At 37.2% G+C, this 72,089-nt stretch overlaps 5 protein-coding genes and 1 pseudogene across 6 annotated transcripts; 4 read left to right on the plus strand and 2 right to left on the minus strand.

Annotated features, from left to right (window-relative positions):
- Positions 1–1,778: 1,778 nt before the first annotated feature.
- On the minus strand, positions 1,779–7,654 carry LOC131488800 (olfactory receptor 4C46-like). 2 transcript variants are annotated; one of them, XM_058690636.1, is made up of 2 exons: positions 7,643–7,654; positions 1,779–2,696 (listed from the first exon to the last, which is right to left on the minus strand). In XM_058690636.1, the coding sequence occupies exons 1-2, from the start codon at positions 7,652–7,654 to the stop codon at positions 1,779–1,781; spliced, it is 930 nt and encodes a 309-aa protein (XP_058546619.1). The 2 variants fall into 2 exon arrangements, with proteins under 2 accessions (XP_058546619.1, XP_058546622.1); XM_058690639.1 differs by lacking the exon at positions 7,643–7,654 and having other exon boundaries at positions 1,779–2,705.
- Positions 7,655–13,608: 5,954 nt separating this feature from the next.
- Positions 13,609–14,571, plus strand: LOC131488801 (olfactory receptor 4P4-like). The gene has a single exon (XM_058690640.1). It carries the CDS (start codon positions 13,642–13,644, stop codon positions 14,569–14,571), a length of 930 nt encoding a protein of 309 aa, XP_058546623.1. The 5' UTR covers positions 13,609–13,641.
- A 12,600-nt stretch (positions 14,572–27,171) lies between these two features.
- Positions 27,172–28,107, plus strand: LOC131488802 (olfactory receptor 4P4-like). Its single transcript, XM_058690641.1, has one exon. It carries the CDS (start codon positions 27,172–27,174, stop codon positions 28,105–28,107), a length of 936 nt encoding a protein of 311 aa, XP_058546624.1.
- A 6,276-nt stretch (positions 28,108–34,383) lies between these two features.
- LOC131486654 (olfactory receptor 4C16-like) lies at positions 34,384–40,100 on the minus strand (annotated as a pseudogene).
- A 7,522-nt stretch (positions 40,101–47,622) lies between these two features.
- On the plus strand, positions 47,623–48,552 carry LOC131488803 (olfactory receptor 4P4). Its single transcript, XM_058690642.1, has one exon. It carries the CDS (start codon positions 47,623–47,625, stop codon positions 48,550–48,552), a length of 930 nt encoding a protein of 309 aa, XP_058546625.1.
- Positions 48,553–59,494: 10,942 nt separating this feature from the next.
- Positions 59,495–60,477, plus strand: LOC131488804 (olfactory receptor 4P4-like). Its single transcript, XM_058690643.1, has one exon. It carries the CDS (start codon positions 59,495–59,497, stop codon positions 60,428–60,430), a length of 936 nt encoding a protein of 311 aa, XP_058546626.1. The 3' UTR covers positions 60,431–60,477.
- The last annotated feature ends 11,612 nt before the right edge of the window (positions 60,478–72,089 follow it).

Below are 72,089 nucleotides of genomic sequence, written 5' to 3' on the forward strand. Positions count from 1 at the left end.
CACTTGCACACAGATCTTTATTCATAAAGCTTTATTCATAGCTGTCAAAATAATTGGAGGCAGCCAAGATGTCCTTCAGTAGGTTAGAAGAGATAAACTGTGTGACATCAGACAATGGAGTATTATTCAGTGCGAAAAGAAATGAGCTATCAGGCCATGAAAAGATGTGGAAGAACATCGCAATGTGTTCCCGGTGTGCAGGCGTTCAACTTTAACACACAAGATTCTTCTTGATCTTCTCTGTCGCTAATTTGCCAGTTTCACATCTTACTAATTAGACTTTTACAAGCGCAGTGTCCAGCTTATAACCTGACACACAGGAGGGGCTCAGTAATTCATTATTGAATAAATAGATGAATTAATAGCACAACCATATTGAAATGATAAGGTTTTCTGCTTATTCTTTTTCACCCAGTGGCCTTTGTTATGGGTCCTCTCCTAGAATACTCTCATCCCAACACATGCCTATTCACGCTGATGATTTCCTTTCATGCTTTGTATCCCATTTTAGTTGTGTTTTCATCTAGGAAGTCTCCTCGAACCCCCAAGTCTTTGTCGTGTGTCCCCCAAACATGCTTTCATAGCACCCTGTGCTGCCCCATTCTTACCATTTATAACATGGTGTTGTCATTTTCTGCGCCCCTCTGGTTGTCTGTCAGTGGATCCTAAGCCCTGTGACGGCAAGATCTGGGTTCCTCTCTATTCACCACTGAAGTTCCAGCAACTATCAATGTGTCTGATGTACCTTTGGGCTCAAGAAATTACTGTTGACTAATGAGTGAGGGATGGAAGGAACAAATGGAATATATTTATCCTAAAGTTGTTTTGTGTGTAAATGGAGCCACATATTTTTAAAAACACCTTTTCATAATGAGATGTTACCAAGAAGTAAACTAATTTTCAGAGAAGAATAACATAAACAGCCCACAATCGTAAGATGATGAAATCTTGCTGAGAGCAGGGAGAATATCAAGGTAAGCTATTTTCCCCTTCACTGAGAATCAGAGTTTCAAATTCTTTCTCATTACACAGGCGAAGCAGGAGTTAAAAGAAATTGTGGTTTCTCTAAGAGATCTAGCTAGGATTTATCAGATAAAAGTAGGAAAAAGTCCCTTATCTCCAGTACTATTTACTGGTTCAACATTTTATTGACTTCATTCATCTTCCTTTATACCATTATTCATTCGTTCCATATCTATTGTGCACCAGACATTAAACCTTAGTGTAGAAACTATTTTTAGCAAGTAGTTAAGTACCCTAAGGAGAGTGACTTTATTTAATAAATAGAAATTCCTGTCAAATAATAAAATATTCATTTATTCAAGTCATTGCTCTTTCTGATGGGTTAGAAGTCTATAGTGGGTGGCGTGAACAATTCAAAATGGCTCTGAAATCTGCAAGGAAATTGGAAACATGAGGTATCTTTGTTACCACTTAGAGGTTAAATGGCCCTTTGCTTTTACCACCCCATGGTATTTTTTTTGCCATAATTTTATACACAACATATTACTGTCCACCCCGATGTATAAAAATGAGAGAATTACTAATAAAATATATAGGATTTTATACATAAAGAATATATATATATATATAGTTTGTAGTACAGTCCATGTTTATGCTTTATTTCTCTTGTACACATTTTTGCTCCACTAAGTGCTGTATTTATAATTCATAGTGGTTTATTTTTTCTTTATTTGGTAAGTATTCCTTGCTGAGATCACCCAAAATGTGCTTTTGATGCTTGCCTTGGTTAAATCAATGTGGGTGTCCAGGCATATTTATTTCTTCCCTGAAATAGCTTTCCTACTACACAATTTCCTAATGGCATTTTTCATCTGGTCATTTCTCAAGGTATAGATTAGAGGATTTAACATGGGAGTTATCATAGTGTAGAACACGGCCACTGCTTTATCGGTAGATAAAGTAGCTGCAGGTCTCATGTACTCAAATATGCAGGGCACAAAGAAAAAGACAACCGCTGTGATGTGAGAGACACAGGTGGAGAGGGCTTTGCGCCTTGCCTCCAAGCTGTGGTTCCTTAGGGAGCGCAGAATGACCACATAGGAGACCATCAAGAGGAGGAAGTTTAAGACACAGATGAAACCACTGTTGGCAGCAACAAAGAGCCCTAGAGTGTGCGTATCAGTGCAGGCAAGTTTCAGCAAAGGGTTCAGATCACACATAAAGTGGTCTATGACGTTAGGGCCACAGAAGGGTAATGGGATGATAAAGAGGATCTGTATGGTTGCATGAAGAAAGCCTCCCACCCACACCACTCCCATTAGCAGGCCACATACCCGTTGATTCATGATGGTCGTGTAGTGCAATGGCTTGCAGATGGCCACATAGCGGTCATAGGCCATCACCGTAAGCAGGATGACATCAGCACCTCCAAAGAAGTGTTCCCCAAAGATTTGGGTCATACATGCATTGAATAGGGTGGTCTTCTTTTCACGGAGTGAATCTACGATCAATTTGGGATTATTGACCGAGGAATAGCAGGCATCAATGAAGGAGAGATAGGCCAAGAAAAAGTACATGGGGGACCCCAATAATGGGCTGGCAGTGATAGTGACCAGAGTGAGCACGTTTCCTACCATAGAGACGATGTAGATGGCCAAAAACACAACAAATATGACTTTCTGCATCTTTGGATTCTCTGTGAGCCCCAGTAGAACAAACTCTGTCACATTGTTCTTCTCCATTTTTTCATATTATGTTTCATTACATTACCTGAAAAAAATCCTTTGTGATTAATGCAACCTTGAATTATTTAAGCTTCTTCATGTAGTAAATAATAAATTCCTAGATTCTACTAAGTCATGAATTCTCATGAGGTTTGTTGAGATAGAAAATAAGTTGTGAGTTCTTGGAGATTACTTACATTATCTCCAGGGTGAAGATTCTGTTGCATATAGACATGAGAAACTTTTGGAAACAAATAGATAGAAGACCATATTTGTGCACATAATCACCTGAGAGGACAAAGGCTAACAGAAAGTACTGCATCATACACATAGTGGCAGCTAAGTAAGAAAAGGGAGATGGAACATGATGTAAAGGCTATGAATGCAAAGTTAAGGAGCTTTCCCTTAATTCTTAGGAAATGGGGAACCATTGGCACAAATTGAAAATACAAGTGGAAAAATGAAGAGGAATTTGAGGAAGGGGGAATAAGGGATATGATTTTAGTATAGATCTTACTGTGCCTTGGATGAAGTGGGGTGAGGTTCAGTAAGGAGACAGAAGCCAGAGACAGAAAGCCCAGTTAGGAGATTATTTATAACAGTTGACATAGGAGGAACAGGGCATTGGTGGTGGGTATGTAAAGAGAGTATACCAAAGCTGCTATAAATATAATTCATAATGCTTGTTGTCTAAATACAATAACATTACAATTGCTAACAATTTTTATATACCTCAATAACTGATTTCTATGTTCGTGGCATTGTAACAAGTGCTCTGTACATATGATCCTACTTAATATTGGTAACATCCTGTGTGGCTGGTATTATCGCATACATTTTGCGATGAGGAAACCATCTCAGAGACTTATGTTGATGGTAATAATAACAGTAGTATTAACTAAAATTAAAAGTTTAGTGGATCTAAATAGTTTGTAGACATCTGTTGATATAATCCCCACTACAACTTTGTAAGATAATTACTGCTATTTTTTAAATACTTGTCTTAAACATTATGTAATAGAAACATAGAGAAGTTAAAGATCCTGCCAATATCAATATTCTAATTAAGGACAGAGTCAAGATTAGTTCAGATTATATTTGTTAATTTTTTCCTTAAAATTCTTACCCGTGCCCTATTTTCTTATTATTAACAACATTGAACTAGTAATTTCCTCTTTATATGACAACAATAATTATAATTGCTTTATTACTACTTTGGAGGCAAGGGTATATAAAATAGTTTCATTAGTAGACACACACACACACACACACACACACACACACACACACTGACATGTTTAAATTCCCAATTATCAAAAGTGGTATTACATTCACTGAAAAATCTTTTTATCTGGACTTCTCCCTCAGACCTAGTTCTCCCTACTATACTCCACTTCCAAAGCAAAACACCTGCAAAATGTTGAAAAGGACTACCATGTGGTTAAGTGTTTTGGTTTGAAAATCAAAAAGACCAGATTAGAATCCTGATTCTTCTACTTGCATCTTCTTTGATCTGGACTATATTTCTAGCACGTCACATCTTTGTTTCCTCAACTATAAAGCAAGATTAGTAATATCCATCTTACAGGTTTTTACGAGAATTGATTATGGAAATATATTTGAGCAGATTACCACAGTGTTGCACACACAGAGGCCCCTCATCTATTTTTCAACTGTTTATGCATCGAGGATAATGGAATGGTTGACATGTTGAGTGATAATTACGCAATAATTTAATTATTCAAGCATTCAGGAAAAATCAACTCCAATTTTACTTTTAAAGAAGGCATACAGACTCCATTATCCATAGCCTTTGTTACCAAGAAGAATTCTCCACTCATGCTTGGACTAAATGGCTGATGATATATGTCATTTGTATTCATACTTCAGTCTTTTCTATGTGAGAAGTATATGTATATTTTTTTCTCTCTCATGATTCATCTAGATGATTAAACTAGATACCTCATTGCAATTGTAAGTGGTCTGGTGACAGAGAGCTGGGTTCTTCAATTGGCTTAAATTCCATGAAGTTCAAAGTCTTCATCTGTCAACTTAGGTTAATGATATTCACCAACTATCTTTTGAAGAAATGGGGTGAGGATAAAATACTCCATTACTATGTTTGAAGAGACTGAAACAATGTTTAATACATGTGGGAAGTAACAATCTTTAAGACACACCCGCAATATTGAACACTTACCTTACAGACATAGAAGTTCCTGATGTTTGGAGAGTTTTGGAAATAATCCCATCTTCAAAGTAACCTTCTCTAGATAAGTAACTTTCAATTTGAAAGATATGAGACACTTGGAAAGAGACTCTTCAAATAGTCCCATATCAAATTACCAGTTTTTAATGAAGTGTTTTTATAAGTCAAAAGCTTCCCTTCTAGCCCAAAGCCTCAAAAAGTTTTTACAGAAGACCTGGGATTTGAATTTAGAATGGATTCTTTTGAAACACTTTGGAGAAAAGATCTACAGATGGCTTTGGTCCCATAGGCAAGAGGCAAGAAGTATGGAGGAAACACATTCAAATGGGTCATTCCAACCATAATGAATCTTGCTCTGGAAAAGGTGATCAACAGAAATCATTTTCAACTTGCACTGCATGGATATTTAAAGAGGTTTCCATAAAGGTTCAAGGACCTTGTCTTGTAGCTGCTACTGTCTCTCCCAGGAATTAATTATCTCCTCAGATGGAAAGGCTTTGTGTTAAAGCCATGTTAAAGAGACATGTTTGACAAATATCCAATTTTGAATAGGGAATTGCATTCCTTGTACTTGGAACCTAACAATGTGAGAGTTCCCTTCTCTATGTGAAACTTGGTGTCTAAGAAAGCTACATGTCCTGTGAATGGAAAAATGCCATAATTCCATTGTGGGGGCTTGTGATATAATTAATCCATTGACTCACATCACAGGGAGAACTTCCGTCTCCTTGGCAATAATAAAACTTTTTTGGAACCTGCTAAGGATTGCTCGAGAACTAGATCGATGAGGGCATAAGATCACGCAGCCACTTTCAAGTCAAGACTCCAAAAGCTGGTTTTCACATGTATCAGGAAGCTACGGAAGTGAATAAAAACTCTACAAGGCTCCCAATGAGTTACCTTAGGGACTTATGGTCTGGTCAGTACAGAATACTAGGCAGCATTGAAATTGTGGCGAGACAGCAGAACACGAGTGGAGAGTCCCAGATGCTCCGCATCTTTGTCACTTTGGTGACACTTGGTACACTTGGTACCTTGTCACTTGGTACAGTTAGTTTTTCCTTGGAGTCATTCTAGGAGACGTGTGGTGATGTATGGCTGTGGTTTTAATTTTCTTTTCCTGATGGCTAATGATGAGAGTTTTTTTCATATTATTGACCATTTGTAACCCTCATTTTGTGCCATTTTGTTCAAGTCCTTTGCATAATTCAAAAATAACGGTTCTGGTTTCTTATCACTGTGACAATTGTTTTTTATATATGGTACAGGTCTTTGTCATACATATGTTATGTATATATACAAAATTTTCTCCTAGTCCATAGATTGTTCATTTAAAAAATGGTGTTATTTGAATAGCAGCAGTTTTAAAACTTTGATGAATACTAATTTTTTCTTATGATTAATGTTTATTATTTTGTATCTAATAAATGTTGGTGTACTGCTTAGGTCAAAATGGTTTCTTCTGGAATTTCTGTGGATTTAACTATGGATATTTAACTTTGACATGTAGGTCTCTGTGTCATTTTGAGTTAATTTTTGTGCATGGTATGAAGTGAGATTGTGGTTAAGATTAATTTTTTTTCTCATGTGGATATACAATTGATCCAGTATAATTTGTGGAAAAGCTTATACTTTCCCCATTTTATTACTTGACATTTTGTAAAAAGTCACATAATTACGCCTTTTTCTGGGCATTCTATTGGTTTCAGGTCTCAATGTTTACCTCTTCGTCAATATCAAACAGCATTGATCATGGAGCTTTATAGCAATTCTTGAATTTATGTTTATGTGCACTGGGAAACCAAAATAGCCACTGACTCACTTTGTTGTGATATTCACTTTATTGCGGTGATCTGGACTTGAGTCAACAATACCTGAAGTATGCCTGTACTTTGCCAGGCTGTTTAAAACTCTGCCTTAGCCTTCACTTCTTGCTTTCATGAGTGGTGAATATTTTAGTGTCTTCTTGAACATTTCTCAGCACCCATCCAGCCCTGAGCATGTACGGATGGTTTTCTAGATTCCCTGGTATATACATAGGTGGTTCTCATAGCCCTTATTCTCACATGTATCTACTTTCCAAACCTCATTCTTCCTAAATTTTTCAGTCGATTTACTGCTTTCCTTATCTTATACTTTGCCTCAGGCAGTTGTAGCCAGTACATTTGCTCAAATGCTTTTGATAAAATCTGCCCTGCAGGCCTTTCCAGCCTCTAGAAGTCTCTAAGGTAGATGAAACAAAATCAAGCTAGTGAGCCAATTCTTCAGGGCGCCCCCCAAAAGTGCAAAACATACCATCCCAAGTTTTCGAGGTCAAGTTGTGGCACCAGCAAAGCCACAGGAGGAAGGTGGGCCGTCATCTCGAAATTTACTAGTAGATGAATGAGCAAATTGTGACATAGCCAAACAACAGAATACTACACAACAAATTAAAGAAAATCTTAGTTGCTTGATATTTCATTATCTAAGACAAGTGTAAATCATGTCTATTTTAATTACATGTCTTATTGTTTATTGATGGCAAATAGACATGTATTTGAATATTGTATATTAATCTTATGGTTGGCACTATGCATCTCTGCTATTTCTAATCATATCTATAAAATTTTTGGATTTTGCATGTGAATGATCATGTCATCTGCCAATAATATCAACTTTATTTGCTCCTTCCCATTACCTGCATATCAGATTTCTGTCTTACTGCGCTGCATAATAGTGTTGAATAGAAATCACGATAGAAATGAACATTTTGTCTCATTCGTTTTTTTCTACACTTATTTGTTTATTGTGAGACAGAGAGCACAAGAAGGGGAGAGGCGGACAGAGAGGGAGAGAGAGGATCCCAAGCAGGCCCCGCGCTGCCAACATAGTGTGGGGCTAGAACTCACGAACTGTGAGATCATGACCTGAGCAGAAACCAAGAATCCGATGCTTAACTGGCTGAGCCACCCAGGCGCCCCATCATTTTGTCTCATTCTTGATGTAGGCAGAATGTATCTAACTTAATCCCTTTAGGATAATGTTTTCAGTAGAGCTTGTAAGAACCATTATTTTTAGCGTCAAGAAAATTCCTTTATATCATTAATATACTTTTGAATTTAATACTGGTAAACATTTATATGATAAACATATAAGTTTATTATGTACTTTTTCTGCATCTGTTGAAATGACTATTTGGGTTTTCACTTTTAATTTCCAATTTTGTGGATATATTTATCAAATTTCTAATAATAAACGTATTATAGAATGGATAATACTTGGTAAAGGAATGTTAATTTTTATACACAGTTAAAGTAATTTAATATTTTGTTAAGACTATTACAGTCTTAATTTCAGGAGGAAAAGCACCAGTGAACAATTGTATTTCCTTGAAACCTAGTCTTTCACAATGAATGGATGAAAGTTTGATTTTTACTCATCTATGAGAAACTCTATAAAAGAGTGGAGTAATCTATTTTGATAAAATGTTGTAAATCCATTTGTGACGGGTATTTCTTTTATGGGATTAATTTTAATGAATTCTGTTCTTTACTAGTTATAGACTAGCCATCTTTTGTAATTCCTCTGAAGTTAGTTTGGGTATAATTTTTTGTAGAAACATCTTGTTTGTTTGTTTGTGTATGCCTTCAACATTATTGGCATTTAGTTGTTGATAATATTTTATATTTTTCATCTCCAGTTTTATCAGTAGTTATGTTATCCTTCATTAACATTATATATTTATCTTTTTTTATTTTATACTGATCCATATTGATAAAGCTGAACTATTTTGAAAGGCTTTTTCCAAGATCCCACATTAAAATTTGTTGCTCTTTCTTTTGTATTTTGTGTTTCCTTTTAATTTCTACTATGATTTGCCTTATGTTTTTTATTACTTTTTAAAAATTTCTTATATTTATATTTTATTTAGTTAACATACTGTACAATATTGGTTTCAGGAATAGAATTCAGTGGTTCATCACTTCCGTGCAACACCCAGTGCTCATCACAGCAAGAGCCCTTTTTAATACCCATCACCCATCCAGCCCCTCTCGCACCCACCTCCCTCTACCAACTCTTAGTTTATTCTCTATCATTAAGGGTATGTGGTTTGTTTCCCTCTCTTCTCTTCCCCCCTTCCCGTATGTTTATCTGTTTTGTTTCTTAAATTCCACACATGAGTGAAATAATATGGCATTTGCCTTATTACTTTTTTATGTGCTCCTGTCTTCTAAAGATAGCATCCTTTTCAGATTTTCTTTGTTTCTAATGAAAATGTTAAGGTTATAATTTTCTTCAAAAGCACCACTATCCCTGCATCCTATAAACCTGGACAGGTAGTAGGTTCCTTATAGTTTAAGTCTAGGTAGTTTTTAATTTTCCAGTATTATTTATTTCTTAACCTGTTAGCTATTTTGCAGAATATAGATGTAATTTCCTAATAGTATATATGTGTGTGTGTTTCTATTCAGAACCACCTATATCTAAATCTAGACCTACTTATACTATTTATCGTGCTTAGAACTTTGTATTGTTTCCTTCTTTACAATATGGTGAGACGTTTAAAAATAATCTAATAACCAATTTTATGCATATTCTATCTATGCATGCAAAAATATATACTCCTTGCCAGATGTGTAATTTTACATACATTTCTACATATTTTAAGTTCTGTTGTTCAGATCTTTTAGACCCTCTGAACTTCCTGCCTTCTCTCCTCACCAATAATTGAAAAAGGAACATTGCCATCTTCCACTGTGAAGGTGGATTCATATTTTTCCTCATGTGGATTTCTCTAACCTTGTTGTGTGCATTTAGAGGCTACATTACTAAGTGCATGCATGAAGCAGGGTCTGCAGCCAGAAGACAGAGGCAACTACCATTATTTAAGGAGTGTTGTGAGAGGTTATTTTTAAGACGTGGACAATTAGAGGAAAGTCACAAGGAATGTGCAAGGTCCTGGGGCTCATGGAGTTGAGTATGATTGAGTACAGTGGGGGCACAGAAGTGGCAAGCAGACGTGGAAATGAGCAATGCAGAAAAAATAAAATAAAATTAGACCTTAGGTGGACCTAGCGTGAACTAAGGGCTTCAGTTTATTAAACCGGATTTACTCAAAGTAAAACAAAAATAAACTAAAATAAGGAAAATAACTAACGATGCATTGTGGCACTTTCCAAATCCTAACTGGTACCCTAATATTAGATGATACCTGGTAACACAAAACAATGTGCATGACTTCTAAGTTTCCAATGGGTGTAATTAACCATTGAGGATAATTTCAAACTCTTCACGCTAATGGCAATGATTCCATGTTGATGAGTAAAATATTACTACTCTTCTATACTCTCTTTGCATATTTACCTCATTAGATGATATGAACAATATAAAATCTATATGTGTATGTAATACATATCTCCAGGCTTTGATGAAATTATTCTAGGAGAAGGGGGAGAGAAAAATAGATGCCCATATTACATCAGTATTACAACATTCAGAAGTATTGAATTACTAGAGATAAATGAAGTAAGCCTCAAGGTCATCTATATGACCGCTATAATAACATGGGCTGTATTTTTTAAATTATAATCACACACACATCGGCTTCTGTAAAATGCCTGTGGGAGATTTCCCCTCAGGACCCTCTCATGCTTTGACTCAAGATATTCCCAACAATGTTTTCGTGAAAGGCTCTTTGGATGGAAGATTCACAGGAGAGTTGGAGATGCTCCATGTCTGCTGTAATATAACACAGACACAGAGAGTAAAGGGAACCTCCAGAAGGTTCACCTTGACATTTATATACAATATTATATATAAAAATACATATAATGTATAGATAAAGATGAAATCATTATGATTTCCACAAGTCTTCATTTAATACAAAATTTGATGTTATAATTAAAATTTTTAATTTCTTCTGTAATTTCATTGGTTTTTTTTTTTTTTTTAATTTTTTTTTTTCCAACGTTTTTTATTTATTTTTGGGACAGAGAGAGACAGAGCATGAACGGGGGAGGAACAGAGAGAGAGGGAGACACAGAATCGGAAACAGGCTCCAGGCTCCGAGCCATCAGCCCAGAGCCCGACGCGGGGCTCGAACTCACGTACCGCGAGATCGTGACCTGGCTGAAGTCGGACGCTTAACCGACTGCGCCACCCAGGCGCCCCTCATTGGTGTTTTTTAAAGTTTATTTATTTATTTTGAGAGGGTTGGGGGACAGAGAGAATCCCGAGGAGGCTCCTCACTGTTAGCACAGAGCCCGACACAGGACTCGAACTCACAAACTGGGAGAGACTGATTTGAGCTGAAATCAAGAGGCAGATGCTTAACTGACTGAGCGACCCAGGCTCCCCTTCTTGGTGGCAATTTTGAGAGGGCATTCAGGAAAATGCTGGAGTGCAACTGATGAGGGTTTTAAGCCTTTATTTTCACTTAGGAGAAGACATCTAAGCATAGATGAAAAGAAGCATAAGCTTCCAAATCATACAGAAATGGTTTAGATGGAGATCTCCCCCTTAGGATTTATGTAACCTTGGATGCAAGTTCCCTTATTTGCAAAACAGGGACAATAATACAGTGGTCCCCTTTACCCATGGTTCATGTTCCATGGTTTCGGTGACCTCTGTCAACCACGGTCTGGAGGCAGACGATCTCCATCTGATGTACTGTGAGAAGGTCAATAGTAGCCTAACCCTACTTCCCTGTGCCTATCTCATCCACCTCACTTCCTCTCATCGTGTAGGCATTTTCTCATCTCCTATCATCACAAGAAGAAGGGTGAGTACACTAAGGGTGAGTATAGTTGATATTTTGAGAGTGAGAAGGAGAGAGAAAATGGGAAGGGAAAGGAAAGAAAGAGGCACAGGGAGATTTTACGAATTCATTTTTTTTTTTCCCCAGAAGATTCCCGGCACAGAGTTTATGGGAGCTGCTTGGAAGGATCTTTTTCTATACTGATCTCTATTTTTACAATTGATATTTAAGCATTGTAGGTTGAGAAGCACTGGACCATCTGTTAGATGTTGAGGCTTATGCCAATGTCGGCAAACATTCTAAACCAAAAGTTGCATTTTCTACGGTTTTGACTCTCTAGTTCTTATGCTACAACTTTAACGAAAACCTACTCTGGGATTTCTATATGTCCTTTAACTGATCATATTCTTCCATGTAAACAAACATTCATCTTGGATATTCTCAATTTATACATAAAAGTACTTTGCTAAGCTCTATGTGGAAATCAGAACAAACTTACACCAACAGAATGTTTTTTCCTTAACCTCAATGTATGTCTAATATAAGTTCTTCAATCCGTCCCGTTGTGGCAGATACAAAATCCACAGGTAAAGGCAATCAGCTGATGAAAATGCTGGTACGTATCTTCTTACATAACCATTTGTTCCTCTTCAAACATTGTTGGGGGTACTCTTCTGTGGACCTGACAAGTTAGAATGATAAGGCCTTCTATTGTATATTCTTAAATGGACTTCCTTTTGCTCTTGGATTCAGAAGTTTTAGTTCCACGTACCAGCTGAAGGGGGAGGATCAGGGAGAATGGATTGCTCAGTGTAAACAAAAAATAGTTAACAAGACACGGGAGCCTGGATGCTCACCTTCAGGATCATTAGATGAGGGAGGGATCTGTCCACTGCATCATATTGTTCCGCCGTTGGTACCGTTAAAGTAATTGCGAGACATCAATAGTCTTTTAGGCAAATCATGATTTTGCTGTGGAGGACGCTTGGTTATGGGTAAAAGGTGATGTCTCCACATATTCACACTCTGCTCCTGGGTCTACTGCGTCTAAGTGGTTGCACTGTTCTAAACGCATCGCTAAATATGCAGGGCATTCTTTAATCACACTGGGTTCTTCGATATGTACCAGACAACAACTACCTGTCCTCAGTGTTTCTAACATGTTAACAGCAACCTCTAAAATGTGTATTTAGAATGATTAGGAAAAAGGGAAAGCTTTTATATAACAAGAACCCGTGTTCCTGTTTTCAGATGCCCAAATAGTGTTTCCAAATACCTATTTTCTGTATCTCCATGTCCTGACTCTTGACCAAACTGCCAAGAAGGAGAGTCACTGGATTTGTTATCAATGAATTCAGGTTATTTATCTGCTACAATTAAGAACCTTGATTTTGCTTTCATTTGAAGAGTATTAATTCCACTCAATGCACAGAATGTGGTGTTAGGTTGGGATTTTATAAATTATTATATATGGCATAGAGAAGGGGAGGGGATTACTTACAGTTATTTGCATGTTAATGCTAGAGATGAAAAAACAACATACTATTTAAGGAGGTGGAAAATGGATGGAAGTCCATTTGGTCAGTGGATAATGTAGCATAGCTCTCAAGAGCATACAACTTAGCATCAGATACAGGATCATATCTTAGGTTGCTACTTATACCTGAAAGAATTGGTATTATTATCCAAACCCACCCATTTTTGTTCCCCCACTTGTCAAATGAGTATCAGAATAGTAACTATTTGGATATTATGAATTAAATGCATGCAAAATGTTTGTAAAACCTCCCAGCATAAAGTATGCTCTCATTAAGTATCATTTGAAATATAATAATGGCATCAAACCAGAGGGATTTAAAAGATTAAATGCAATAGTTCCTTTGTGACCTACATATTTTTCAGTGTAAATATCCTCCAAAAAAGCAAAAAGGACTCTAAACGTGTCGTATGTTCTGTATCATTTCAGATGAATTAAATTTCTATTGTGTCCCTGGACTCACCTCAACCTCATGGAAAATCAGAACAATGTCACAGAATTTGTTTTCATGGGTCTGTGGGGAAATAAGCAAATGGAGCTCCTGTTCTTTTTCTGGTTCCTGCTCTGTTACTTGGCTGTCTTAATGGGCAACTTCATCATCTTGCTCACAATCACCTGCAGCCATCTAATCGAACAGCCGATGTACTACTTTCTCTGTCACCTTTCCCTCATGGATCTCTGCTACACCTCCACCGTGGTCCCCAGGCTACTCAGGGACTTAGGCGCCGCAAGAAGAAACATCTCCTATAACAATTGTATGACCCAGCTCTTCGCTGCCCACTTGCTGGCGGGTGTGGAGATATTCATCTTGGTGTCCATGGCTTTTGACCGCTATGTTGCCATTGTCAAGCCCCTGCACTACACGGTCCTCATGAACCGGCAGAGGTGTAACATGTTGATCTTCACGGCCTGGGCCGTGGGTTTTTGGCACTCCATTGCTCTGTTGCTTATGGTACTCAACTTACCATTCTGTGGTCCTAATCAGATAGATCACTACATATGTGATGTGAAGCCTCTTTTGAAACTGGTGTGCAGAGACATTCGTGTTGTTAGTATCTTAGCGATTGCTAATTCAGGGATGGTGGTGGTTGTCGTTTTTCCTGTCCTGTTGGCTTCTTACATACTCATATTATATAATCTTAGGACCCGCTCCTCCGCAGGGCGACGCAAAGCTCTCTCCACCTGCAGCTCTCACGTAATGGTGGTGGTTTTATTCTTTGTGCCCTGTATCTATACTTACGTTTTACCTGCAGGGAGTGAGAACAAGGATAAGGAAATCTCCGTGTTTTACACTGTGATTGCCCCCATGCTGAATCCTCTCATCTATACCCTGAGAAACACGGAGATGAAAACCGCCATGCAGAAGGTGTGGTCTAAAATGGCACAATCAGAATGCAAGTAAATCAGGTCATATTCATTATGCTTTTAATCCTGTGTGCCCAGAGAATTTATCATTTGAGATGTTATAGAAGGCATATAAGGTTTCTTTGAGGGAGCTGGGTTGAATGATTTCTGACATCATATGAGCCAAAGACACAAGTCACAGTAATTCCATATTGCAGTCTGCACTTTAAAGTGTCCAATTAGTTCCAGACGTGAGCACTTGGATTTGAGGAATTTAAGAGATGCCCTTCTACAGCACATCTCTGATCTTATCACTGCTAGCTCCAAAAAAATATATATGGAATCATATTCCTTGGAATAAAATCCAACCTTCTCACTTGTTTATCATAAATCTTCCCAAATTGGACCTGGTCTGACTTGCTAATATCAGAGGTCACAACATTGGGAGAAAGTACGACGTTACAATGACAGGCTTTGGGTCAAGGAGAAATGGGTGACATACTGTCTCTGGGTCTTGGCAATTTGCTTTAATTATTTAAGTCGCATTTTCAAAGTGTCTATGAAATGGGGTAATATTATACCTCATGAAGGTGTAATATCATTTAGACCAACACATGTGAAGCAAGCTTTAGCCTGGCATAAGGTGTAATGAAAACTCAAGTTATGCACTTCCCTCTTTCCCTACCTTTCCTCCTGTATGTCCCTTTGCTCGGATGCTTTCATCCGCCTACACTGGGTCCATCTATATTCTCCAAACATACTCTGGAATCTATCAGCTCTATGGCTGTATTTCAGCTCTTCTTCTGCTCATAATTCCCCACCCCCATGCTCGAAGGTCCATGTCTTGCATATAATTCACATATTTAATGTTTTCTTATTCGGGAAGATTTTGCAGATCCAACAGACCAGATTTCTGCCCTGTTCTTTTATTCCTATTCAACAGTATGTTTTCTCTGTTTCAAATAATCCTATGTCCTGTACTAGTGGCTTCTTCGTGTAGACTGCGTTTTTTTCTAGTTTGAGCAGGAAGAGTATGTGGTATATCTTTAGTTTTTTATCTTCCTTTTTTCTTTGCTTTTTTTAATTTGAGAGAGAGAGAGAGAGAGAGCGTGAGATAATGTGTGAGTAGGGGAGAGGGGCACAGAGAGAGAGAGAGACACTCTTAAGTAGGCTTCATGCTCAGCACAAAGCCCATCACAGGACTCGATCCCATGACCTTGGTATGATCTGAGCCGAAATCAAGAGTTGAATGCTCAACCACACAGGCACCCTTTTCTGTTTTTCTAACAATAAACTTGGCACAAATTAAAATGGTAAACAAAGTAATTGAATTGAAGTAAATTCAAGGTAATATCTTTTTTTTATTTGATTGCAAGTATTGTTCTTACATATCTAGAGCTTCTCCTTGTGTCATGAACAATCATGCATTAATAACAAAATAAATAGTATCAAAAAGCCTTAAGATTTAACATATAGTGCCATGTACCTATTAGGGATATAACGAAATTCAGCAGACTACCAGAACTTTAAAATATTTTTACTTATTTATTTTTTGTATTTTTTAAAGTTTATTTTTTTTTTATTTTTGAGAAAGAGGGAGAGACAGAGAGAATGAGAGAAGGCAAGGGGCAGAGAGAAAAGGAATCCCAAGCTGATAGCATGGACCCTGATTCAGGGTTTGAACCCACAAACCGTGAGATCATGACCTGAGCCGAAATCAGGAGTTGGGCACTTAAGAGAGATACCCACGTGCCCCTAGAATATTTTTACTTATTTATTTTATGCATGAAGGAGGACTTCTCTCCTAATTATTGTTTACCTCTTTGTCCATTGAATGACATAACCCAATCTCAGCTCTGTGCTTCCATTCGTATTTGTCTGGCCATCTCTCACTGCCCAGAGACTTGTCTTTTCTCAGCAGAATGATTACAATGCTTCCACACAAAGTTTGCTTGATTCAAATATTCCTACCCCAGAGCCAAAGCAAAATCCAAGGGAAATCATGAAGGTAATAGTGATTGGCTTAGTGGCTGGCACCACTCTTTTGATTCTTGAACTCTTAGAAACTTTCACAGATGTAACTAGTATTTTTTTTTTCCTCCTGGAGCCATACAAGCCTCTGGAATATGATGGGAAAAACTTCTGTCCCTTCCGTAGGAAATGAGCTTTGACAAGTCGATGGTTTAATGTAGAATCTGTCCAAAGGGGTTTTGGAATTTCTTTTTAGTATACAAATGTCACGTGCCTGTGTGTGCATACATCTGTGCATGTGAGTGTATGATGATTGTGTCTGTGCATGTATTGTTTGGAGATTCTTGGAGTTCTTGAGGACGGGTCAGGGAATTTCCCACCCCATCAGAAAGCATGCTATGCAACAAAACAAAACAAAAAACCTTTTACTATCATATTTTCTTCTCTTTTTCCAAAGGTCCACAAGATATCATTGGCAAAATCTGATGATATCATATAAAAATCCAAAAAAACAAACCACAGCAAATTAAATTACTAATCAACTTGTGAGGTAGACTCTATCCATCTACAAAGGAATTTATTGCTAATTTAAAAATTCATCTTTAATTAAAGGAATATCTCTAATCAGTTAGGAAACAGTTATGTTACATGGGCTCTTTCTTTAAGCCTCAGTGTTATCAGAAAACACCAGGCTGGAAGAAGCTTGATATCTTGCAAGAGGCCTAAGAGAAAGACTGGTGGCCCCATCTAGCTGCGGGTGACATAGTTTTATGTGATTTCCCATCCCAGCACTCTCTCCTAATCCTTCATCCCTTCTCAACCACATATTTGTCTTCAGGCATCCATTGTGAGCGCTGATTTAGATACTTCTAGACTCTTCTAGTATTCTTGTCAACACCAGAGAGACCCTCATGATCATGGTGTCACATAAAATAAATATATCAAAGCCATCAATTTCAAATCCTTCATCCTTTGTACCCAAATCATCAACTTTTCCAGAGAATTTGGATTTTACCATAAATATTTCTTAGACGAGCTGCTGCATCTGAAAGTGTATGAAATAGTCATATTTTACTTCAAGTTCTGATATTTTTTACTGTCCAATGAACCACAATCTGAATTGCAGCCACCACAGTAACAACTGGTCTAGCAGTTAATGGTGTCAGAGGAGCATGGAAAGTCTGTGTTTGGCTTTGGGCCTTCACATTTCTGTCCAGTTCATATATTAGAGCCTCAATTATTAGAATAAGTTCTCACATGCAGGTGACTCTGAGGGGATGTGATGTGCCAGGTGCATTGTGGTGGCCAGGAACTTAAGGTATCAGTTAGCAAGACCTGGGTAGGATGGGCTAACTGTGTGATTTTGAATGTAATTGACATGACATTCTAGTTTAACTCCTGGGATATAGTAAATATCCAAAGACCAAGTATGAATCCATTTCTAATGAAGTTCCATCTATATCTGACGATAACTTGGTGCTAGTCATGCAGTGTTATGGTATTTTACACAAATATCTAGAAGCGGAATTGCTGGAGAGTAGCTTATAATTTGCTTGAGTAGATATCGTCAACATGTATTTCAAAGATTTTGTACAAATTAACCCTAATTTTCAGCAATGTCCCATTCTTCATATTAGTAATCTGCGTTTTTTCTTTCTCTTTTCTCTTAATTGATCTTGATGGCATTTTCTGAATTTTTTCATTCTTTTAGAGAACTAACCGTCAGCAGTTTTTTGCTATTCTCCATATGAGTTAGTTTGAATTTTAGCAATGTCACTGATTTCTTCCCTTAGTGTATTATATCATGATTTCTATTTTGTTTGGATTTAATTTGTTGTTAGTTTCCTGGATCTCAATTCTTGGGATATATATATAATGCTTAGTGGTTACCACACAGTTTTTCTTAAAGTTTTTATTCAAGTTCCAGTTAGCTAACATACGGTGTAATGTAAGTTTCTGATATACAGCCGAGTGGTTCAACATTTCCATAAAATAGCCAGTGCTCAACACAAGTGCACTCCTTAATCCCCACCACCTATTTCCCCCGCCCCCCACCCCATCCACGTCTCCTCTGGTAACCATCAGTTTGTTCTCTATAGTTAAGAGTCTATTTCTTATTTTGCCTCTATCTCTCTCTAGAATATTACACTAAGTGAAATAAGTCAGAGAAAGACAAGTACTGTATCATTTCACTCATATGTGGAATTTAAGAAACAAACCAAGAAGCGCACATAGTTGTTTTCAATAAGAGAGGTGATATCAGTACACATTCTCCAGGTTTTTTGTTTTATTTTATGTTATTTTTTATTTTTTAAAATTTACATCCAAACATATTCTACAGGTTTTTAAAGGAATAATAAAAGGTACAGTGATCATAATAAGGCCAATAAGCTCGACACTTTAGATTGAAGGAAAACATTCTTGAAATGATATAAACTACCCAGGATCCTTAAAAAATAAAGATACATATGCTCAATAGTTCATTTGCATCTCAAAGTAGTTGAATTTATTGTATTATCTTCATACACCCATCCAGAAAACTTTGGTGGTGAATTCTACTTAACATTAAAGAAAAATAATTCTTATTCTCCACAAACTCTTTTCATAAAAGTATTTTTCACAAAAGTAAAACAGAATTGAATATATCTAAGCTAATTCCATCTGTTCAGCATTTCTCTGATACTGCTAAATTATGATAGCTTTTCTATACAGTCCTTAGAATTTTTTTAAAATTTTTAAAAATGTTTATTAATTTTTGAGAGACAGAGAGAAAGAGAGAGAGAGACAGAGAGAGACAGAGCTTGAGTGGGGGAGGGACAGAGAGAGAGGGAGACACAGAATCCAAAGCAGGCTTCAGGCTTTTAGCTCTTAGCACAGAGCCTGACACGGGGCTCGAACTCACATGCTGTGAGATCATGACCTGAGCTGAAGTTGGACGCTTAACCAACTGAGCCACCCAGGTGCTCCGTTTCTCAGAATTTTCTATATATACAATTGTTTCATGATGAAAACTGTCAGTTCCATCGCTCTTATGCAACATGAGAGACTTTCTTTTTAATGTGAGCTTAGCCTGGTTGTGACATATAAGATCAATATATAACATCAGTTGCACGGTTTGTACTGGAAATTACCAAACAGAAATTGGATTTTTAAAATTCCTTCTCCAACAGCCTCAAATATACAATGTACCTAAGGAAGAATGTGACAAGAGAGGGGCAAGACACATACCGAAAACTGAAAACTATGTTGAGAATATACGAAGAACTTAATAAATAGAAAGAAATATTGTGCTCATGGGCCAGACGACTCAATACCATTTAGATGTGAATTATCTCCAAATAGATCTTTAGATTCCAGCAACCCCATATAAAATGTGACCGGGAATGTATTCATTCTTTTTCCAAGGTGGTGAAAAATGTATATAGAAATGTAATGAAGATGAACTCACACAACTGCAAAAAGAAAAAATCTGGAGCATTTACACTATCTCATTTCGAGGTGTATTATAGAGCTGTGTGTTCAAAATGGTGTGTTGTTTTCATGAAGATAGACAATCCTGTCAATGGGCTGGACCAGAGAGTCTGAAATAGACATGCACATACTGGTCAGCTAATTCTCATTGGAGGTCTGTAGGCAATTTTGTGGAGAAAACATAGTCTTCACCACAAATGGAAGTGAAGTGTTGGACATTCATATGTGCCAACAGCAACAATCCCACAAAAAAACATGTATCACAGCTCGTAAAAATTTATTTCCAAATGAATCATAGACCAAGACGTAGAATGTGAATGCATAAAATACTTAGAGTAAAACATGAGGCAAGGTCTTTGTGATCTTTGCTTAGAAAAATAATTTTTAAAAATTTTATGTTTATTTATTTTTGAGAGACAGAGAGGGGCAGAGTAGGAGCAGGGGAGGGGCAGAGAGAGAGGGAGACACAGAATCTGAAGCAGCTCCAGGCTCCAAGCTGTCCGCGCAGAGCCCCACATGGGGCTTGAACTCATAAACTGTGAGATCATGATCTGAGCCTAAGTCGGACGCTTAACCAACTGAGCCACCCAGGCGCCCCAGAAAAAAAAAAATTAAATATAGCATCAATAGAGACACCAGAGCGGTTGAGTCGATGGGGCGTCAGACTCTTGATTTTGGCTCAGGTCATGATCTAACGGTTTGTGGGTTTGAACCCCATGTCTGTCAGTGCACAGCCTGCTTGGGATTCTCTCTCCCTCCTTCTCTCTCTGCCCCTTCCTCGCTTGCACACACTGCCTCAAAATAAATACAAATAAACTTTTATAAATAAATACAGAAACAAAAAAAGTGTCAACAGTGTGGTCCGCATTAAATAAAGATAAAATGCACCTCATCATGATTAAAACTTTTTCAGCAGGGGCGAATTTATGACCGGGGGGGCGAATTCAAGATTTGAGGATGTTAATGGGACACCTGTATATGTCTCCAACCAGAGTCCTTGGACGTGTCTCTTAGGGGAGGGTATTGGAGATGTGACCAGCTATCTTCTCTGGGGACTGATACAGGCCAGCTTGAGTAAAGCTCGGTCAACATGGGGCTTAATGTTGGAGTGGGCGATCCGTAAGTCATCTGGCTTTGATAACCTCTGTGCTTGAGCGCTACATAGGGGATAAAAAACTTCTCCCTTCTTCCCTTTTCCATTCTCTGGCTGGTCTAACAATTAAATGGACATGAGACAAATTAACAGGAGAAAAACAATTTTAATTTCATATGTATGGGAACCCAAAAGAAATGAGGTCCCTGATAGGTTTATATGCTATCCTAAGCTATGGAGAAGGGGGTAGGGATTTAATGGGCCACCGAGGGGAATTTGAACCAGGAGGCCCTGCAGAGTCCCCTTGTTTACCAAGCCCACCCCACACTCTTTGTAGTTATCTCCTTCATAGACCTTGTAGTTATCTCCTTCATAGACTCCTTGTAGTTAGCTCTCTTCATAGACCAGACCAGACCCTCCATCTAAATTCTCTAGGGCAGTAAGTGGGGAAGAAAAAACTCCTCTTCAATCCTTTGGGCCTGATTCTTTTCAGCTCGAAACAATCCACATGTCAAAGGGGTACGCTCTGGGACACGTGTCCTGAAACCCTTCAGTTACAATCTTCATATCTCTCAGGATACTAAACTTTCAAGCCTGGAAGCAAGTGTTACATTTACACATATCCATTTTCTTGCTTCTGTTGCTGACTGGCTGTTTGAACTAGACATTTAACTGCTAGAATCTTCTGTGTTCTTATTTGCATAATAGAAGTAATAATACTTATGTCAAAATATGCATTAGTGGAAGCATTAGATAATTTAATGAATTTAAGGTAAGTTGAACCAACCAAGGCTTTTTTTTGTTTTTGTTTTTGTTTTTGTTTTTGTTTTTATGTTTATTTAATTTTGAGAGAGAGAGAGAGGGTGAGAGTGAGCTGGGGAGGGGCAGAGAGAGAGGGAGACAGAGGATCCAAAGCAGCTCTGTGCTGACAGCAGAAAGTCTGATGTTCAAACTCATGAACTGTGAGATCATGACTTGAGCTGAAGTCGGACGCTTAACTGACTGAGCCACCCCGGAACCTGATTTTTCCTGACATTTTCAATACAAGAGAAAACTTTAGGTGTGGATTTGTATATGGTAGAGAGGTAGAGACTAATTAAACTCAATATGGGCTGATGAAATGGAGTCTAAGCAACTACTGAATTCTCAGTGACAGAAGAGAGAACTCTATGGTGAAGAATAATGCTTTGCTGTATTTGAATGCTTCCCTCCTCTGAATTGTTTTTTCTTTTTTTTCCTTTCCTTTCCTTTCCTTTCCTTTCCTTTCCTTTCCTTTCCTTTCCTTTCCTTTCCTTTCCTTTCCTTTCCTTTCCTTCCCTTCCCTTCCCTTCCCTTCCCTTCCTTTCCCTTCCCTTCCCTTCCCTTCCCTTCCCTCCCCTCCCCTCCCCTCCCCTCCCCTTCCTCCCCTCCCCACCTCTTCTTTTCTTTCTTTCTTTCTTTCTTTCTTTCTTTCTTTCTTTCTTTCTTTTTCTCCTACCTTCCAAGTTTCATGGGGAAAGAAATATTTCTTGTTTTATTTTTCCTTCTTTTTGCCTCCCATCATCCAACCGTCTATTCCAACAATGTTAGTCCTGAACAAGAAATAGTTTTGCAGGGTGCCTGGATGGCTAAGTCAGCTAAGCATCTGAATCTTGAATTCGGCTCAGGTCATGATCTCACAGTTCATGAATTTGAGCCCTGCACTGGGCTCTATGCTGACCATTGGGAGCCTGCTTGGGATTCTCTCACTCCCTCTCTCTGTCCCTCTCCTGCTCACTCATGCATGTGGTCTCTCTCTCTCAAAATAAATAAACTTAAAAGAAAAAGAAATAGTTTTTCACCAGTTCTGATATTGCTGGTCATTGATTTTATTGATCTGTCTATTCTACTCGCATAAGATCTTGATAATGGCTCGCACTTGGACTACAAATGCTTGCGTGTGATTCTTTTGGCTCTATTTCGTCTCACATTTTTCCTGGAAGCTAACCAAATACTGCTACAGGCTACCCTGGTTTCCCTCTGATTATTCAGAAAGCTGGATGAATACAGAACAGTTTCTTGAACTGCTCTATGGCCTTGTTGGGTCTCCAGACAAATGGTGCCTGAGGCAAGCTAATGCAAAGATGGAAAAACACCCAGGAGAATCAGGGACATTACTCTGGACAGTGGTTTAGCAATACTTGGCCAGAATCTGTTTAGAAATGCCTTTGGGAATGTAATTATTTACAGCTTTCAAGGAATTATGAACTTCTGTGCTGTCACTTAGGTTTACATTCTATTTTTCCCAACGAAATTTTCTTCAGGAATAGGTATAAAATAGATGATTTTCAGGACCTAAACACTCTTGTTAGCTTTTGCAAGAATTAAAAAATACTTAAAAAGATTTTTTTTTAGTGAGCTAGCATTGAGATCTGAAATCATCCTTCAAAATACCTAGCCTGCTTTCGTGGGACAAAGCAATACATTCTTCATCACGGATAGTTTGAGTAAATGTTTGAAGTCCGTTGTAAACCTGTCGAAGGTTTAAGTCATATTGAGATTTCCAAAATATTTGCAAAGAATTAATCTGGATGTATTGAAATTACTGACTTATTATTCTCTTCATTTTATTCCAGATTTTGATACTAGGGATGATTTGGCAGATGGAGTATCTGGGGGTGGAATTCTTCCTAATGTAGCCTAAAACCAACCTGACAGCCACTCAGATCCAATGGTTAGAGGGTTACCTATGTCATGTGAGTTTGCTAGGGTCCCGCCAACCATGTGCTTAACTATTTATATGCTCATATTCCATATAATTTCATTTTAAAGACTATAACTTCTTTCGCCGTGTGTGATAATTTGGTTACGATAAAAATGGTTTAGCATACGTTAGTTTTAGTTATGCATTATTTATAAGCAAAGTTCTAGTTAAGAAAAATTAAAACATTTTCAAGTTGGCAGTGAATTTCCTTGTGCCCCGTTCTTGGGCTTGTCTATAATCCTCCATATTGCGGTTAAGATACAGCCTTGCTTATGCTTGGATATCTACAATAATGAAGAATTTCCTGTATTTCAAAACACTTGCCATCCTAGAATAGACTAGTTTCATCCGAGTCAATGAAGGTAAGTTCATGCTACATTCTGTTACACTAAGAGAAAATATGAACTCAAGCCAGGAACTGTGCGATCATGACCTGAGCCAAAGTCAGACGCTTAATGGACTGAGCCACCCAGATGCCCCTAACTATAGTTTTATAGTGTAAAAAAATCAGGCTAAGGATTGGGGTTAAACATTCCCTAAGAGGACCAATCTGCCATTAAACTAACCTAAATGTTTTCCCTAGCAGATTGTTGAAATTGAGGTTTACCTCATCAGTTATTAAATCTGTGTTATGATTTTTTTTTTAATTTTCCCACTGGCCTTGGTTGCATATGTGTGCCTGATGCTTTCTGTGGTTCTAAACTAATCACTCAGAGAAGGAAGTTTGTAAAAGAAAGATGAATGTTTTGAACCACGCGTGTCATGGGCTATTTCGTATTGCCTCATTTATTCCTCATTAAAATTCTGAATTATGTCATGATATCTTAATTGTAAAATGAGTAAGATGAAGTTTAAAGAGATGAAGTGATTCTCTCAAGGATCCCCCTGGTCAGTTTATTGAAGGTGCCTCAATGTTTCCACCTCTTTCTCTGTAGTTACTATTCTAACCATTTGTACAATGGTTGGCTGAAGTTCTTTGTTCATCAACTGTAACTTTAGTTTTTACACAAGAGGGGTCCTTAATATCTCTGTGATCAAAATGTTTTTATGACAATAACTCTCCTCTCCTGACGTTTCCCTTTTACATATTCTCACCGCAGCGACCATGTCTAATGTTGCATCAGATTACAGGATGAGATGCATATTAAGAACTATTGTGGATTAAATGCCAATGATGATTTAGAAACAAAGAAGAATTCTGATCTAAGCAATTTACATGTTGGTAAAACTGAATGGAAATTGTTTCAAAATGATTAAAAATGAGAGAATTCCAAAAACATGTATATTAAATAGTCCATATATCTTTATTTACATAAATACTCAGAAAGACAGACTGGCTGTGTGTTAACCCATCGTGCATATTCTTTTCTCCCTAGATAAGGATTCAAAATGGTCTTTTCACTGCTGCCCTTTATGACATCCATCACGTCCCTCTCAGTTGTCCCCATGAAATTAGCCCCAGATTGAGGGAGAATCAGGATTTCTGTCTGCCCACATCTCCAGTGTATTACTTTCACATCCTGAGAAATGCTTATATTCTCTTGATCTAAGTCTTTTCTATATAAATCCAGAGATTTGGATTGGTCAGGTGAATTCTGCCTTTAATCTGTTTGCAGTCTTGTTGTATAATAATTATTTTTAAATCAAATCATTTCAGGTAAATAAATGTATCTGAAAAATTCACATTGTTTCCACTGCATTATCAAAGAATCAACATCAATTGCCATGACTAGATTTAGGTCAATGAACTCCACCTTCCTAAAACTTGTCAATGCTCTTTAGGAAAGGTGAACTGCTGAATACTCTGTAACTGATAATTATTTTCAAAAAAAGTAGGAACAAACTAAAAATTACTCTTTTGTGAAGTTAGAGTTTTGAATAACAATTTAAAACAGCATTGCTGTCCTACAGTAAGGACCATTTCCTAAATGTCTCTTTCTTAAAAAGAATATATATCTATATCATCTGTATCTAAATCTGTATCTGTAGAGATATACTGCACATATATGTGTATATATGTATGTGTATATATAATAGTCTCCAAAACTATGAAATGCATAGATACTGATTTTGAGAATCCCTAGAGTTGATGGTTTCTATATAACTTTGCTACAAAAGCATTCTCTTATTTTGTTTTGTTTCAAATAGACACTTGATGGCTCAGATATGACTGTCATATCAGGTCTGGAGAAATGTAGAAGGTGCACTAGCTGTCCAAACCCACTGGGGACAGAGAATTCCTCATCAGTGAGGAAGATAACTCCTGGAAGTCCATTCTCTCTCAGTTCTTGACTAATTTTGTACTGATTAAATAATGTCTTAAAATTATGTATCAGATACAAAAGATTCAAATACAAGAGCCATGATGTGTGCACCATTCAAATGTACTTGGGCAACTTATTTTATTTATTTATTTATTTCCTGAGAGAGAGAGAGAGAGAGAGAGAGAGAGAACAAGGGAGAGAGGCAGAGGGAGAAAGAGAGAACCTTAGCAGGCTCCACACTCAGCACAGAGCCTGATGCAAGGCTCAATCCCACAACCCTAGGGTCATGACATGAGTCCAAAGGACACTCAACTGAGCCACCCAGGCACCCTTATAATTGGGCAACTTAATGATTTATCCAATCTTTAATGTTTGTTATCACAAACAGTATTTGTATTTTTAAAATTGTCTTTAACACATGAAATGTAAATAGAAAAAGGAATGAAATTGCTAAATATTTTCCACAATTTTCAGCCATTAGTTGGCATTCTTGTTTTCTTGTATACTTTTTCACTGTTATTTGCTTTCTAAAATAACAGCAATTCCATTGGTTTAGTATGACCCATTGGCAATGTTTGATCACATAGCAAAAAAAGAGTGTGCTTTAAACAAATTAAGTTTAGCAATTCGGTCTGGTATATTGGCATTTCCTAAGGATTCAGTGCCAGATAAGTCAGGGAATTTGACCAAAAAATGATAAAAATAGGCAAGTGGACCTCAGTTATAAGTACATACATTTAAAATACATGCAACAAAGCATTTTTTGACTTAAGCTCATTTTTAAAACTCTTCTTTGCTACATAATAATGTAATTAACAACGATAAATAGTTTTTAATTTTTAAAATATTTAAATATCTAAAAATCATTACCAGTAAGATTGAGAAAAATACATCATTATTCCCATTATCCCCATTATAGAATTATTCTGCAATACTTTTATAGACTAAAAGACTTAATGAAAATGACAAGACAGCTTAATTTAATAAATTGAGAATAATTAATATTAATATTACATTCATGTCAAGCTACTTAGTAAATTTTATATGGTTGTGTTCATATTGTGTCCAACAAATTTATGTTTTCTTTCCTTCAGATACCTAATTCATTTCAGTGTCACATACAGCAAACTCAAGTATATGGAGAGCCAGAGAAACACCTCAGAATTCGTTCTTCTAGGACTTTCGTATGACCAGAACGTACAAATATTTTGCTTTGTGCTCTTCTTATTCTGTTATGTTGCCCTTTTGGCAGGAAACCTGCTGATCCTCGTCTCCATTCGATGCAGCCCTCTTTTCCACCAACCCATGTACTATTTCCTCAGCCACTTATCCTGTATGGACATCTGCTATACCTCTAGTGTTACACCCAAATTCATTGCTGACCTACGAGGGGGGACAAAAACGATCTCCTACGGTAATTGCATGTTCCAGGTCTTTGCTATGCACTTCTTTGGGAGTACTGAGGTCTTTGTCCTCACAGTCATGGCCTTTGATCGCTACGTGGCTATCTGTAAACCTCTCCACTACCTGCTTATCATGAACAGAACAAGATGCAATCTTCTAGTCTTGGCTGCTTGGGCTGGTGGGGCTCTCCATTCTCTTCCTCAATTATCGATGACCATCCAGTTGCCATTTTGTGGACCTAATGAGATTGACCACTATTTTTGTGATATCTTGCCTTTGTTGAAAGTTGCCTGTACTGATACCTACATCACTGGTGTCCTTGTGGTGGCCAATTCAGGTCTGGTCGCTTTAGTGACCTTCGTTGTCTTATTTGTTTCTTATGTCATTATATTGTTTAGTCTAAGACATCGTTCGGCCGAGGGAAGACACAAAGCCCTCTCCACCTGTGGGTCTCATATCACTGTGGTCATCTTATTTTTTGGACCTTCAATCTTTGCCTACCTTCGACCTCCGACCACGTTCCCCCAGGACAAAATATTTGCTCTATTTTACACCATCATCGCTCCTATGTTCAATCCCTTAATCTACACCCTGAGAAATACAGAGATGAAAAGCGCGATGAGAAAAGTTTGGTGTCAAACATTATTTTCGAAGGAAGCACACAATTAATCCGAGGAAACATACAGCTAAGCATCTTTATAAACGAAAAGGGCCTGATGTGACAAGAAAAGCTAAGAAATATTTCTGGGTGGAGCCTGGGTGGCTGATTCGGTTAATCATCTGACTCTTGGTTTTGGCTCAGGTCATGACCCACAGTTCATGAGTTTGAGCCCCGCATCAGGCTCAGCATTGACAGCGTGGAGCCTGTTTGGGATTCTTGCCCCTCCCCCCCACCCTGCTCTCTCTCTCTCAAATAAAATTTTATATATTGTTTTTTATTTTTAATGCTTTGTTTATTTATTTATTTATGGAGAGAGAGAGAGAGAGAGAGAGAGAGAGAGAGAGAGAATGCACAAGTAGGGGGGAGGGACAGAGAGAGAAACTGAAATAGAATCCGAAGCAGTCTCTGAGCTGTCAGCACAAAGCCCAGTGCGGGTCTTGAGCTCACAAGCTGTGGAATCATGACCTGAGTCAAAATAAGATGCTTAACCAACGGAACCACTCACGTGGTCCAAAATAATTTTTTTTTTTAAATGCTGAGATGGGGCGCCTGGGTGGCTTAATCGGTTGAGCATCCGACTTTGGCTCAGCTCATGATCTCACAGTTCGTGGGTTACAGCCTGTGTCAGGCTCTGTGCTGACAGCTTGAAACCTGGAAACTGCTTTGGATTCTGTGCCTCCTTCTCTTTCTGTCCCTCCCTTGCTCGCACTCTCTCTCTGTCTCTCAGCAATGAATAAACATTTAAAAAAATTAAAAATTTAAATGAAATTTAAAAATGCTGAGAAATATTTCATAGACTTTATATAACATCATTATCATGAATAGAATGCATAAGAAAAAGAATTAGAAAGAAATTTAATGGAATAGCTAAATGAATATGAATTCCCACTTACCGGAATTAATTAAAAACTTAATCTTATGGAGTATTAAGGAGGTGTGGATAGAATCGCCTGCAGAAAAAAACTGTCTGAGCCAAAGCAAATAAGGCAATGCTATTAAGTCAGTGAATTATAAAGGCAAAAAAATTTTAATGATAATTATAGTAAATAAACTGGGCTTATACACCAGTCCTCAAAATGATACATGTTCTGCAGTAGTGAAGTTGAAATCTACAATTAAAATAATGACTTTAACTCATCATGAATGTCTTTATGATAGAACATTCACTTATTTCTCCTCTAGTGGCACCCAGAAATCATCTGTGTTACAAAGTGATCAATAGTAGAACCTGTTTTAAAGTGCTTCCTGGTGATCAGTTCTTCTGATTTATATTAAAAATAACAAAATATCTAGTTAAGACAGAACAAGAATCAATAATTTAAGATAATCCAAACATAACTATTTCTTATTCCACTTACTGACTAGAATATAAAACATTTGCCATAAAACTTAAGGGACTGAATAATAAAATGTAAGTGTTGACTAACCCCTACCTGCCTAAAATTGTTAAGTGGAAAGTTATTTGATCCAGAACCAAAGACCTTTTCTGTTATAAAGAGAAAAAAAAGCCTAGAAAAAGACAAATTAAGATATAGTCTAACACCTAAAACAAACCAAAGTACATTTTGCAAGCACATTTTTGGCTGCATATGGATGTTTATAGCTGTTTTATTCATAACTGCCAAACCTTGGAAATAAGCAAGATGCCCTTCCATAGGTGACTAGATAAATAAATTGTCATCCATGTGGAGAATTATTATTATTATTATACTGAATATTATAATTATATACTGAATAATATAATTATATATTATAAAGTGAATGAAGACAATCTGAAAAGACTACATAGATACATGATTTGAACTGTAGGAATCCTGGAAAAGGCAAAGCAATGGAGACATCAAGAACATCAGTGTTTGCCAAGGGTTAGCAGGGGGATCACAAAGCATTGTTAGGTATGTTACTACAGTTGTGGATACATAAAATGTACTACAGCAAGGGTGAAGTCTAATGGAAACTATAAATTTAGGGAGATAACGATGTGTCAATGCAGATTCTTCTGATTGTAACTAAAGTATCACTCTGGTGGTAGGGCTTGTCTGTGTGTGGGGACAGGGGGTATATGGAACTCTTTGTACTTTCTGCTCAATTTTGCTGTGAACTTAAAACAACTTTAAAAGATAAAGTTGGGGCACCTGGGTGGTTCAGTCTGTTAAGCCTCTGACTTCAGCTCAAGGTCATGATCTTGCGGTTCGTGGGTTTGAGCCCCACATCAGGCTCTGGGCTGACAGCTCAGAGCCTGGAGCCTGTTTCAGATTCTGTGTCTCCCTCTCTCTCTGCCCCTCCCCTGCTCACACTCTGTCTCTGTCTCTCTCTTTCTCAAAAATAAATAAAGATCTTAAAAAAAGTAAAAAAAAAAAAAAAAAAGATAAAGTTTATTGGGGTAGTTAGGTGGCCCAGCGGTTAAGCATCTGACTCTTGATTTCAGCTCAGGTCATGATCTCATGGTTCCTGGGTCTGAGACCCACTTCCTGCTTTGCACTGACAGCATGCGGAGCTGCTTGAAATTCTCTTTCTCCTCTCTCTCTGCCCCTCCCCCTGCCCACATGTATGCTCTCTCTCTCAAAAGAAACTTAAAGCAAATTTAAATATATAAACTTTATTAATTAAAATATACACTATGGAACGGCAGATACATCAAATCATGTTGTAACTGGAATGAACAGACATCTGAAAAAGACTTTCTACAGAAACCAGAAAAAAAATTATGAAAGACCTTTTTTGCGTGCTTAATAGGATTTAATTAAAGGTCACTTAAGAAACACAGCAAATATCATTGTGGAGAAGATGCTAGATAACAGAATTTTATTAAAAAGAAGATGGTTATAAAATGGAAAGTGTTTTAGAATATGTAAATAAAATGCAAGAGGTACAATGAGTCTGTAGACAGTGTATAAAGAGGCATAAAGAACAGAAAACACAATGAGGAAGGTAAAATTAACCAGAACTGTCACAGCATAGAGGAAGTGGAAATATGGTTTCAGGATTTATTCATAAAGAAATAAAACTATCGCCAGATTAAAACTCTTCTTCTAGGCATGTTCTAGAACGTTTAATTACTTAGTTGGACCAAATAAAATTGTCACTAAAAATGAAATAATGGTTCAGATAATTAAACAACAGATTCATTTTAATGGCCTCTTTTAAATGGTGGTTATTTATTTTCATGATCATGCTTTCTTAATAACATGACTTTCTCTTTTAAAACATGATTAGTGGTGAAAATTATTATTTGCAATCAATATTGATCTAGTGTTAATGACGTTTTCTGATACAAATCTAGACACACATTCCATGTTAATGAGGCTTTAGCATTCTATAATACTAACAACTTTCATAGAAATCACTTTGGACTTCTTACAGTGAATGTTATGTTTAATAAGTTGAGAGCATTTTCTTTTTTTAAAAAATAGAGATATAAATGATGTATAGCATTATATTAGTTTCAGATGTACAACAAAATGATATGATTTATTGCAAAATAATCACCACAATAAGTCTAGCTAACATCCATCCCCACAGATGTTTGCATATTATTTTCTTGTGATGAGAGCTTTTAGATTCTACACTTTCTCACTCATTTTTATTACACAAACTCCTGCCAGAGGATTTGAAATTGTAGAGTTTTTAATTATTCCATATCAGAATTTAAGATACATCTCGAGATTTCTTTTTTTTTTTTTTAATTTTTTTTTTCAACGTTTTTTATTTAGTTTTTGGGACAGAGAGAGACAGAGCATGAATGGGGGAGGGTCAGAGAGAGAGGGAGACACAGAATCGGAAACAGGCTCCAGGCTCCGAGCCGTCAGCCCAGAGCCCGACGCGGGGCTCAAACTCACGGACCGCGAGATCGTGACCCGGCTGAAGTCGGACGCTTAACCGACTGCGCCACCCAGGCGCCCCGAGATTTCAATAGTAAATTCCAAGCATATTTTGCTATCATTTGAGGCTTAAACTATTTACAAAAATTATATCCACTTCTATGTTTATGGATGTGAATATATTGACAAAAATTGCATGTTATAAAAACAAAGAAAACATAAATGGAAAAAAAAAAAGAGAAAGACCTATTTTTGACATATAAACTCAAAGGTATTAAAGACTATCCTGTGAAACGTAGCTAAAGCCTTTTGCGGCAAATTCTTCTTGAGTTGTTAACAGCATTCAAATTCATGCTTGCAACTTTAGAATATCTCAATTTTTTAAAAGTCACACGCAGAAAATATGCTATTTTATATTCATGAGTGAGCTTTGTACAGCGCATCAGCATAAACTGTCAAGGATTTCAGGGCATCAATATGCGACTTAAAAGAAGTACTTATATGATACATTTGTATAGAATTTTAAATAAAATATCTTAAACATTGTAATGGCATATTCTCATGAATAAGTTTTTACATGGATTTAATTTTTTAATTAAAAAAATTTTAATGTTTACTTTTATTTCTGAGAGAGAGAGACCAAGTGCGAGCAGGGGAGGGGCAGACAGAAAAGGAGACACAGAATCGGAAGCAGGCGTCAGGAAGATTTTATTTTTTAACCAATTTAGGTTGGCAGAAACATTACACAAAAAGTACAGTGATTTCCCATATAGAAGTTCAGCCCCCTCAAAATTTCTATCACCTAACATTTCATATTAGTGCGGTACATTTGTTACCACTGACAAACCAATATTGATGCTGTTTTCCTAAAGTCTGTAGCTTACTTTAGGATTTGCTCTTGGTGTGGTTGGGTTTTGTGGATTTTGACCTATGCATTATATCATATATCCACCACCGTCCAAAACAGTTTCCTTTCCTGAAAAATGCCCTGTGCTCCACTGACTTACCCTTTTTTCTCTCATCCTGAATCTCTATCACCCACTGATTTTCTTTTTTCTTTTTCTTTTTTTTTTTTTTTTACAATTTCCACAGTTTTTCTTTTTCCAGAAAGGGAATTCATAATTCATTTCTGTGATATCAATATTTCTGTTTCAAAACCTAAATATCCTCCTTGGGATTATCTCATGTATTGCTTTAATAATTAATATTTTAAAATTCACTATTGTCTATTGCTTGCACTCTCCCCTTCTGCCACATAAATATGTCAATCGTCCTTAATTTCAGTCATCTATGCTACAGTCCTAATAACTAATATTATAAACAAATTACTATAATTAGTGTGATTCAAGGGGAACCTAACACCCTCAAAGTTAGGTGGAATCAATATGAAAACATGTAGATTTTACCAAGAGGATACAATTATGATAATAAACCCAACCATCAAAGCCTTCCCAGTATCAGAGAACTACCTCAGAAACATTAATTTTCTCACCAACTCCTGTTACTGTTCTAGAAGGATGTCGGTAAACACATCATAAGATTTCAGAATATAACCCCAAGGACTGGAAGGGAGATTATTAGATTGCATACTATCCTTTACAACTTGAAGCTCCTATTATTACTTGAACAATTTCTTTAATAATTATTAATATTTAATACTTTAATAATTGATAATTCAAAATTATTAAATTAATAATTTAAATTTAAATTTAATAATTTAATAATTAATATTCAAGTAAATATTATTACTTGAATAATAATTACTTGATACTTTCGGTCAAGTCAGGAAGAACAACTAAATTGAAGGTTAATGGTCAGATATGATGAGATGGAAATGCCTGATGAAGGACACTGGATGAGGGAAAGCCTGCCAGTCTGTGGTTGTGAGTCTATAGGGTGGTACAGAAGAGCAGAAGACACCAGGAGTCGACACGAAGAGGGGCAGGGAAAGCACTAGATCAAAACCACAAATTTTTAGACGAGACAGGTGGAGACAGAACAGTGAAGGGTATCTAAGTTGTAGACCTTAATACCTGTTTGTACCTTATGCTATCTATTCCTCTACGTAAAACTGACATAACACCAACCGGTCTGTGTTCAGATTGCTTATTTTCCTGAAAGAAGAAGTGTTCATGCCCCCAGGACAGGATTATATTAGCTCAACCATAAGAAGATTATATTCTTGGGGCATCCACGTGGCTCAGTCGGTTAAGCGTCCGACTTCGCTCAGGTCATGATCTCACGGTTCATGGGTTTGAGCCCTGTGTGGGGCTCTGTGCTGACACCTCAGAGCCTGGAGCCTGCTTCACATTCTGTGTCTCCCTCTCTCTCTCTCTGCCCCTCTCATGCTTGTGCTCACTCTCTTTCAAAAATAAATAAATAAACATGAAAAAATATTATATTCTTTGTAGGCTTCTAGGTATGCCCAAACTATGAAGAAATACTTGAAACTTCCATTCATTTTTAGCCATCTGAGATCGACTTCTTGCGCCATAATTTCCCATGGTATTTTTCACTGCTGCATTCTTCAGCATATAAATCAGAGGGTTGAGCAAACATTTCCCATTTGTATAAAACACAGTTATCATCTTTTTTTTTTTAAGTTTATTTTTGAGAGAGTGACAGAGCGCGAGTGGGGGAGGGGCAGAGAGAGAGAGTGAGACCCAGAACCTGAAACAGGGTGCAGGCTCCTAGTTGTTGGCACAGAGCCGGTGGCAGCCGGATGCTGCTGGTTGCAGCCCTACGGTGGGGCCTGATCATGGGGCCGGACCCTGGGGCTTGAACTCATGAGCCGCAAGATCATGACCTGAGCTGAAGTCGGACCCTTAACTGACTGAGCCACCCAGGGGCTCCAATCACAGCTATCATCTTATCCATGGGGAAGGTGGTTGCCGGGCGTGTGTATATAAATAGGCAAGGACCGAAGAACAAGATGACCGCCATGATGTGGGAGACACAGGTGGAGAGGGCTTTTCTCCTCCCTTCAGCACTGTGGTTTCTCAGAGAATACAAGATGTTAACATAGGAGCACATCATCATGACAAAACTCAGGGTACAAATGGCCCCACTATTGGACACCAAGAGTAGGTTGATTAGGTAAGTGTCTGTACAGGTGAGTCTCAACAATGGCTGCAAGTCACAAAAATAGTGATCGATCACATTGGGACCACAGAAGGGTAAACTCAAGGCCAGAAAAACCTGAGCTAAAGAAGGTACACAGGACCCCACCCAGGCCATAGCCACCAGCACAGCACAGACCCCTCGACTCATGATGGTTGTGTAGTGCAGGGGCTTACAGATGGCCACATAGCGGTCAGCGGCCATGAGGATAAGAATGAAGATCTCCAGGCAGCCAAAGAAATGGAACGAGAAGATCTGTATCACGCACTCACTGAGATAGTGGTCTCTTTTGAAACGGCATCCACAATCATTCTAGGGGCTACAGAAGTACAGAAGCAGGTGTCAGATAAGGATCGGTAGGCTAGGAAGACGCACACGGGACTCCTGAGTTCCCCGGGGGGCCTTGACAGTGGTAATGATCAGAATGTTACCCAGCAACATGCCCAAATAAAGAAGCAAGAAAATGACAAACACTGTTTTCCTCCTAACAGGATCCCCTGTCAACTGGAGCAGCAAAATTTAACATTATTCAACTGCATGATCATGAGTGAGAAGGGGAAGTGTGAAAAGATTTGTCTGCGAAAAAATAAATTGATTTACGGTGTGCTAGGAGATGTTATGGAATATTTTAAGCAAAATAGTTCATGATACCGTGTGTGATTGTGGGATATTTTCAGCAAAAATAAATATTCCTCATCAGGTACATTTTGTGGGTGTTTTTTTTTCCATGTCACTACAGTATTTTGTTTTTAATTTTTAATGACCACTTCAATGGGCATTATAAGTCCCAAATTATCTTACTAGTGTGATACCTTTCTCAGCACTCCTCAATGTTTATTTACTTTGAGAGAGAGAGAGAGAGAGAGAGAGAGAGAGGGAGGGAGAGAAGGGGCAGAGAAAGAGGGAAACACAAACCAAAGCAGGCTCCAGGCTCTGAGCTTTCAGCACAGGGCTGGACACGAGGCTCCAACTCACAGACTGTGATAGCATGACCTGAGCTGACGTCAGATGCTTAACCCACTGAGCCACCCGGGGAACCCCTAGCACTCTTCAAATATAGCCCCCTGCTAGATTTGACATGATTCGGATTGATTTTGCCAATTCAGTGATTATAAAATTATGTGGCCCCATACTATTATTTCCTTCTTTATTTATATTTTAAATACATTTAATAAATACTGGGGTCCTGTTTTGCATCGTATATGGCTCAACTTATAGGATTTGACTGTTCTTGGAGGTTCATGAAGATTCATGTGACCTCACATGCCACTCCCAATCTTATAAAGAATGTCCTTTTGATGCATATGTTTATATATCACGCATTTGTTACACGTATTTTTATAAATGTATTATTTGTAAATCCAACATCTTCTGCTTGTCTGCATACCTTCTCACATATAGCAGCTTTAAAGGAGGAACAGGAAATACAGCATTTAAATAATATGCCGGAAATTTCAAGCATATTTGTAATATGTAGGACTTGATCAATACAAATGAACAGAAGTGAATATTCTTTCATATTTGAAAATATCTCACATATCCCTGTTTCTGTTTTTCTTTCTCCAATTTCTGAATGGCAACCTGAGAGCCCTCAGAGCCTCTGGATATACATTTGTAAGTGAAAGGAGAGAGATAAACTTCATCGTTCGTTCATATATTCACAAATCAACTTTTTTTAAAAATTTTTTTTAATGTTTATTTATTTTTGAGACAGAGAGAGACAGAGCATGAACAGGGGAGGGTCAGAGAGAGGGAGACACAGAACCCGAAATAGGCTCCAGGCTCTGAGCTGTCAGCACAGAGCCCGACGCGGGGCTTGAACTCACGGACCGCGAGATCACGACCCTAGCCGAAGTCGGACGCTCAACCGACTGAGCCACCCAGGTGCCCCACAAATCAACTTTTTAACGTAAGCGTCTCAGATCTTGGGTGGCTGTGTATGGGTATCACCTGGCATTTGGGTGTAGGAACAGATCATGATTGTAACCCCTTAAGCTGCACATTCACGGAATAGAGCAGAGAAGCAGAAATGGGAAGAAGATGTGATTTTAAAAAGAACATAGCATATAGTCAGTAACTGATTGATTCCTAATTCTTTTCAGTCCTGGCAAAGTCAATGATCACTTTGAAATGTTGGGGTGGTTGAGGGACTCAGTCGATTGAGCATCTGACTTCGGCACAGGTCATGATCTCGCGGTTCATGGGTTCCAGCCCCGAGTCGGGCTCTGTGCTGACAGCTCAGAGCCTGGAGCCTGCTTGGGATTCTGTGTCTGCCTCCCTCTCTGCCCCTCCCCCACTTGTCTCTGTCTCTCTCTGTCAGAAACAAACATTTAAAAAAATAATAAATGTTATTTCTTTCAATGAAGATTTTTTTTTTAATTTGAAATGTTTTCTTGACCAAAATTTCAAGAAAAGCCTTTTATCAAGATGATGTTGGAAGGGACACTATATCCAAATACCAATATAAACTGAAATGTGGTGTATTTAAATATAACCTGGAGGACTTCCTCTTCCTATTGTGCTCCTCCCCAATCTCATCCATACTTCCAATAAATTGTCTTACAATATTTTCATGACCATCATTTCAAGAACAAAACCCTTTTCTTTTTTTTTCAATTAATTATGTATGTGCTTGTGACAATTTTAGAGACTCTCGCTCAAAAAATAAAAAAATAAATAAAAAGGAAACTAACATGTGTGGTTATGAACCACGCATGACACTGGGGTATTTCATACTATTTCTTGTATTCCTCATTGTATTTCTGAGTTATATGATATTACCTAATTCTATAATACAGGAAATGAGGCTTAGAGAGTTTAGCAATTAGCCCCACATTCACAAAAGTTATGGAAAAGAGCAAGTTAATTCTGTTTCCTGAGCTCTTTTTAAGATTTGGCATCTAGGAAATAAAGACATTTAATAAAATTGGTAAGACTACTGTTTGAATACTATCCTTGCTTATACTTGGCAGTAGATTTCTCTTACAACCTTGGCAAGATTGGTCAGGTTTTAAATTCTACGTATCAACTCCAAATAATTACAATAAAATTAAAAAATAAAGATAAATCCAAGGGGACATTTCACTTAATATCAAACTTCTTAATATAAGAAATATTTGGGGAACTGATTTCCTTTTTTAAATTATCTATCTATCTATCTATCTATCTATCCGTTTTGGGGGAAAGAGAGAGAGAATGGGGGAGGGAGAGAATCCCAAGCAGAGTTTGTTTTGTCAACACAGAGCCTGATGTGGGGCTCCCTCCCCCAAATTATGAGATCACGACCTGAGCTGAAATCAAGAGTTGAACGTTTACCTCACTGAGACACCCAGGTGCCCTGGTTTTCTTTTTATATTCAGATGGTTACTGCTATAGAAATGTAGCAGTAATAAATCAGATCAATTCACAAATCCTTTTATTTTCTACATCTCCACATTTTCACCTCTTTCTTGTGGCTATTGTCACCACTTTTGGAAAGGGATAGGGAAAAAAGATGAAGCAAATACTAACATATTTCTCCTAATGTGCAAACTCATCTAGATGAAAATGTGGATAATCTTGGAAAACCTGTATAGGCACAGAAAGTTTCCTGTATAGATTTCTGCCTTAATTTCTTGTCAGGGTCCATTTACTGTGGAGCCAACCAGAACCTTGATTAAATAGTCATCATTTAGGGGCACCTGGGTGGCTCAGTCGGTTGAGCATCCGACTTCAACTCAGGTCATGATCTCATGGTGTGTGATTTCGAGCCCCGCATCAGGCTCTGTGCTGACAGCTCGGAGCCTGCAGCCTGCTTCGGATTCCCTGCTGTGTCTCCCTCTCTCTCTCTCCTCCTCCCCTGCTTGCACTCTGTCTCTGTCTCTGACTATCTCTCTCAAAAATAAATAAACATTAAAAAAATTTTAAAAAAATAGTCATCACTTGATGTACTTTGAAAAATGATATAATACTGTAGGGGGCTTACTTTGATGTTGGTTTTTATGTGAGTGAAAAGGTAAATTGGGAAAAGTAAGGTAATCAATGAGAGAAGCAGATGTCTAAGACACTACAGAGATTAGGTTTTCTCCTCAAGGTTGGCATTTATCCATGTGACACTCTTTGAGCAAATGTGTGTTGTGTGCCTAATGCCAAACACAGACATCAGTGTCATGATATTCAGTGTCTTGAAAATATGGGCAGTCTAGCAGAGGAGAAAGAGAGAGAGATGCAAAAGATCAAACGGAGGTCCTGAAAGGTGGTACAAGAGTATCTGTGGTAATTAAGAGAACGTGCTCTTTTTGGCCAAGAGGAATGAGAAGTCCTCCTGCAGGAGGTGTGTTTGAGATCAGCTTTAAAAAAGGATAGGTCTGAAATAAGAGAGCATGCTCACTGGAAGGAAACCACAAGCAAGAACCAAAGGGAAAGAACTACCAGGCTTGAACGGGCAACAGTTGAGAAGGTCAGTTTGGTTGGGGTTTAAGGAACAATGCTGGGGAAAAAAGCTGAAAATCCAGATGTGACCTAATGTGCATTTTGCATGACGTTGGGGATAATAACAATAATAAGAATAATAATATCCTCCCAGAGTCTTTGGAAGCATTGGGCATAATAAAGGAAAAGTCCTTGCGCAGTCCCTGGTACTGAGCACAGGTGCAGTAATGTTACTATGACTGGTTTTAGGAGGGCAGGGGGAGGCTGTTCCCTGCATTTGAGCTGAGAAGTGCCACCGTTGAGGCTGTGTGGTGGCTAAAGCAGGAGCCCAAAGGGATGGGCGGGTGGGGAGAGAAATGAGGCGGCTGAGAGACCAGCGAGGTAACAGGTATGCTCTCTGCCTGGCAGAATCCATTTCTGGACTTGGCCCCTCTCTTGAGTTGGAACTCAGGGATAGACGATAATGACAGAATTGGTGAGAGGGAAGAAGAAGAAGAACCGGTGGAGAACAGAGGAGGCAAAAAGCCCTCATCCTTCTTGACCTTTGATGAGAAAATCATTTTTTGTTTTCTTATTGACTCTCCATCCCCATTTGCATATTCCGTCTCAGAATCTGGAAATGGCTTGTACACTGTCAGGGCTGGGGGCATGACTCAGGGCTGAAATTAGGTTTGCATCTTCTTTGTCTGGCAGAAGCATGAGGAGAACCCTGGTTGCCTGGGGACTCCTTTTCTCCCCGGAAACGGCTGCCTCGGCATTGTGGCCTCCTGTTCGTACTGATCAAGCTGATCAAGTCCCTTTTACGTCCTCACATTCTCATGCCCATTTTGAAGCCTGAAGTTGTAAATGATACTGAGTTAACCACAAGGTAAGCTTGTCTTTCAGGGACATAACAAAGTGGGGACCCTTCCTTGCAAGAATATTGATTCTATCATGTTCTTTCTGTCTGGCCCGGCTTTCCTGTGAACTTACTTACGTGGCTCCTCAAAATGTAGTCGAGTTGGAGGCTAATCCAGGCAAAAGACTGACTGGATGCAAAGGAGTGTTTCCAAATGGTGCTTACTTCGGCATTTCTGTTACACTGGGATTCTCACTGGGGATGGGCAAGAATCTTACAGCTTCACTAACAGAGCTATTTGCAGACCTTGCCCAGGGTGGAGAGCCACTAGCTCAGACATGGCTGTGCACCTTGCTGAAACCAGATGTCTTCTTTAGCTTCCTGGCATGACTTAGAGGGCACACATTATTATTTTATTATATTAATATATATATTAATATAATAAAATAATAATACATAATAATAATAAATATATATATAAATAAATATTATTGTGGCTTATTTGGCTGGGAAGGTTAAGTGTAAAAGGCAGAAAGCAGATGTCTGCAGGTGTTTCTGTGTTGACGTTGCCTTTGTATAAACTGATGGAGATTCGGCATATTTACAACCAAAGGAATTCAGAAAAAAAAAAGATGTCATATGGGATTCTTGATAGGTAAATGTAAATGTAATTGCTTATATTTTTGAAGTACTTTGTGAGGCAATTTACATGAATTTCTCATCTCTTTTGTAAAGGTAAGGAGACTGAGTATTCAGTCCAAATGGACTCACCAGCATGCAGTGGAGCTAAGATTCAAACTCAAGTCTCATCATTGGTTCGCTGGAACTCTTTGTTTTTTAAGTTTGCTTATTTATTTATTTTGGTGGGGCGGGGGGGGGGGGGAAGGGCAGAGAGAGAGAGGGAGAGAGAAAATCCCAAGCAGGCTCCACACTGTTAGCAGAGCCTGACAAGGGCCCCAACTCACAAACTGTGAGATCATGACCTGAGCCAAAAATCAAAGAGTCTGATGCTTAACTGAGTGAGCCACCCAGGTGCCCCAAGTTTGCTGAAATTCTTAAGTGTGATACTATACTACCTTGAAACATTGCATAATAAAAGAAAGAACAAAGTATACCATTACAGAATGCTTAATGAATTGTCATTTCTTTAATAAATAAAGAAAATAATATCAGTTAACACCTACTATGGGTAGCTTAATAGTGATTGGTGGTTTGCTTTAGGGGTACATGCTGTGTAATGCATGAGATTCTTATTTCTTGTTGTATCCTAATGGTAACTTTAAAAGGTATATGTAATTATTTCCACTTTACAAAGTTGAAAGCTGAGCTCTGAAGAAGTAAAATGACTTCCTTAAGATCACCACAGTTTGTTGCAGAGCTCAGCTTTCACCCAGATCCACCTGCCTATCTTGCTCATTTCTGCTCTTTCCACTGTGTCACGATGCCTTGAGGTAGCAGGTTAATAGGAAAGCAGCACTCAGCATTAAACTTTTTCCATGGGGGAGGGGAAGGAAAGAAAAAGAAAAACAGAAAAAGAAAAAAGAAAAAAAAAGAGGTTAGAGTGGGAGAGAGCCAAAGCATAAGAGACTCTTAAAAACTGAGAACAAAATGAGGGTTGATGGGGGGGGGAGGGGAGGAGAGTGGGTGATGGGTATTGAGGAGGGCACCTTTTGGGATGAGCACTGGGTGTTGTATGGAAACCAATTTGACAATAAATTTCACATATTGAAAAAAAAACTTTTTCAATAAAAAATACAAATATAATGTATAATATATTTTTGATAACAACAGGATTCTATTTATGAAAAAGAATACAAGAAATGAAAATGAAAAACCATTATTTCTCTTGAACACAGACATGAAAAACTTTAACAAAACATTAGTAAATCAGATCCTGCAATAAAAACCAATACACCACAGTCTAGGGGGTTCATCTGAGCAATAAAAGCCTTGTTTGACAATTAAAAAACAATCAATGTAATTCATCATATTAACAGACCAAATTAAGAGAACCATGATATCATATCAGGAGACGTAGAAAAAGCTTTCAACAGAATTCAACATCTTGTTGTGATTAAAATCCTTGACAATCTAGGAACAAAATGAACTTCATTAGCCAAATAAAAAATATCTAGGGATAACAAAGAACTAATACAATATTTAATGGTAAGAGACTAACTTATTCTCCTCTGTGATCTAGAACAAGGCAAAAATGTCCTTTTTCACCACCGACTACTCAACATTGTTCTGAAAGTTCTAGCTGATTTATTAGACCAAAAAAAAAGTCATACAAAGTAAAAAAACAAGTAAAACTGTCTTTATTTCTATGCAACACAAGTGCCTATGTTAAAATCTCAAGGAATCTACAAGTATCTCGTGAAACTAATAAGTGAGCAAGTTCATAGGATACACTATCAACATGCATAATTGATTGCCAACAATAGAAAAATAAAATATAAAAATTTTTAAAATTATAATAAAACTTATTTGCATATAAATTTAATGAAATATGTTCAAGATCTGTATGCAGACAATTATAAAACAATATTGAAAGGAATCAAGAAGATCTCAGCAAATGGATAATATACACAATTCATAACTAGAAGGCGCAGTAGTGTTAAGGTGTCAATCCTAGCAATTTTTATCTTTTTAAATATCAACAAGGTGATTCTCAAACTGATATGAAAAGGCAAAGCGACTAGAATAGCCAAAATAATTTTAAAAAACCCCACATGTTGCAGGACTCATATTACTATTAATTTAGAATTAATTACATATTATTAGAATTAATTACATATTAATTTAGAATTGCTATAAAGTTACAGTAATCAAGATAGTGTGCTATCAGTGGATGGTCTGGTATTGGTGAAAAGTGTATACACAAAGATCAATGGAACGAAAAGAAAAAGGTGATTTGGTGGAGAAAAGATAGTGTTTCTAACAAACAGTGTTAGAACAACTGGATGTCCACATACAGAAAATGAACTTACACCCGTGACACAGTTTACACAAAATAGCTCAAAATGCATCATAGATATGAAAGTATTTTAAGGGACCCAGGAAGATACACTTAGATTCTTTTTCAAAGGGGAAGAGCATCCACGGAGTAGATGAGTTTTTTGAGCAAACAAATATGTAGCTAGAAGGAATGGGAGAGTGAAGGCAAAGGTATGTAAGAAGAGAGAAGAGGGATAGGGGATCCCATGGAGAAAATTCTGAGGTCTGAAGGAGATGTAAAAACATACTAAATCAAGTTTGAGGGAGACCTCTAACCACAAGAGAAAAAGATTGGAAAAAGAAAGGTTTAGTTGGATTGTAGGAAATAGACTGATGATGAGGAGATTCCCAGAATCCCTTGGTAATTTGTATTTCAGAAGCAAAGCATACTAACAACTTGTGCCAATTTTCAAAGGCTATGACCTCTGGCTATTTTTATACTTTTTATAAATAAGACCCCCAAAGAACCACTAATGTAGAAAATTACAAATGATTATAAACCCATTAACTCTTAGGACAAAAGATAGCATTTCTGTCCTTCCACAGGCTCGTGCTCTATCTCGTTGTGTCACCTCTGTTTTACAGGAATCCTATGTATTATCACATTGTTATGTCCCAGTTCCTTCATATGTGAAATGAGGTTGGTAATATTATTTATTGCGTAGAGTTGTTATAAAGTGAAATAAGCTCAACCCCACCAGTGATTCATGGCTGACATAAAGCACATGTTTACTATGTGTTTCCTACGGTTAGTGGAGCTCAGAGGGCAAAGCAGAATCAAACATCAGTTTTGAATATAAATGTAAACAGAAGAAAGGTTATTGAAAATGACATAAGACTAGAGCAAAATTATAGAATGTTCATCTCCACTGTTGGCAAATTATTTCAGTGAGCCTTTCGTAACCCTCAAAGGACATGAAAGAAAGTTCTGTCTGTAAGTTTCCTTAAGGTTTGCCTAAATGGAAATTAATTTACCTTAAATGGAAATTTACCTCGATGGCAATACATCCTTAAAAAACTTACCTCAAATGGAAGTGTGTTAAAGAATACATGCATCCTCTTCCCCCAGAGAATGATAAAAACACTATATGGGAATGGAAGGGTATCATTTCTTAACATAACGGCCAGATCTAGAGTTTGATCCCCAGATGATAGCAAAGGGGAAAAGAAAGTCAAATTGCATCAACAGCAGATCTCAGTCACTAAGGACCAAGGATCTCAGTCACCAAGGACCAAGGATCTCACGCTGCAGAGGTACCTTTTTTTGCAGGGCATTTGCCATCTGGTTGTAAATCTGCTGTAGTAACTTGGATCTAAGAGGATAATGATCGGTGAATTGATTACTTGGGGACATAAAATAATTAACTCAAACTAAATAAGCAATACCTTGGGAGGAAACACAGGTACTTGGAGGATACAAACAATATTTGAAATTTTATTTAGCATTGGCTTCAAGGCTGAAGCCCTGAGGAATAATGCAGTGATACAAATACTGGGTCTGTATAAACTAGGATTTGACTAGTTTTGGAAAACTAAGTACTCGTCTTGCCTTCAAGCTTTTTTCTTTCCTGAGGTGTGACCTCCTATCATTTGTTTGAAACGAAGTTATGATAGGTGGTGGTAGTTACAAAAAATGCATGAATTTTCTAACTTTTTATGTGTGCATCGAAGGAAATTAGGCAGTGAAACTCATGGGTAACACTCACTGAGCTGATTAAAATCCCAAATCAGAAACTTGAAAGATAGTCATTCAAATAGTTAAAGAATGCAATTTCAGTGAAGAGAGGACATTAAAAAAATATAAAAGGACAGACTCAAAGTCAGTGCAAAGAAAAAAAAAAACGGTGAGTAATTTTTTTTTACCATTATTCTGCATAAATCTGTAATACTTTTGAAAAAAATATTTTTAACTACTATGTTAGGAAAACATTAATTAGCAGCTAATTTTAAAGTAGACTTTGCTGTGAATTCTATAGTCTAAAACTTTTTGGTTTAAGAGAAGACTAAATTGAAAGATCTTGGTTGTCTACTGAGGGTAGCATGACACATTCTAGAAAACTGAGATCAAAGTCATGTGCGAATTCTGCCTTTTTTATTGGATGACTGCACATCAAAAGAAACAATTATTATAACTTTAGGGAGATGGTCAGTAAGACATTGACCACAAATAAAGTAATTTTATTTCTGGAAAAGACATAGGATAATAGAGGCTAGTGCCTTCATTCTTCCTAAGAAACTTATTATCCAAGAGTGTATGGGGTCCCAAATGCAAGGTGTGGCCATATTAGGGCATGCACTCAAATTTTTTTCTCCAACTATTTTTGTTATGTGGCCAATAGCTAAGCGTGCAATATCGCTACTCATGCTTGAGAGAATAAGAAATATATGGCTTCCCACAAAAGCACGTGAGCTGTACATTTGTTTCTTTCTAGAGTTGGCTTATTTATTCCAGAATCCTGAACTGATTTGGCGTGTGGTTTTTCATGGAGACTTGAGCCTATCTTATAGTTATGTGTTTCCATTGACACATTTTCCATTTAAATGTGAGTGGCTAAAATGGGACCATGAGCCATTCAGGAGAGATCCTGGTTTTGTCTGGAACACTCAGAGATGTATGCAAATTTCCGAGTTGGGCCAGCCAGGGTTCGTGTTAAATTTATGTTGTTGCTTCATTATTTCTCCCTTGAAAGGATGTAGAGTGAGGTATTAAGAAACACAAGCACCGGAGTTGGAAAACTCAGGTTATAAACACTTGTTTGCTATATACTAATGTGCTACTATGTACAAGTGCCTTAACCTCTGTAAACTAGAGTAATTCGAAGTTATTTTTCTTTGTGTACATTAATTTTAATACAGTAATACTGTCATGTGTGCACTATTTTATTTTTTTAAAAGATGTTTCTCATCTATAATCAAAGCTGAGTCTCAGAACCAGTCTGAATTATATAGAGCAGGGTGTATTTTCCCAGGTTTCAAATGAAGAGAAACTTCTTAAAAGAAATTAACTGCCTTGTGAAAGTCCTATATGAAGTTAGTGGCTAAATTAAGGCATGTAACCAGGGATTTACCTCAAATTACAATGAATGATTCGATTATACACATAATATTTTTAAAGAGATTAAAATATGTGCCAGGCAATCATAATATAGTAGCCGTATATCTGTGAAGAAGTTGAACTGATGTCAGGAAATTAAGCATAGCTGTAGCCTTCTGAACCGAGACAAATAGAGATTAAGTAATATTATTAGCGAAGTCCTAACAAATGCAGACGGACTGATGAAATGGCTTTGCTTGAGAACATTCTAAGCCTTTCTTTACTTATAGACTTAAAATTATGTAAAAAGCCTTTATGCTTGACCAAAGATAAGAAACATATTTCAAGTATGTTTAATGAAGGATTCAAGCCAGTAATATATTCAGTATTATAATTTTATGCAAATTAAAATAGCCTCTTTAATTTATTGGCTAATCTCAGTATAATCTGATTTGGGGAATCATCCTGAAGTTATTTCTCTATAATTTTTTCTTAAACTCATTCAAGTTCTTAAAATTCCACTATGGAAATTAATGTTTTTGTTTTAAAATTCTGTCTGCCTTACAGCAGGATTATTCATTGCATGGGTGACCATGTTAATTTGTTCAGTAATAGAAAGGGTTGAAGAAGAAACTTAAATAGGAATTGATAGAGAAGCCAGGTACGGTATAAAGTTAGGGCTGAAAATACATAGGATGAAAATGCAGACCTCTTGAAGATATCTGGTCAAGGTTGAGCATAAGATTATAAAAATACTTGGTGGCACACATTGCTAAACAGTCAGTGCCATGTTTTCAGGAGCATCTAAGATTTGATTGTGTATTGATCACAGGCAATCATGTTGACTAAGCTAGACATTGATCACAATTTGCTATTAGGTCGTGGAGTCTCCTTAGAGAGTCATTTTAATGGAATACTTGATTTTTTAAATATTTATTTATTTATTTATTTATTTATTTATTTATTTTCCGGGGGTGGGGGTAGGGTCAGAGAGGGAAGGAGAGAATCCCAAGCCTACTCCACAGTGTAAGTGTGAAGCTGGATGCGGGGCTTGATCTTATAAACCATGAGATCATGCGTGACTTGAGCCAAAACCAAGCGTCAGTCACTTAACCGACCGAGCCACCCAGGCGGCCCTTTGAATACTTGATTTTTATTCTCTGACATATTTGAATGAGGCATATTAAAGCTAACAAATTCCTTGAATAGGATATGATTATCATTCTACCCATGAGACGCTTCTAATATGGCCTCATGAATTGTATATTTCAGATGATTTCATGGATGCTGTCTACGTTGGACCATGGATCAAAGCAATAATGTCACTGTATTTATTCTCTTGGGACTTTCCAAAAACAAGAACATTGAAACCCTTTGTTTTGTGTTATTTTTATTTTGCTACATTGCTATTTGGATAGGAAACTCACTCGTAATAATTTCCATCATGGGCAGTCAGCTAATTGAGCAACCCATGTATTTTTTCCTTAATTACCTCTCACTCTCTGACCTTTGCTACACATCCACCGTGACACCCAAACTAATGACTGACTTGTTGGCAGAGAGGAAGACCATTTCCTACAGTAGCTGCATGACACAACTCTTTAGCACACATTTATTTGGAGGCACCGAGATCTTCATCCTCACGGGGATGGCCTATGACCGCTACGTGGCCATCTGCAGGCCCCTGCACTACACGGTCATCATGAGCAGACAGAGGTGTAACACAATCATCACAGCCTGCTGTACTGGGGGGTTTGTACATTCTGCCAGCCAGTTCCTTCTCACCATCTTCTTACCCTTCTGTGGCCCCAATGAGATAGATCACTACTTCTGCGACGTGTACCCTTTACTGAAACTAGCCTGTTCTAATACACACCTCATAGGTCTCCTAGTCATTGCCAATTCAGGCCTAATTGCTTTGGTGACTTTCGTCGTGCTGATGTTGTCTTACTTTTTTATACTGTGCAGTGTCAGGGCTTACTCCGCAGAGAGTCGTAGCAAGGCTCTTTCCACCTGCAGTGCTCACATCACAGTTGTGGCTTTGTTTTTTGCACCTGCACTGTTCATCTATATTAGACCAGCCACAACGTTTCCAGAAGACAAAGTGTTTGCTCTTTTCTATACCATCATTGCCCCCATGTTCAACCCTCTGATCTACACGTTGAGAAACACAGAGATGAAGAAAGCCATGAAGAAAGTGTGGTGTCGTCATATACTCTTGGAAGGAAAGTAGTTTTGCAGATGCTTTTCGGATTTTCAGGCCATGGTTCCTCGAAACCCAGGACTTGCATGAGATCCATTGTTATCAGCTCCTGGCCTTGCAGCTTGGAGAGATAAGTGGGCAAGCAGGAAGCACACCCTTCTGTCGTTTTATGATCCTATGGTAACAGCTCACCAACAAATTGAGTATCATTCTTATTCAGATGTTCTTCCACTTGACATAGTCATTAAGAATTGTGTTTATGTGATATGAAATTAATGATATTTTAAAGACGAAAGATTATAGCACTATTTGGCTCTTGTGCCGGAAAAAAAAAGATAAAATGGAGCATGCGTGTTTTCACACCTTAAAATGCTAAAGAGCTGAATAAAATATCACCTTCCATTTTTCAGCTTTTTACTCAACTCTAAATACAGAAAATTGCACTTCTTGTTTTTGTATGGTTCATGCATTCCCACAAACTGAGCGGTATCCGGTAATCAGTAACCAGATGAAGGGTTAGAAATTACCAGTGCACCTGAAGTCCTCCTCGTTTCTCTGCATAATTACTAACCTCCCAAAGGTAATTGCTACCTTTGTCTCTGAATCAACTGGTTTTACATACTCTTGCATTTTGTGGAAAAATAATGATGCTGATCACACTCTTAGTGTCTGCTCATTACGTTTGTGAGATTCATTCGTCATGTTTTGTGTATTTTCTGAGTGTCTTCATTGATATATACTGTTTCATTGTATGAGTATGTAACAGTTAATTTATCCATTCCCTTGTTTCTAGACATTTGGGTAGTTTCCCATTAAGATCATTATGAGTAGCTGCTTTGAATATTCATGAACATTTCTTTTGGTGAATACCGACCCTCTAATTGTTTCTTTAACAAGCTTTATATTGTAATTAAGACTTAACATTTTAAGGCAGTGGTTGCATGCTTGTGTTAATACTTTCCTAATACATTACTGACATAAAACTATATAAATAAAAAAATTATCAATAGAAAACCACTAGAATGAATGCAATAAATGGCTTAGAAATATGTAAAACTTTTGGCACTTCTAGGACCCTCACAATAGGGTATGTAATATGTTAATTAATACAAACCAACCTGTCTATCATAGATACACAGCTCTTAGAAAGAAGAAAACTCTTAGAAGATCATTCATAACTCAGAACAACCCCCAGAAACAGAGCATTAGGTTATGCTAGCAAGATTCACACATAAGTGGTCACAATTGGGAAATTGTAATATGTAAGATATTCACTGGAATATATGAATTTGCTTGTCATAATGAGCATGACTAGCAACATTCTTTATTTAGCTCCTGAAAGTGAAAAAAAATATTTTGGGGGGCTCCAAATAAAGGCAGTGGTTCCAGATAAGAAAGGTAGGCTGTACATAACATGCCATCATTGGATTGTCACCCATCCATATACATGTGCAGAAATGCACAGTATAGTAAATAACATCTTCCAGGGGCTACTGTCTCTGCCATAATTAGAATAAGCAGGCTTGAACAGAACAAAATGAGAGAGGTAATGTTTAATTTTTGTTTAAAAGTACCTGATCACACAGCAAAACTACCGATAGAGGAGGAAGTAATGTGAGAAACAGCTTTAAGCGGAATATGTCATACAATGACAGCTTTTATGGCAGTTATCAGAGACAAATAGAATATGATTATAGTTATTATATAAAAATAAAAAAATAATATGAAAAGCATGATATTGTATTAGGATTCTCAAAATTGTCCAGGGTGTTAAAATAATTTAGGAAATAAAAAAAAGAATATTTTAATTGTAAACTTGATGGATAAAACAGAGTAGCTATATCTTAAGAAAAACTCAGTAAATAAAATTTCAGATGTTAACAAATTACCAGAACACAGAATTAGAGAAGAGAGTGATAGAAAAAAAATAGATCTCTTAGGAGACACCATGAATGAAGTAAGAGAAAGCAACCTATGTTTGTCAGACTCTAGTGTTTGGGTAATAGTGAGACAAAAATATTTTTAAAAAGACAAGTATTAGTGATTTTTGAGAACTGATGAAAATAATCTTTAGAAAATATTCAGAGGAGGGAGAAAGAGTTGCTTTTTTAAAAAAATTTTGTAAACATTTATTCATTATTGAGAGAGACAGAGCATGAGCAGGGGAGGGGCAGAGAGACAGAGGGAGACACAGATTCTGAAGCAGGCTCCAGGCTCTGAGCTGTCAGCACAGAGCCCGATGCGGGGCTCAAACCCACAAACCATGAGATCATGACCTGAGCCAAAGTCAGACGCCTAACTGACTGATCCACCCAGGCGCCCCAAGAGTTGCTCTTATGAAGAATCATAGAAAACACTATTACCAATTAATAATAACTTAAATCATTGAGTAGAAAACAAAAGCATTGCATAGAAAACAGAAGATAATGGAATTGCATAATGAAAGTACTAAAAGAAAAATGTCACCCTTGGCTTCTGTATTTTTGTAAGAAGAGTAAAATGAGGACTTTTCAGTTCAATGAAACAAAAGTGAAAAACAACCAAGAATTGACTACAAACCTACACTCACTAAAAGAAGTTGTGAAGGATGTTTTAATTAAAAGGGAAGAAGTCTGAGAAGAAAGAGGATCCCTGGAGGAACGGATAATGATGGAAATGGTAGACTTATTTATAAACCTAGAAATTGTATTAAAATAGCCATCTTGTCTAAAACATGAGATGAAACATAGAAGAGAGGACAAGATCCTGGCCCACGACATATTATGAGATGGAAGAAAATGATCAGAAGAAAAAGGTTGTAAGTACCATGTACCATTCAGCGGGATGGGGATGGGGTGGTGATAATGTCAGGTTCAGACACTTTTTAGCATCAATGTACAGCCATGATTTCTTACATGTAGCTAAAATAACAGGAAAGAGACAGGCCGGTAGGAAGGTTGTTCAGTAGGTAGACAGGTAAAAATACACTGGGGGGAATGAAAGGAGACCCATCCAATTAAAAAGTAAAAAAAAAAAAACAAAACAAACAAAAAAAAACCAAAACCAAGGAGGGAAAAAATAGACATATTGGGAAAAGTTGAAAAAAAAAAAAAAAGGAGCAAAAGTCATGGTAAGAAGGTAGTCCAAATATATAAGACAAAATGAACACAATGGACTAAATTCTCTAGTAGGAAGACAAAGATTATCATAATAGATTAAAATATAGTCCTGCGCTTTTACAAAGGATATTACATGGCATGAAATTTGGAACTACAATCATGAAAAGGAGAGAGCAGGCAAACGCATTAGCACTTGACCCTCCTGGTGCCTCGGAAGCAGACATTTGCCGAGAGCCTCTTGGTTCACAAGGCCTGACTATATCGGAGCACTCCCCACTCAGCACCAGCCAGCCTACAGCCATGCAAGTTTGTTTACTAGGCTCTTCTGTGAAAGACCACTGCATACTCCAAGCCTTGCGCAGCCCCCCATTTAGCTGCTTCTCTGCACTCAAGCTAAGCAGAGCCATCCAGAAGCCTGCACAGTACTGCATTCGAGAGGCACGTCCCGCTTTGCTGGGTGACTGGCTTTTGTGGCAGCATCTGCAATCTCACTTTTTCCAACCATGTCTGAATCCCAACCTTGGCAATGGTTCTCCTCTTCCAAGTTCATTCTTTGGGTACTCTTCCTCAGTCCTAGGTTACTTTTAACACTTGTATTCAAGTATCACTGACCTACAACAGACAGCACATATTTAAAATGTCCAATCTCATTAAGTTGTGACATAAGTATACACCTGGGAATCCACCACCATAATCGAGATGGTGAGTGTATCCCTCCCTCTGAAAAGTTTTCGACGTGCTTTGTGTCTTTATAGACGAGTTTGTGTCCTCTAGATCTTTGCGCAAATTTATCATACAGTATATATTCTATGTTGGCCAGCTTCTTTCTGTATAATTATTTGGAGATTAATCCATACTGTTGCATGCTTCAGCCGTTGATTCCTTTTTTATTGCTGAGTAGTATTCCACTCTGCAAATTCCACAATCTTGCCTTGTTTCCACTATTTGGCTCTTACAAATAAAGCTGCTCGAAAACATTCATGTGTAAGTTTCTGTGTGAACATATGCTTTCAGTTCTGTTAGGCAAATATTTATGTAGGGAATGGTTGGTCATCTGTAGGTATACGTTTAACATTTTAAGAAACCATCTAACTGGTTTTTCAAGGTGGTTATACCCGCGTACCTCCCCACAAGAAGTTTATGAATGTTCTCATTGCTCTTTCGCCCTTCATATACTAAGTTTCATAATTTTCGCCATTTTGAAACCTGTGAACTGATGTTTTGTTGCTACTTTAATTTGCATTTTGTAAATAACTAATGACGTTGAGCAGATTTTCATGCACTTATTTTGACATGACTAAAATGCTGTAATGTCTTTTGGTGAAATGTCTTTTCAAACATTTTGCCCATCTTGAAGATTTTCATCTAAGTGGCTGAATTTTTAGACATAAAATAGTTTATACTATTCTTATTTAGACTTTTAATATTGCAAAATTTGTAGTAATGCCAATTCTCTCATCCTTGATATTGATAATTCGTGTCTTCTTTTCTGTGCTCCTGATCAATCTGGCCAGAGGCTTATCAACTTTATCGAATTTCTTTAATAGATTTTTGTGTTCAATTTTCCCAATTGTTTTTCTTTTGTTTTTCATGGATGTTTACTTTGATCTTTATTATGTCCTTTTTTTCATGCTGGTGTACTTTGCTCTTCTTTTTCTAATCTTAAACTGGCAGCTGAGGACATTAATTTGAAACCTTTCTTCTTTTCCAGTATAAATATTTAGTGCAATAAATTTTTCTCCACGTCCTGTATTCACAGGATCCCACAAACTCTGATATATTTTGTTTCCTTTCCCATTCATATAAAGGGACTTCCTAATTTCCCTTTTGATTTCTTCTTGACCCATGAGGTTACTTGGAAGTGTGCTATATGATTTCCAGATATTTGGAGATTTCCTAGATTTCTTCCTATTTCTAATTTGATTCCACTGTAATAAAAAAAAAAAACATACTTTGAAAGACTAGAGTCCTTTTATTATTGAAACTTGCTTCAGGACCCAGAAAATGATGTGTCATAGTAAATGTTCTGAGTACACTTAGCAAGAATATGTATTCTGAAAGAGTTATATGAAGTACTTCATGTAGACAAAAGTCAAGACAGTTGATGGTTTTGCTCATCCACTATATTTTGCTGATTTTCTACTTGTTCCATTAATTATTGACAGATGAGTTCTGAAATATTCAACTATATTGTGAATTTGTCTATTTTCCCTTAAGATTCTATAAGTTGTTGTTTTATGAATTTTGAAGCCCTGTTATTGGGGTCACAAACATTTAGGTAGTTATGACTCCTTGATCACTGGACCCCTTTCCCATATGACATGAACTTTTTTATCTTTAGTAATATTCTTTAATCTTAAATTATCTTTGATAAAATAAAAAAAAAACCCTTTACATCTCTTTTCACTAGCATTATTTATCTTTTCTATCCTTTTACCTTTAAACTATTATTTGTAACTTCATATGTAAAATACAATTTTCTGTATCCAAAATGTAGTTAGGTTGTAGAGGTTTTTTATTTTTGTTTTGTCTTTTTATACTACCTGACAAGGTCTGCTTTTTAATTTTACTGTTTAGACTATTTCCATTTAATGCGATTATTGATAAGGTTGAGTGTCAGTCTATCATCTTGTAATACCTTTCTATTAATTCTATTTGTTCTTCTCTGTTTTCTTTGTCTTCCTTCTCTTGAATCAATTGAGTGTTCCTATGATGCCATTTTATGTACAGTATGATAGCTTTGCAATAATATCCTTCTATTTCTTTCCTTCCAGCCTTGATGGAACATTTTTACACACTTGACGTCTACGTATGTTATGAACACCAGACATATTGTTATCATTTTTGAAACCACCTCTGTTACCTTGAACAAACTATTTAAACTCTAGAAGATTCCTTTTTTTTTTTTTTTTTTTTTTGCTTTGAGGAATAGAGGCAATAATTACCATGAAATTTTTTTTAAGAATTAAATCAGATAATGCACTTAAAATTCTTAAAACAGTGATTGACATATAGTAATTAAAAAAATGTTTATAAATGTTATGATTAGCTTACTAAGTGAATTGTTCTGATCTAGCTGGGATGCTACAAAATACTGATTTTCTGAAGTCTTAAATGAACTCATATGTATATAGACTTTTTGTGCAAAAAGGGAGTCCACCCGAATTTCAGTGCACATGATCCTGAATCTATACACCTTGCAGCCCTGTAACCACACAAAGGAAAGTGCCTGGTAATAATTAGAATAGATGTGTACATATTTTGTTGGTTCCTAACTTCATTATACTCTCCAATACTTTTCACCAAACCTGGTGGGTCCTTTTCAAATCTACCGATAGGAGTGGGGAATTTGTTTTAAGTTTTAATTAATTTGCTATTTTTTTTTCTTTTCACAACCCAACCTTCCATTGTAGCAATGACAGTTAATTACTGTAGAGTGTGGCTACTGGTCCAGGGGAATAGTGGGGTGACAGTCTTTGACTTAATTGTTAACTGAATATTATGCATCTTATGTTGCTTTTGTTAATGACTTTTGTTAGGACTCTGGATCTCTCTCTCTCTCTCTCTCTCTCTCTTTTTCTTTTACCTTCTCCTCTCTGGAAATAGGGACCTCCTCCAAAAGAATCCCAGGGCTCCCATAGGATTACCCAAATTTCCATCCTGCTTTTCAGAGGAAGAAATTGATCAGAACTGGCAGAATTTCTTTATCTACTTTGGATCCGAATAACAATAGCAGTCTCTAGTGCCCAGAACTTGGCTAATGCTAAAAGAGAAAGTAAAGATAAAGCCTGAAAATTCCTATGAGCCTAGGGAATATAACCTAGGGCAGCTGATTAGTATTATTTGCTGAGGATTTCTTAAGAAATTCTTCTGGGAAAACAATTTCTTAAAATTTCAAAGTCAAAAAGTTCTTCTGATCTCCTCTCTGTTTATGTCTCTTGCAGAGAAAATTTCCTGCAGCCATACGCTCAAAGAAGGTGAGTGACTCCTAGGGCATATATATATATATATATATATATATATATATATATACATATATATATATATATATATATGTATATATATATACACACACTGCACGTATATTTTGAAACGTTCTTGTTTACTTCTGAGTATGAGCAGGTGCCAGGGAGTTATACTGGCATTTAAAATCCTAGATCACTGACTTGTGGAGTGAATACATGCTTCTGTGTGAATCAGGATCATTTTCAGCAATATTTAAATCTTCATTCACTTAGCAAAACAGTGCTACTTTCCTCCTGGAAATTCAAGGAAAGCAGTGCTTGTAGATACTTTTGGAGAATGTACTTAGGTTTGTTTCAATCACTGCTTTCTAGTTTCATATTTTCAACCATAAACGCAAGTGAAGCATTACCAACTGTAACTGAAGGGGGGTATGTGTGACCATGACATTTTCCTGAGTAATTTAAAACTACCTTGAAGACCATCTACAACTGATGTGCAGGTAATCACTCTTAAAATCCTTCTTTTGGGCTCACTAGATCTATTTGACATTTATTGTGTTGTTTTAAGGATATACAATCTTACATGGTATGTCAAAATTTAAGCAAGACTAAAGAGATTTTGCAATATTTATTTCTTACTGTGTCTTATAGAGTTTGTGCTTTTGAAGAATACATGTTACAAATAATAAAATTTTTAGGTTGCCAGTGACCTTCCAGCCTTCTACCTTTGAAGAAAATCCTATCTTTCAAATGACTCATCACTTTAAGTTTTCTAGATTCATCATAATCAGGAAAGGTAAGTTTGTAGTAAGACACATGTTGATCACATCAGTAGAAATGTATGTAATTAGTATATACAGACCCCAGTTGACTTATAGGAAATGTAGTTTTACAAAGCTGGTCTTAACTCCTGGGGTGAACAGGACTGTGAAACAATACTACAAAAGGCACAAATTGACTTTTTCATTTAATTTTGGTAACATGAAAAACAGTCAACGTATTTAAAACTACAGGTAAAGAAATTCCCCCAGGTAACCAGTATTTCACTCAACTGATTTTATTTTCCACCAAAATATTATCCACATTGAGGTTTGTTCTGATGGTCCTTCTAAAATCTCTGTTGCAGTTTTGCTTTTGTTTATTTCAAGGGATTTGATTCAGGATGTATGTGTATTTGGAGGACAATTTAATTCTTAACCCTTTCACTCAAAGAACAGAGAACATAAGGAAAAGGTATATAATTGCAATGTAGTCTCAATTTTCTTTGGTGATTATGTTTCATAAACTCATGCATTCCTCATTTTTTCCTTGGGTGATGTGTCTGGACCACAGTTATAGATGTTGAAGTCCAAGATTAGAAAGGATCAATGCCCTGTAGAAGTGAGAACTGCTTGTGTGAATGGGAAAATCCAAAATGGTCTCATTTATTCTTGTTAATTCCACCATGGATAGTAACGGAGTACAAAACACATAAATTTGGGGGAATAAGGTGTGGCAATAGTCTAAATTCATGCTGGATGATTATTGCCTCTTCTGATCTGGAAGGGTTTTTTTAGATTTAGATGTCAGCTTCTATATAAAGCTTAAATATCGAGATTGAAGCCAAAGAAAAAAAAAAGTAGCCACATATCAGTTCACATGATTTCACTTGATATCAAACAGGTGACCGCTGAAAGCCTTAGGTGACCAATAGCATCAGAAGTTTACTGAGGTATAAGCAACGCTTGAATACAAGTCGTTTGCTCTCTAAGTTCCTTTACCCTCTGCGTCATTCCTTAAATGTTTAGTTTTGAGAGAGCACAATGAGGGAAGGGCAGAGAGAGGGGAATAGAGAATCTGAAGCGGGCTCTGTGCTGACAGCAGCCAGCCCGATGTGGGGCTTGAACTCATGGACCGTGAAATTCACGACCTGAGCCGAAGTTGGAGCCCAACCGGCTGAGCCGATCAGGTGTTCCTCCATCAGTTCGAATCCTGTCTATATTGCTTTTGTAGGATCACTTATTCTTTTACTCGGTAATGTCTCCTTTGCTTCATTTTTGTGTTATGCTTTGAGGGTCTCAAAACATGCCATTTATTTTTCTTACTACAATTTCTCTCTCTGGACGTTGGTGCCGTTGTCATTCTGGTGCCCCCAAGGAGTGACGATATTTCCATAAACACACAGATTGGAATAGTTACAGCTGCGGTGGTCAGATTGAAAGCCTGATGGTTTCAAAGAGGACATGTGCTACACCACGCATTCACTCGTAGAACTATCGTATATTTTACAGTGATCTGGGAGTCTGTCACCTCTCATGAGATGAAAATTATGATATTTCCTCCCCTGCTGTCTTCTCAGATGCGTGCCCCTTTGCTGTGGGAAACTGCACTAAATGAACAAGAATTAGGGGATGAGATCGTAAATTTTTCAGTGTATTGGCTCTCTGATTTGGGACATTCACTTAGTTTTTCTTAATCTGTTCTTTCCACACTGAAAAGAACACGGTGGGATTCGATGAATACTAAGATTTAAGTCATTATCATAACAGGACTTATTATTTAGTAATAATTATTATTTAGTAATTATTATTGAGTAGTAATTATGTAGTAATAATTATTTAGACCTATTATTTAGTAATTATTTTAAAAACTACCTCGGTTTCAGATTTTATGTATTTTTACTTGAAGGAATGCAATATAGGTAGGGGTGCTCGGTCGGTTAAGCGTCCAGCTATTGATTTTGGCTCAGTTAATGATCTAGCAGTTCCTGAGATCGAGCCCTGTGTCTGGCCCTGCACTGACAGCACAGATCCTGCTTGGGATTCTCTCTCTCTCTCACTCTCTCTCTCTCTCTCTTTCTCCGTCTGTCCCTGTTGCACACTCCCTCTCTCCAAATAAGTAAATAAATAAATAAATATAAAAATAATAAAGGAATGCAGTATAGTATTTTCCTAAGTTAGTTATGATTTGCAACTGCAACTGTAACAATGTACATAAAGATATAAGAAACACATTAACTTTTATGAAGGAAGCATAACTTGTGCACAATTTTGAGGGTAAGACCTGTTATCTTCCTGTTAAAAAAGAGAGACTACCAAGTCCTCCATTTCCATTAGTGCTTTCTTTTTTTTTTAATTTATGCCCATTATTAAGTTTAATGACGATGGAGTTTACCTTAAAACATGCATGTACACTAAAACCAAAATAAGAGATCTACATATTTGTTCTAATTCTTTTTCAAAATGTCACTGATAAAATCTGCTCTGTGCTGTGTTTTCAACTATTTTTGTGTCATAACATAGCCAGCAAGATTGACTTTTGGTTATGTGCTACCCATTCCATTCCCACCCTTGTATTTCAAAGAATATTACTTGCAATCCTAATCACTCAACGCACAATTTAGGCAAATGTGCTTTTGTTTTTGTTTTTGTTTTTAAATGCAACTGCATTCCTTGATTGTATGTCTTCAGGCAATTCAGGAGAATGTTCCATATCATGCTGGGGAAAGATCGTTACCTGGAATGAAAAGCCTGTTGTGAGTAATGAACACAAGGGAAATGAGGAATAAGATAAATTTTATGCATTAAATTAATGCCACTGTTATCTCAGTGTTATAAATAACAGTAGTAGAACTTCTGTTTGGAAAATAGTAATTTTTAAATCATGATATTTTCAAAATTTAATCAAATGTATTTTTAACACTATCAGTATGACAGACTATTTGAAAAAATTAAAAAATCATAGCGGAAACAGTTGATTCCCAAGAAAAAAACCATAATAATATTGATTTATGATTTACCTTCTGTGATTTGTTGAGTTAGATTTTTGCTTTAGTTAGAAATTTATTTATGATTGTGTTAATATTATCAATGTTTTCATTCAAATTTTTTCTTTCCAGATGCTCAGTTATCTGTGCATAGCACACAATTTATGGGAAGTCAGAGGAACATCTCAGAATTCATTCTTTTGGGACTTTCCTATAACCAGAACATGCAAATTTTTTGCTTTGTATTCTTCTTGTTCTGTTATGTTTCCATTTTGGTGGGAAATCTCTTAATTCTCGTCTCCATTCGATGCAGTGCCCTTTTTTACCAACCAATGTACTATTTCCTCGGTCACTTATCCTTTATGGACATTTGCTACACCTCCTGTGTGACACCCAAACTGATAGGTGATCTGCTGCTGGCCAGAAAAACCATCTCTTATGGCAATTGCATGTTACAGGTCTTTTCCTTGCACTTTTTGGGAATGATTGAAATCTTCATCCTCACCGTCATGGCCTTTGATCGCTATGTTGCCATCTGCAAACCTCTCCACTACCTGCTTGTCATGAACAGAGCAAGGTGCAATCTCCTCGTCTTGGCTGCTTGGGCTGGTGGGGCCGTCCATTCTTTTTCTCAGTTTTCTATGATATTCCAGTTGCCTTTCTGTGGCCCCAACGAAATCAATCACTACTATTGTGATATCTTCCCTTTGCTGAAAGTTGCTTGTACTGATCCCTACATCACTGGTGTCCTTGTGGTGGCCAATTCAGGTCTGGTCGCTTTAGTGACCTTTGTTCTCTTGTTTGGGTCTTATGTTGTCATATTATTCACTTTAAGACATCAGTCGGCTGGAGGAAGACGCAAAGCCCTCTCCACCTGTGGGTCTCATATCACTGTGGTCATCTTATTTTTTGGGCCTTCAATCTTTGCCTACCTTCGACCTCCGACCACGTTCCCCGAGGACAAGATATTTGCTCTATTTTACACCATCATCGCTCCTATGTTCAATCCCTTAATCTACACCCTGAGAAATACAGAGATGAAAAGCGCGATGAGAAAAGTTTGGTTTCAAATGATATTTTTAGAAGAAAAACACAATTGATTTGTCCTATTCAATATGCTAAAAAGTTTATGCAGGAGTAAAAGTGGACTCGGAATCAGAGAGCTCTGTTGGTGTTCAGATCACCGAAACCAAATCGTTCACTTTATAAATGTCAGAGATGATGAGCCGAAGCATTATGAGCAAGGTGACAATTTTACCAGCCGAACTGAGATTGGCTTAGGGAATCTGCATATTAAACATATTCCAGGCTGAGTGAACGGTGGGGCTGTCATACCCAGTAGTCAGTTATGGAGCTGTGAGGCTGACGGCGAATTTTAACATTCATTTGCATATGAAATTGATACACGGGGATTTGACAACATTTTGGCCCTCTGGAGAAATGAACAAGATTAAAAGTGCTTTTCCGAAATTAAAACAGAATGTTTTTAATTATCGAATTTTATTTCCTGTAGAATATTCATCCGAATCTCATGTGATGACACTCTGCAATAAATTATGTGATGAAAAAAAAATCAGGCAGATAATTTGCTTTAGAGTTGCCAAGAAGAAGGCATGGCTACACTGGTCCTCTGGGGAGTTACAGCACCTTTTCCCAATCCCATCTGCCTTAAAATTTCATAGGCGGGGACAAAGGGACAGGTGGTAATTTACATTTCCGTTATAGTGTTTATTACATCATATATGTTCAGAATGTGGAAAGACAGAATGAGAAAATTAATAGATCTTCTCCCTTTCCAGTAAAGCTCAATTAGTTGAATGACTTCAAGACTGTGCATTTGTGGGGGCGCCTGGGTGGCTCAGTCAGTTAAGCGTTCCACTTCAGCTCAGGTCATGATCTCATGGTTTATGAGTTTGAGCCCTGCATCGGGCTCTGTACTGACAGCTCAGAGCCTGGAGCTGCTTCAGATTTTGTGTCTCCCTCTCTCTCTGTCCCTCCCCGACACACACTCTGTCTCATTCCCTCCCTCTCTCTCTCTCTCTCTCTCAAAAATAAATAAATATTTAAAAAACTAAAAAAAAGGACTGCATTTTTGGGGGTGGCTGGTTGGGTGGCTCAGTCAGTTGAGCCTCGGACTCCTGATTTCGGCTCAGGTCATGATCACAAATTCAGTTCATGAATTTGTGCCCGCAGTTGGGCTCTGCTTGCAATTCTCTCTCTTTCCCTCTCTCTCCTTCTCTGTCTCTCTGCCCCTCCACTGCTCATGCTCTCTCTCTCTTAAAATAAACACATAAAACTAAAAACCAGAGACTGAATTTGGGAGAAACTGCACATATCAGCTTGTCTTGATATATAGACAGGAGAGATGAATTCAATTTCCATCCTAATGGACAAAAATGGAGCCGTTTGAAAAAAAAAATTTAAATAAATCTTCCATTTGCGTAGTTCTTGCATATATCTTTGTTTCCATTTAAGGTGAGAAATGAAATAATAACAACAAAATACAGTTATTTGTGATATTAAAAGATTTACTACCATGGTCCATGAATAGAACACATTATTTGTAGGTATCGAGAAAAGCAAATTTAGGAGAAAGATTTCTCAAGAGAATTAGAAAAAAAAATTATAAGAACATATTTTTGTACTATCAATAAGATACAAATAATTAAAATCTTTCTGGAAAAAAATAGACATTCACAAGAAGGTGGGTAACACTGTAGTATTATCAAGGGAATTTTTTTGAAAACATGAACTATATTTGAAAACAAAATGCAATAGAATTTCAAAAAAAATGATGTCAATAGTAATACAAAATGAAAGGGAAGGATAGGGAGAGAAAATTATAAGAAATGCAAATTGTAGCAAATTTATATGTGAGAAGAATTCTATAAATTGCAATTTTGACAAATTACTAATAAAAAATGAGTCTTGGGGCGCCTGGGTGGCTCGGTCAGTGGAGCGCCCGACTTCGGGTCAGGTCATGCTCTCACGGTTCATAGGTTCGAGGCCCACATCGGGCTTTGTGCTGACAGCTCAGAGACTGGAGCCTGCCTCAGATTCTATGTCTCCCTCTCTCTCTTTCCCTTCCCTGCTCACACACTCTCTCTCTGTCTCTCAAAAATAAATATATGTTAAAAAAAATTAAAAAAACAATGAGTCTTGTGCTTGCTTAGACGACATCACTTACTACCAAGTATTAGGAGACAGTGTAACAATGTCTACAGGTTTTGAGAGAAAAAGATTGACAGGGAGGGATAAGCCTTATTCTGTGTCCTACTGTCTTTCATTTATGCAAAAAATAAAAAGACACCTGCATATCAATTGGGCTTCATAATTTTACTAACCACATATTCTTTTCGATCAAATATTTTACTTTATTGATAAGTTTCAGAACACCATAAGGGATAAATCAATATAAAAACCTTAAAGGGAAATCAGAATATAAATAATTGGCATATTTTGCCTTCATCCTCACGGGCCACATTTAATAGCATTTAGGACAAGGAGTCCTCACACTTTGAAATGCATGGCAGTCTACCAAGTTTTTTATGGCATGACTCTGGTCAAATCAACAAACATCTATGCATTATCTGTTCTTCATTTATAATATAAAACTGATAAGGAAAGTCATTAATGTCACTTGAATATGAAATTATGAATTGAAATTGCATTTGAGAAATAGATTAGTGGTTAAGATACATGGAACAGGTTTTAATTAAGACTTTAAACATCTACAACAGAAGTCATATAACTATTTCCGTCTTTCTTACTCAATGGATGTGTCTTTTTTTTTTTTTTTAACATTCATTTTTGAGAATGAGAGACAGAGAGAGACAAAGTATGAGTAGGGGAGAGGCAGAGAGAGAGAGGGAGACACAGAATCTGAAACAGGCTTCAGGCTCCGAGCTGTCAGCACAGAGCCAGATGCGGGGCTCGAACTCGTGGACGGTGAGATCATGACCTGAGCTGAAGTTGAACACCTAACCAACTGAGCCACCCAGGCGCCCCTCAATGGCTATGTCTTGATGCAGATTTCTTCTTCCGTTTCGTGAGGAAAGGAACCCACCAAGAAGATAACATGTTATTTAGAGAAACATAATTTATAATGAATTCTCCAAATGGCTAAAATTGAGGTTTAACTATACAAGATAGGCAGCTAGCAAATGCTTGTTTAATTAACCTTCAGAGTTGCCCAGATTCTATCCAAGCTTTACCTATTCAAAATGTGTTCTGTGGATAAACCCAGCTAGACTATGTGCTAATACATCACAACAGCCTTTATTGAAAGCATATTCTTCTCCCTCCTGTGATTCATGAGTTAATATTAGCTCATTCATCATTTTTAAGTCACAGACTACTTATGTTACATTGACCCCTCAAATTCTACTCTAACTATTAAGATTCTGTAGTGAAATCAATCCCCAAGGTGCTTTTGATTCCCATTTTCACTGACAATGTGAGCAAGAAAAAAGGTATTATTGATTATTTAACTATATTTCTCATTGATATCAATATACAACATTTTTATTAAATGCATTGTATCACCAAAGAAACTGAAATTTTCTACTAAGGTATTTTCCATTAAGAATTTCATGCACAGAGGAAAATGCTATAACATTGATTAATAAAGTTAAATAAGAAATTCATGATAAGAAGATATAAAACTCATAGGATGTTCAAATATATAAAAACAAAAGGCAAAAAGCCAAGATTGAAAGCCATATTAAAATATTCCAAAAAGTTGAATGTAAGTTATTACTGTTGGAAGAAGAAGTAGAGAAACTGGTTTTATTTGGTCTTTATGCCTAATTCAAGAATTAGTGATGCTATGATGCCTGAAAGAGTGGTTTGAAAAAATGTACATGTGTACACATATGATATATATTGATAGTGTTTTTATCTGGCTAGATGGATACTAAATGTACTTTTTTGAATTGCTATTTTCTAAAAAGCCAGTACAGCAAGACACATGTGGATATTTTCACCCTGGAGGATGGTGAGTCCATAGGAACAAATGTCCTTTTTTGATGAGGAAGTAAAGCTAGAAAGATTCAGGGGTAGGGGTTGCAAAACAGACCCTGGATATGGCTGCCTGGTGGGGAAACTGGAAGCCCAGAGGGGATCTGATGGAAGTTCTGGGCTGAGAACAGGAATAACTGTGAAAACATGACCTAGACTGGAGAAAGTATCTTTAAATAAAATGTCAGAATGTCTTAAATCAGGTTTCAATGGTCAAAGGTAGAAATTTCAGTTATGAGAAGAATCAGTTCTGAGAATTTAACCACAGAATGGTGAGTACGATTAAGAATATGGTTTTGTATACTTGAAAGCTGCTGAGTGTAGATCCTGAACATTCTTACCACACACACACACACACACACACACACACACACACACAGTGGTCAACTATGTGAAATGAGGTAATAATGTCTTGATAATAATTCCACAATACATATGCGTATGAAATCATCACAATGTGTGCTTTATGTTTGTCAATGATTCCTCAATAAAGTTAACAAAAAAAACAGGTTTCCTTAGGAGGGTGGGGAATAGACTGGACCAAAATGAAATACCTAGACTTGTTTTCAAGTTAATTCTTTGAGGGCAAACCCAAATTCGCACTTTGCCCTGAGTAGCTTCAGTGCCTTGGATATGGTTTTAGGGTTGTCTTGTTATGTATTTTTCCCATAGAAATAAAAGATACAAAGAAACTCGTAAGAGAGAGAGAGAGACACACAGAGAGAGAGAGAGGTGGGGGCCAGGGTTGGGGAAAAGAACTGTAAAAGAAATATCCCTGTAATCTCCATATGAACTAAAGAGTAGAACAATGACATCATCTCCAGAGTCAACCATAGATGCCTTCCTGTCCTCACTCTCTCCCCTGCCCCCAGAATTACCTATTCTCTTGACTTTTATCTGCATCTCCTTGCCTGGCAACCTCAGGCAAAGTATTTATCTTAGCTGTTACAGAGATTTTTTCATGGGTAAAATAAGAACACAGGGTCCTCGTGAAAATTAAACAAGAGTACTTAGGACATGATACACGGCAAACCCTCAGTGTGAATTTGCATTATTGATTCTGCTCACACAGCACATTGGAAGTCAGCTCAACTTTACATACAGACAGAGAAAAAGGAGGAAAGACAGATGTGCAGGAATGATAGAAGGACTTGGGAAACAATGAAAACATGTTCAGATGCAGCTTTTGTTTTTCAAATTATTATTTTTTAATTTTCTAAACCAAAACTAATACAAAATAATACTAAGCCTTATTAGTTTACAAGTTTTCCAGAAATTTACCTATACTCTTGGAAATGAACTAAAACTCATTGTAATTCTCGTAGAGAATACATTAGGACAGTTTTTGAGGACAGATGAAGACCATTAGCCACCGTGAAGGCCAAGGCCGTCCTTTACTCCTGTCCGTTTGCAGAGATTAGAGAAAGGATAGGCTCCTGAAGAAAAAAATCCCTCAAGTTTGTTTTCATGACACAGTTCCTCAGGTGCAGAGAATTCAGTCATCGGAGCCCAGGAGGAATTTCTAATGACAGATTCCTAAGTCACACGCAATGTTAATTGTGGCTTGCATGCTGTTTATAATCCAGATCATATGTATCCTCACTGCAGTTGGTCTGATAATTTAGATCTAAAGGAAATCTACATGGTGGACTTATGATTTGGGGAAGGTAAATCCAAACTCCTCAGAAAGAAGTCAGTGCGGTAGAATAAAAGAAATGTAGTTTTATAATGCATAGTCTATTAAGTATTATTCATGCGAGCTTGGACATCTCTAGGAGTAATTTTGAGGATGAAAATATAGACCATGATTTGATCCCTGTGGATATAAAAAATACGCCACTTGACTTCAGACTGTCACTCCGAACATATGACTTCTCACCGTTTGTGTGAATGTTGCTTGAGTGATTGGTGTCAGTTGTCTCTGAAATGATACAAGGTTTTTTTTTTTTTTTTTCCTGAGAATGGCTAACGAGTTATGCCAAGTGAAATGTGAATTCAAGAAGCTGAAATGAAATAGCAGAGGCGAACGACTAGAATTTCAGGGAGGAAAGAGAAAACACTGAAAAGAAGAAGTACGGATGGAACCACAGCAAAGTGGAGGAACGTGTGTGGTGAATTACTTCTCCTCCCTTCCTGTTTTCCTGCCTGAATGTGTGCTATCAGCTAAATTTACTTTTGCCTCCGTGTTATAGCTAACAGACTGTCATTTAAAGTTAAATACAGGCATCTTCTCTGAATTTTATAGCCTAATTTGTTTTGAGCTTGGGGCAGCGATAAATTCAAAGAGCTGCCCATTGAGAGTGCAATATGACATTTGAAAGAGACAGGCAGACAGTGAAAGGGAAATGACGCTTAGGTGGATAGCAAATTTCAAATGAAAAAAACAAAAGGACTCTTAGAACTCTCGCTGGAAAGTTGATAAAGTATTGATCTAGAAGAAACGGATTCACAGGTCACCAAGGAAAATGATAAAACTCAAATTCAGAGGACAAGTACACCCCCTCCAGTAACCACTATTATGATAACTGATTTCTCCTTTCTCCTTTAACAACAACAACAAATATCCCCAAGCGTTATGTTAACTGAATACCCTCCTCAGGTCACTGAAAAATCAAATGAAAGTATCTCAAAACTTGAGTCTCTGTTTACCTTACCTCTGTTTATTTTTCTTGCCCGCCTTTATTGACTGCAATAACTGCAGTGACAATAATTTCAATTATTATAGACCATTTGAAATCATTGCCATTATTTCTTTTAATCACTTACAAACATTTACTGATTAGTGGTTAAATAATGGTAGCCTGTATTTGACAAGAGACAGAACAAAGATAAAATAGTTAGAAATATTTATTGAGTCCCTACCATGTGTTGGGTGACTCACCCATTTTATCCAATTAATTCTCACAACAGTGTTGGGAGGTAAACATACTCACCAGCGATGGACTCATCCATTGGCAGTATGATGGTCTGAGGAAAAACAGTACATACCAAAGATCATACAGATTAGACGGCTGAAATTCAAAATTAAATTTGTGCCAGCACTTCTTAACTATTTCAAGGCAGAATATAAAACAGTCTCCCCATCCTTCAGGAATTTAGGATTACAAAAAACAAGAATGTATAGGGTTTATTTTGGCATAGGGCAAAAATGGAAATATTGGGGTCAGTGAGACAATCTTCTAAGTAATTACAACATCAAATATTTATTGAGTAAACACTAAGTACCAGTAACTGTGGTAACGACGTAACATTTTGCTAAGTGCATTGCAAAGTGAGATATATATTATTTCAGATTTTGACTGTACTATTTGCATGTATGGTCTTGGGCTAATTATTTAATTTCTCTATGAGTCAGCTTCCTTTTTAATAATACAATCAGTTTGTTAGTGATATTTCCTTGTGAGAATTATTGTGAGTGTTTAAAACTTTATGGTAGGCACATGGGAATGCTCAAATTGGAAGGTAATATAAGAACTATTAGACTTACTGATAGCATAGTAAAATAACGGAATGGGTCCATGGGCTCGTTCATGGCAGTCAGAATATAAACCCAAGCAAGTTCACCTCATTATGTTCAAGGTTTCCCCAAACTTTAACAAGAGCAGACAGCCCAAGGGTTATGCAAAATCTTGACCGAAACAGATAAATTATCAAGACTGGATTTATCCTTTTTAGGATGGGGACGCTGACTACAAATGCCTAAAGGGAGGGAAGAGCTATAGCAGAGAATAAATTACAATCTCTGTTTTTCTAACCACTGCTCTTACAAAGGGACTATTTGTGGCTAGCATCACTCCTCATGTATGAGAGCATCACAAGATTCAGTGCATTTTATTCACTTACGTGAGCATAACGTTCTTCCTCTTGATAATTGGGCTACATATGCAGGAGAGAGGAACAGAGGGAGTTTATGGTTTCGTTTGAGTATTTTCTATATGGTATAGACTTAGAGACTTTGGCTTCATTCATCATCTCTTTGGCCATCTGCATATCAAAATTACAATAGTTGAAAGGGTTTAAGGACCATGATTTTGGAGGTTATTTGGTTTTGCATGAAATAATAAGAGAAAGGGGCTTTTAAACAATACATTTCTTCTGTTGCTTTGATTCTATACCCTTTATGTATGAACTCAGGCTCTAGATTCTTCAGAAAACTCTGGTTTCAAATTCTGTTTTGCTAAATACTAGTTGGATATTCTATGTATACTTTATCAGGAAAGCTTCAACTAATTTCTATCTCTGGAAGCTGTTATTACTCTTGTACGTGTGTCAAACTGCACTTACTACCGTATTCATTTAGATGGTGTTTTTTTTTTCAAAGTTCTCATTCATCTATTTTTATACATATGATTTCTTTTTTTTTTTCAACATTTTTTAAAATTTATTTTTGGGACAGAGAGAGACAGAGCATGAACGGGGGAGGGGCAGAGAGAGAGGGAGACACAGAATCGGAAACAGGCTCCAGGCTCCAAGCCATCAGCCCAGAGCCTGACGCGGGGCTCGAACTCACGGACCGCGAGATCGTGACCTGGCTGAAGTCGGACGCTTAACCGACTGCGCCACCCAGGCGCCCCACATTCATCTATTTTTAAATTTGAAATTCAGAACTCTCTGATTTATTTAGGGAACAAATAATTTGTCTACATTTTAGACAGTTGAAAGTAATGAGGGGAATGAAGTTCAGAGTTCACACTTAAAATTGGTAACTGAATCAAAAGTAGAAACTAGTGGGAAACCTGGGTGGCTCAGTCAGTTGAACCACTGACTTTTGATTTCAGCTCAGGTTATAATGTCATGGTTCGTGGGATCGAGTCCCATGTTGGGCTCTTGGTGAGCATGGAACCTCCTTGGGATTCTCTCTCTCTCTCTCTCTCTCTCTCTCTCTCTCTCTCTCTCTCTTTCTGCCTCTCTCCTGTTCATGCACACTCTCCCCCTCTCTCAAAATAAATAAATAAACATTAAAAGAGAGACTAGAGATCTTCTCGCACTCTAAAATTGAGAAGCTAGAAATATAAGTGGTAATTTATACTTGGTGAACCACACAAGTTTGGGAACATTGAAATGAAAGAAAAGGAAGGGAAATTAAGTGCTTCCTATGGACCCGAAAATAAAGAAAATTGGAAATTGAACCATATATTTAGCAATATTGTTTGGTTAGAAGGTTAGACCTAATTTAGTTAGTTGGAAAATTGATTTTGTGTCGAGTGAAAACAGATTGATTGATTTTGCCTGCATAATCCAACAACTAGTTTCTACAGAGAATTAATTTCATGTTTGAAGCAAAATTTTCTTGCGTAGTTTTGGCAGAGGGGAAGAAGAAAAACAATTCAGGTGGTTATTCATTTCTATGTACATGATTAAAATGATGGTTTTATTTATGCTCATTCAAACGAACAAGCAATTACTTTAAGAATTGGCGGAACCAATATTTTAAATGTTATTTTTAAGATTGTATATTTGTTTACATGTAAGAAGACATTACGATGGCATAATTGGAGTCATGAAAACTTACTTTTCAATGGTTCTTTCTAAGCTCTTTTTTTTTTCTTAAAGTTTATTTATTTTGAGAGGGACAAAGCATGCATGCAAGTGGGGGAGGGACAGGGAGAGAGAGGGAGAGAGAGAATCACAAGCAGGCTCTGCACTGTCAGCCCAGAGTCCAATGTGGGGCTTGAACTCATGAACCAGGAGATCATGAACTGACCCCAAATCCAATACTTACCCAACTGAGCCATGCAGGCACCCCTCTGTAAGCTAATTGTAAATCTTAAAATTGTACCAAAGAAATAAATTCATTTGTTCTAAGGCCCTTTTGTAAATGAATGTTGTAATTGGTAGGTGGCACAGTTAACTTAATCTCTTTAAAAGAGAGTGATGGGAGAATTTAAAAATTAATCGAGAAATTGTCGCTACAAGATTAGAGCAGAAGATATATCACAAAATGTAAAGAAAGATGATAAGTATTAGAGATGCATTTTGAGGTCAAAATTTATACACAAAACAATTGGATCATGTGGTTACCATTCTATGTTCTTTTTTTTCCTTTTTAAAAGTTATTTATTTATTTACTTACTGACTTGTTTGGAGAGCATGAGCCGGGGACGAGGGAGAGAGAGAATCCCAAGCAGATTCAGTGCTGACAGCCTGTTCGTGGGCTTGATCCCACAAACTGTGAGCTCATAACCTGAGCCAAAATCAAGAATCAGACTCAGCCACCCAGGCACCCCTGTCATTTTTTTCATTAGCCCAGAGGCCCCAAGTAAGTTAGCAGAAAGTATGGCCAACCCCAACTAACTTGCATGCCTTTTCACATATCAAATCTTGTAGGTTTAGCATAATTGCTGAATGATAAAGAGATTGAGATTGAACCTACCCTTATTCCTTTTATGTATTTTCTATATACTTTGTTAAAAAACTTTTTTTAAAAGATTTTATTTTTTTAAATAATTTCTATGCCTAAGATGGAGCTTGAACTCACAACCCCAAGACCAAGAGTCGCATGCTGTACTGACTGAGCCAGCCAGACACCTCCGTAGTTTCTATATACTTTTAATTAAAATCACTCCTATTTATTTATTTTTTAATTTTTTAATGTTTATTTATTTCTGAGACAGAGAGAGACAGACAGAGCATGAGTGGGGGAGGGACAGAGAGAGAGGGAGACACAGAATCAGAAGCAGGCTCCAGGCTCTGAGCTGTCAGCACAGAGCCTGACGTGGGGCTTGAACTCAGGGAGTGTGAGATCATGACCTGAGCTGAAGTCGGTTGCTCAACCGAGTGAGCCACCCACACGCCCCCAAATCACTCCTATTTAAAACTGAATGATTTGGTTAGGACAGGTCTCAAAGTTATTTTACCATTCTAAATAATCCACTTTCTACATGGGAGTAATATTTATTGGACTTAATTATTGACAACTTTACTGATTTGGTAACACTAGCACTAATATAATAAAATCAGCAATGAAAACTCCTACGCTTAATAAAGCAAGAGCCATTTTTTGATTGTTTGAGTTTCTACACCGTTTTGTGGCAAAGTTCAGGCAGATTTCCTTATTTTACAAGTGAGACACTTTAAGTTGAAAAAAAAAAAAAGTTGGTAGGTATCTAAATTCACAGACTCGTATAATTAGTAATGGAGCCTGGGTCTCAACCGTTTGTTTTCCATGTAAACACTTCCCAAAAGTATTTTCTTTGAGTTATGTGGCAACAAGATTCTTTGGCAAAGGGCATGCATGGGACAGGTATGGGAAACAAATTCGTACTATAATTCAAACCACTGTGAAGAAAATGACTTGCAAATTATGATACACTGAGTCAAGAGCAAAACCATAAAGGTGAAACTGACTTCTGTTTTTCTTTTCAGTTTTAACTTTGCTTCATTCTGTGGTTCATTTAAGTATGTGATTTTTATTGACGTGCCTATAGAAATAAGTGTACTTTTGATATAAAATACCGTCATCTTACTGTCACGAATCACTAAGACAAAGATAAACAAGCCATCAAAAAAAGTATTCAAACCAATTCAGGGGCCTCCTGCCAAGAATTGTTTGTCTTTCATTTTGTAAAAGTATACGTATAATATATGAATCATTAGTTTTATTTTCTACCTCATTCTGAGGCTATTTGGGGGAAGCATTTATTCTACTAGTGACCACTGTCAAGCTTCACATTTACTTCCATATCATTTAGCAAAAACTTTGATGATTTATACTTGCATCTTTGACAAATCTGAGTTTGT

Source organism: Neofelis nebulosa, chromosome 10 (genome assembly GCF_028018385.1).
Source record: "Neofelis nebulosa isolate mNeoNeb1 chromosome 10, mNeoNeb1.pri, whole genome shotgun sequence".
Classification (NCBI taxonomy): domain Eukaryota; kingdom Metazoa; phylum Chordata; class Mammalia; order Carnivora; family Felidae; genus Neofelis; species Neofelis nebulosa.

Bases quoted from the DNA above. Each gene is read 5' to 3' on its own strand.
- LOC131488801 (XM_058690640.1), top strand. From the start codon at position 13,642: ATGGAAAATCAGAACAATGTCACAGAATTTGTTTTCATGGGTCTGTGG.
- LOC131488802 (XM_058690641.1), top strand. From the start codon at position 27,172: ATGGAGAGCCAGAGAAACACCTCAGAATTCGTTCTTCTAGGACTTTCG.
- LOC131488803 (XM_058690642.1), top strand. From the start codon at position 47,623: ATGGATCAAAGCAATAATGTCACTGTATTTATTCTCTTGGGACTTTCC.
- LOC131488804 (XM_058690643.1), top strand. From the start codon at position 59,495: ATGGGAAGTCAGAGGAACATCTCAGAATTCATTCTTTTGGGACTTTCC.